This window comes from Idiotropiscis lumnitzeri, chromosome 2 (assembly GCF_059441095.1).
Source record: "Idiotropiscis lumnitzeri isolate Australia: NSW breed Sydney's pygmy pipehorse chromosome 2, RoL_Ilum_1.0, whole genome shotgun sequence".
Classification (NCBI taxonomy): domain Eukaryota; kingdom Metazoa; phylum Chordata; class Actinopteri; order Syngnathiformes; family Syngnathidae; genus Idiotropiscis; species Idiotropiscis lumnitzeri.
Window position 1 is genome coordinate 32,559,199 of NC_142392.1, and position 72,089 is coordinate 32,631,287.

Below are 72,089 nucleotides of genomic sequence, written 5' to 3' on the forward strand. Positions count from 1 at the left end.
ACATCAAACATGTAAAGGAAATTAATTGCCTTTGCCTGGAACAACATTTGTTAACGTTATGCTTTTCAGTTGTCTTTTTAATCGTACTTAATGGTACAGGTGTGAGAAGAAACGGTGCTTATGAAATCGGTGCCTTCCACAATCATCAATAAAATCACTTGTTCCACTTGCTCAACTGGCCTTCATTACGCTGTGTGAAAAGGTGAAAAACTGAACTACAAGTTGAACTATAAAAAGAACCAGAAAGAGAAACGCAAGTAGTCTCAGTTTCTCTCAAAGGTTTTGGAATGTCAGGAGTTGGCAACTTGATGGCGACTGGAGTCAGCGCTGGTTTTCTCGCTGTGTTTGGCTGGCTCGTATATGTATGGTCCATTGAACAAAACTCAAACTCTTCAAATATTCCCTCAGATACATTTAATATTCCGCTTTCTGAATAAATTTCTGACTGCCCAAATACACTTTCTAGGTTGAGCTCTATCAAGCGTTTGGGGTTTGTTGCTAAGCAGAATCTCACTTCGGGAAAACTATCATTTTGTCAAATATAACCAAATATTTTTTTTCATGCTGTATTATATTTTTTATACATTGGATTATTTTTATAGTGAAATGGGAAAATATTAAAATGTAAAATGGGGAATCACATACAGACTTAATTCAATTAATAACAAATATAGAAACATTTTATAAATATTGAACTATTTGAGAAGAGTCCTGATCTTGAAATAAATATTGAATTATAAAAAATACTTAAAAAATTAATTCAATAACCCGACCCCGGATGAGCGGCAGAAAATGGCTGGATGGATGGAATAATTTAAATTGAATAAATATTGTAGTATTACATCAGCAAGCTTAAATATACATTGAAATAAAAAAAAGTCTTGTATTTTTAAATGGCCTAATTTAGATCTGGGAAGTAATTCTCTTTATGAAACTATGAAGGGACTGGAGCTCACAGAAGTGACCAGTCTTGGTTCTGAAGTTCCGATGTAACCAGATACTGCCCTGAGAGAAAATAGGCCTGAGCATTGTTTATGGTGGGGGCAATTCTCTCGCCAGGTCAGTGACCTTCCAGGGTATGGAAGTAATTTAAGGTGCCTTCAGTGAAGTCCTACTTTGTCCTACTTGAATGAATCCACATCAAAATACCATCATTTATGACACCACGGCTGGACAAATAATATCCAGAAACACACTTACGCACCACTGAGTGAGTGTTGGACGATATAGCTTCTCTTGAAAGGTCCGACTTGAAAATGTCCTTGCAAGTGGATCTGAAATTAAATCCACACTTTTCCCTCCTTCGGCCATTGTGGTTTAAAAAAAGCAAGAATATGGCCGTGTCCAAATTAACAGGCTGCGACCTCCGAAGGCTGCTTTTTCGGCCGCATGACGTCACTTTCGGCGCGACACGACCGCGCGTGGTGTCCAAATTCACGCTGTCACGTGCGACCTTCGAATCCGGCCTTGGAATTGGTCTTCGTTTCCATGGAGCCAAGGCCGCTTGGCGCAACATTTACGTTACGCCCCCATATACTTTGCTCCTCTGTTCGACACAGGTGATACGTATTTGTGGTGGATTTATGAACGGCTTGGATAATCAATGGATAATCTGCGACGAGCGCCAGACCGAAGGCATCGGCTTAGCAAAACATTTGTATTATTTAATTTTAAACGACGGAACCCGAACTTTTCTTCATTTTATTTCACTTTTTAGTTTATTTCCATTTTGTTCTTGAGGAGAGGAGGATCACGCTTTCCCATCGCAGAGTTGTCCTTTATCGAAGGAATGAAGTAAATTCCAAAAACGTCTATCAGCATTTTCACACTATTACCAACATTGACAGGTCAATAGGGTTATAACGTGATGGTTACAGATGAGCTAAAAACATTAGTACAACCTCAGTAGTACATGTGTTAGCTTCATAATGGAACGAATATTGAATGGAAATGATATAATTATATACATTCTGAAACAGTTTTTATGAATTCAGATACTTGTGACGGCTTTATTGTCCCCGTGATTAGTTTGTAACCAAACACATACTTTTACATATGGCAAAACACCAGAATACCACTAGAGAGTTTAGGGCCAGAGTTATTAAAATTAAGTTGGTGATACTGTAGGAATGATGCAAGCAAACGAAACAAGTACAATAATTAATGCGTTCATGTTTTTTTTTTTTTTATTCAAAACATTAACAGCCAAGAAGTCCATACTGCAGGATAAACCTGGGTGTGCCAGTGTTGGATCGTTTTTTTCAATGGAGAGGATCTCCAAACAGACTTTCGCCTGAGCAGGGACTTACTGTAACACCTCAAATTTCCCCATTGTGGGACTAATAAAGGACATCTTATCTTATCTTATTCAGAGTGTTGCTGAACCTCCTGGACCAAGACCGACGACATGAATGGGGTGTCGAGATAGAGGTCCTTGTCTTTCTCTTCTGGCTGGCGAGTGGGGCATCATATCGGGTGGTGGCACGAGCATTTGGGATGCCGCGGTCCACTGCCCACTACATCATCCACCGGGTCACTGGGGAAGTGGTGGCTCTTCGCCACAGAGTCATCCACTTCCCCAACACTGCAGGAGACCTTCAGGCAGTGACCCAGGGATTTGCAGGGCTGGCGAAGCACCATGCATTTGCAAGAGCTGCTGGAGCAATAGATGGTTGTCATGTCCGAATCAAGCCTCCAAGTGGCCCTGATCGTCATGACTACAAGAACCGCAAGCTTTTCAGCAGCATAATCATGCAAGCTGTGTGTGACCATCAGAGTCGCTTTCTGGACATATACGTGGGTTGGCCTGGATCAGTCCACGACTCTAGGGTCCTCCGGCACAGCCCTCTTTGCCAAAGAGGGCTGTATCCTCCTCCAGGGCACTTCATATTGGCAGATGGAGGGTATCCGTGCCTCCAGCGACCACTCCCCCTCATCACTCCTTACAAGCGGCCGGTGCAGGGCGTGGGGGCCCGGGGCTTCAACATTCATCATTCCAAGGCACGCTCTATTATTGAGCGTGCCTTTGGAATGATGAAGGTGAGATTCCGGGCCATCTTTTTCCGCACCCTGGAGGTGCACCACAAATAATCTTTAACTGAATCATCAAAGAGCACAGACACACAAACATGGCAAAATATGAGAAGATGGAAAAATAGATTCATATACAATGTAATGAATGGTTAATAAATCTATCCCATCTTTTGGAGTGACATGGCAGCCATCAATTGCCCCAGCCACCCCTGCAAACCCCCACGTAATGGATGATGTAGTGGACACTGCAACCGGTATGATGCCCCACTTCAAGTCACGAGAGGAAGATCGGGACTCTTGCTCGTGCCCCATCCATGTCATGGGTCCTGGAACAAGGGTTCCATCCATGCTCCAAATGAGTCCCTGCTCAGGCGAAAATTGGCAAAACAGCACTGACACACTCAGGTTTATCCTGCAACAGTTATGAACTGGGGAATGCTTTTTATTTACTGTGAATAGTTACTGTGAGTTATGATGTACTTAATTTATGCCTTGTTTGTCCACCAGTTTTTCAATAAATTAAATTTGTAAGCAAAACAGACATGGTGGAGTCTTCATATTATTGTGAAAGTTTTGGTCTTTCACAAACCTGGGCTTTTTCACTTTTGTCTGAAGAAGCTGATCTCAAGATGTGACTGGGATACGAACTAGTTCATCTGTTTTGAAAGTACCCCGGTTTTTGTTTACTCTTAAATGAATGTTATCTAAATTTCAGTCTTGAACACCAAGCATATTTCACTCATTTTTTATTTTGATCTATCAACTTTTCCATCAAACTGAAAAACCTTTCAAATGTCTCCCTCCTCTCAGTTGCCCTTCCCTCCTCTGCCAACCTCTGTCTCTCCAATTCCTGTCAACGCATTGCTAAATCATGTCTGTATAGTTCAATCAATTCATCCTCTCTCCTTCGCTTTCTCCCTCTCAGTCGTTGCTCCGGCTGTTGGCCTCGCTCTTCTTCCTCTTCTACGACTTCTTCTTCTTCCTCCTCCTCCTCCTCTTGCGTCACCCTGGGCCGACTTGGCCCTGGTCTTTCCTCAGGGATGGAGGCAATTAGGACAGGGGGGGTGATGGACTCTGTCCGAGCACTCCATCCATAAGTTCGAACCAGGGCCAAGTATCGGCAGTAGCTCTCCCTGCCACCCTTCGCCAGTCCCTGGGTTTTTGCAATCCTTTATATGAAAAAAGATAAAACAATCATATCTTCATTTTCACACACAAGAAAAAAAAATGTGGACTTCCATACTTTATACTTCATTTTAAAAAAATTTTTTTTTTGCCTGCAGGGGCGTCACTTTGCCCTGCAGCTCAAGTTTTTCCACGATGGCCCTGTATTAAATAAATAAAAATGCATGCAAAAATAAAGGATGAAAAAAAGGGTAAAAAAGATGCAAACATTAGTCAGAAATCCTGGTGTTATGGGTAACATGCAGATTATATTATTCATTAATATCAGTAATTGGGGAGCACATTGTCGGGGGTACATGGAATTTATACAGGGCACATTCTGTGCTAGAATAAACAGCTGCGTGTTAGCGCAAATCTAATTCAAACACAAATGGCTGATGAATGGAATAAAATTGCTATAGTGGGTCTCACCATTTTTATGCGTTTTCTTCTTGATATTTAGAGTTTAAATGGATGGAAATAAATAAGACAATAACCCGTCAAATATTTTTCCCGATAGAAATTGTATTTTTGCCTCCATGCTGTGCCTGCGGAGAACTTGGCCCCCGTAAAGAGGCTGTCGTACTCCCCGCGCAGCTTGATAGAATAGAAATAGAATAGAAATCCCTTTATTGATCAGCGCGGTCATCTCCTTGCTCCCTAAAACATAAGGAAAAGATTAAATAAAATAATGCTAACATGCAGAAATAAGGCAATTCAAATGTTTCAGCCGTACCTCCTATGCAATAGTTCTTAGAGCTACATTAGTTATATTTGGCCGATATCGCAACTAATTAAATTATCTTAATCTGGAGCTAAATATCCAAACATTGCTGCCCAATATTTCTCATGAGTGCTGTCTTAATATTACATGTAAATAACTTGTACTTACATCTGAAAGTGCACTCGGATGAGGCGGAACACGTGGCTTTGGTAGTTTGCATCTTGCGAGTGTAGAACGGCGTAGAGGAAGAGCGAGGATTTTATAGGGGCAATTTAGAGTGTTCAATCGGCCTGCCATGCATGTTTTTGGAATGTGGGAGAAAACCGGAGTACCCGGAGGAAACCCACGCAGGCACGGGGAGGACATGCAAACTCCACACAGGCCACTGTGCCGCACTGTAGAAACAATATAAGACAAAGTCGCTGCATGAGCTTTGACTTGATCAAACCAAATGTGTGTTTGTCTTTTTGTGTCCTGCAGACGTCAGTGAAAAATATCTCCGTTCTGTGAAAGAGGTGCCAGACCTGACTCGCATCAAAAAGGAGGGGGAGCAGATCAACAAGTCACCAGTGAACGTTGTCCCTATAAAGACTGACGATGAAAACAAGGATGAGAGTGAGGACAAGAGAGGGGCGGAGCCTCCAAGCAACAGTTCAAGTCATCACGTGACAACAGAAGGTGATGAAGACCACTGGGGGCCATCACAAGCACATAGTGAGGACACATTATCAGACGCTCATGACAATGATGATGATCATGATGATGATGGGCAAGCTAAAGGTGAAAGGGCATGTCACACTGACTCATTCACTTCAAAGCTGTCTTTAAAAGGACACAGAAAAACACACAGTGGTGAAAAACCTTTTTCTTGTTCAGTTTGTGGAAAATGCTTCTCTCAAAAGGGAAATTTAACAGAACACACAAGAACACACAGTGGAGAAAAACCTTTTTCCTGCTCAGTTTGTGGCAAGAGTTTCTCTCAAAAGACAAATTTAACAACCCACACAAGAACACACAGTGGAGAAAAACCTTTTTCCTGCTCAGTTTGTGGCAAGAGTTTCTCTCAAAAGACAAATTTAACAATCCACACAAGAGCGCACAGTGGAGAAAAACCTTTTTCCTGCTCAGTTTGTGGCAAAAGTTTCTCTCAAAAGAAAAATTTAACAATCCACACAAGAGCGCACAGTGGAGAAAAACCTTTTTCCTGCTCAGTTTGTGGAAAATGCTTCTCTCAAAAGCCAAGTTTAAAAGCACACACAAGAACACACAGTGGTGAAAACCCTTTTTCTTGCTCAGTTTGTGGTAAAAGCTATTCTCAAAAGTCAAATTTAACAAGTCACACAAGAATGCACAGTGGAGAAAACCCTTTTTCCTGCTCAGTTTGTGGAAAATGCTTCTATGTAAAGTCAAATTTAACTTGTCACACAAGAACACACACTGGAGAAAATCCTTTTTCTTGCTCAGTTTGTGGTAAATGCTTCTCTCAAAAGTCAAATTTAACAAGTCACACAAGAATGCACAGTGGAGAAAACCCTTTTTCCTGCTCAGTTTGTGCCAAGAGGTTCTCTCAAAAGTCGCATTTACGAAACCACACAAGAACACACAGTGGAGAAAAGCCATTCAGTTGCAGCGTTTGTGCAAAAAAATTCTTTTCTAAAAAGGGTGCTGCGAGACACAATTGTGCTGGTGACAAAAGCAGCGATCCTTGAAGCTTAAAAAAAAGACAACAAAAAACTGAAGGAATTGACTCTTTGTGGTAAGATGTAAATGTGATTTTGAATGAAATATGATAAATTCAATTTTGCAAAGCTTTTTTATTGACACTAAGCCAATGTGATCAGTGTCAGAAGAAGCAACGTGTCTGAGTGATGATCTTTTTTTTGTTTTCATATCAAACATTATTAATGAAATTAATTGTCTTTGCCTGGAACCACATTTGTTAACGTTATGCTTTTCAGTTGTCTTTTTAATCATACCTAATGGAAAAAGTGTGAGAAGAAACTGTGCTTATGAAATCGTTGCCTTCCACAATCATCAATAAAATCACGTGTTCCACTTGCTCAACTGGCCTTCATTACGCTGTGTGAAAAGGTGAAAAACTGAACTAGAAGTTGAACTATAAAAAGAACAAGAAAGAGAAACGCAAGCAGTCTCAGTTTCTCTCAAAGGTTTTGGTATGTCAGGAGTTGGCAACTTGATGGCGACTGGAGTCAGCGCTGGTTTTCTCGCTGTGTTTGGCTGGCTCGTATATGTATGGTCCATTGAACATAACTCAAACTCTTCAAATATCCCCTCACATACATTTAATATTTCGCTTTCTGAATAAATTTCTGACGAGCTAAAACCACTTTCTAGGTTGAGCTCTATCAAGCGTTTGGGGTGTGCTTCTAAACAGAATCTCACTTTGGAAAAACGTATCATTTTGTCAAATATACCAAATATTTTTTTTCCATGCTATATTATATTTTTTATACATTGGATTATTCATATAATGAAATAGGGAAATATTAAAATTGGCACTCACTTACAGACCTAATTTAATTAATAAGAAATATAAAACATTTTATAAATATTGAACTCATTGAGAAGAGTCCTGATCTTGAAATAAATATTGAATTATAAAAAATACTAAAAAATTAATTCAATAACCCGACCCTGGATGAGCGGCAGAAAATGGCTGGATGGATGGAATAATTTAAATTGCATACATATTCAAATGAACAAATATGTTAAGAAATATTCAAGTGTGAAATAAAAAGGTTTAAATTAATATTGATATAATTTTGCATATTAAAATAATTGAATAAATAATGTAGTATTATATAAGCAATCTTAAATATACATTGAAATAAAAAAAAGTCATGTATTTTTAAATGGCCTAATATAGATCTGGGAAGTAATTCTCTTTTTGAAACTATGAAGGGACTGGAGGTCACAGAAGTGACCAGTCTTGGTGCTGAAGTTCCGATGTAACCAGATACTGCCCTGAGAGAAAATAGGCCTGAGCATTGTTTATGGTGGGGGCAATTCTCTCGCCAGGTCAGTGACCTTCCAGGGTATGAGAGTAATTTAAGGTGGTCACGAGTAGACTGGTCGTATCAAAGGGGAGACGCATCTGCTCCCCCTCTGGGGGACTTTTGGAGGGAAATCCCAAAGATTAGCGTGATGGGAATGCATATGTAACAAAGGAAAATTAGATATTCATGTCCTATTTGGGCATTCCCTGTAAGAAGGGAATGTCTGAGAGGGGGCTCGCACGTTTTTGGGGAGACTTCTTTTGACATCAGCATGTGACGAGAATAAAATCTTTCTTCTTTCTTTTGTTCTTTTCCATCATCAATCCAGCCTTGCTCGGCTGTCTGTCCGGAAGGCAGCAAGGACCCACACTTCAAAGACAAAATATACTACATATTGAAAGAAAAATAATACTCAAATATTGAAATAAGTATAGAATTGAATGAATTAACAAACAAAGAAATAAATACCTCCTGGAAAATGTCATTATTTTCAACATTTGTCAAAGCACAACATTTCGATCAGATTGAGTTCTTGCTTGCACATTCTTAATCGTAATTTTTTTACTTTTAATTTTGAAGTTACCGTATTTTCGCAGTCATAGGACGCGCTGCCTCAAAGGGCGCAACACCTGTTGAGGGTGCTATTTCTGTCTTTGAAGCACACACTGGACGCTAGTTCAGCTGCTTTTAGCATAGCAATAGCTCGGCTGCTCGCGCTGACTCACTCAGCCCATGGCAATTCACCTTGTCTCAATACCATAAGCAATCGCCACATTTCAAAGAGAGTTGCCATTATACCATAGACAATTGCTATTATTAACAATGACTCTAACCAATAATAGGTATCATGGCAATAGTCTACGAGACTACGTCAGGGGAGGGACTTCACTGGTCACGACACTCCTTAGAGTCACGGTTTAAAAAAAAAAAAAAAAAAAAACTCAGCATACAAGCAAACAATGAAACTAAGAAATAAGATTAACACAAAACATGTATCTCTCATGCCATCAATATACCCAAAAGAAATAAAAATAACACAAAATGATTATAGCAATGGCTTCTTGGGAGCCATTAGAGCAATGCCTTCTGGGAGCCACTCAGACTCAGCCAAATCACATGGCTGTTTAGAGAGATGTGCTGTTATGCTTTGGGCTTTTTGTCTGTTGTCTAAACCTGGGACGTTTCTTGCTTGCAATAACATAAATGATAAGACAGACTACAACATTGTGGACAGCCCTTTTGTCCAGCTTTCTCCCACACCATCACCCAAACACCATTGTCACATAATGTATAGTCATGGTCACTTTGAAGCATAGATGACTCACACTTTGTCCAGCAGGATGTGCTAACATGCACTCCGAACAGCCCAATGAGTAAAAGGGTTGATGGTCGTGAGTGATACTTTGTCCATATGATGAGCGCAGTCGCCTTACAAGGCGCTGTGTTAGTTTAGGGCAGCGGTCGGGAACCTATGGCTCTTCCGGAGACGTCATATGGCTCCCAGACAGTTTGGAGTTGAGGGGGCCAAAAAAAAATTAAATTAAATTAAATTAAAATATATATATATTTTGGAACTGGTTTTAAAATACTAGTGATAATCTTAATAATATTAAGTAATTTAAAATTAGTTTTAAAGATACATTTTAAAAGTCAGAGGTGGGTTGCGGCACTTGCAATCCGCCGGTGACCCGAGGATCAGGTCGGGAACCAATCGATCGCAAGTACGTCACGGGTCATTGTCAATGTACGGAAATTAATTTTATCAGAGATAAAATTTCAACCCGCTCAACCCTTGTAACAGAAAAGATGGCGAAAAGAAAAAAAGACGATGATTACCGTACATTCCAGGCTGCGTGGACAGAGGAATTTGCATTTGTGGAGAGAGCAGGATCCGCAGTATGTCGAATATGCAATGACAAAATTGCAGCAATGAAACGCTCAAATATAAAGCGGCACTTCGATACGCGTCATGCTTCTTTTGCATTGAAATATCCACCGGGGGACAGCACGAAAAAGGCATGCGAAGAGCTGCAACGGAAAGTGCAGACGAGCCAGCAGCAACTGCGTGTCTGGACCACGCAAGGTGACGGTAATTCCGCTAGCTTTGCGGGTGCTTTGGCAATAGTGAAGAGTGGAAAGCCGTTCACAGATGGCGAATATGCCAAAACATTTATGCTTGATGTGGCCAATGAACTTTTTGATGACTTTCCAAATAAAGCCAAGATAATCAAAAAAATAAGAGACATGCCACTGTCAGCAAGAACGGTTCACGATCGGAGCATCATGATGGCGAATCAAGTCGAGGAAACACAAATTAAGGACATAAAAAAAACCATGCAGCACCAGAAGTCGCATTAAAAGTAAACCTTTTATTATTTTTATTACTATTATATTTAAAATACTATATGGCTCTCAAAAAATATATATCTAGAAATAATTTGGTTTTATGGCTCTCCAGGTCAAAAAGGTTCCCGACCGCTGGTTTAGGGGAAGATTTGGGACTTTTAAGTGCGCCTTATGACTGCGAAAATACGGTACTTCAGTGCATTTCACACCTGTGCCTTCAAAGAAGTCCTACTTCGTCCTACTTGAATGAATCCACATCAAAATACCATCATTTATGACACCACGGCTGGACAAATAATATCCAGAAACACACTCCCGCACCACTGAGTGAGTGTTGGACGATATAGCTTCTCTTGAAAGGTCCGACTTGAAAATGTCCTTGCAAGTGTATCTGCAATTAAATCCACACTTTTCCCTCCTTCGACCATTGTGGTTTAAAAAAAAGCAAGAATATATTTTAGATTTTCGAACGGTCGCCAATTACGACTTTCAATGTGTTGATTCGGCATAGCGCCGCCCCCTCCCGAGTGAGTATCCAATCACAAAACGCGTTCCTCACCCTCAGCATAAGGCCAGCGAGAAGGCTCACTGTAACCAACTCGTGATCTGATTGGCTATTGCCACCGTCTGACAAATATGAACGCTCATTGACTTTGACAGAAGAGATGCTCGCACAATTGCATCTTAAGGCCTCGGAACGCATAATGCATGCTCCTGCTATTGTGAAACCTGCCCGGCAAGACGAGCGAGCGGAATTCCGATTGGATTAAAAACTCTCACCTAAAAATACAACGCTCAGCTATAATATGACATCAATGCGACAATTACGATTTTTTTTTTTTTATTGATTATGTTTGGCCAGCAGAGAAGACCTTGAAGGCCCACCACTTCGTTACTTAATAGCCTAAATTAAACTTTACTTTCATGAATAGAGTTAAAGTTATGCTTTATTGTAGGATTTATGTAATTAATAGCCTTTGATGGACTTTAGTGTACTTAATGTAAACGGGTAACGCTGAAAAAACAAAACAGACAGCAATTCAAGTTTAAACCCATATACGTGAAATGCCCTTTAGAAATAAAGTATATTTTTGCACACATTACACCGACATTGAGTTCCTCCAGATCGACGCTGACCTCAATGATGAAGAGAGCCAATCAAAAATCCCAAAACACAAGCAAACAGGAAAAAGTGACAAACAAGAAAGCTGGCAATGTGAAGAGTGTGAAACAGGTGAGAAACCCAACAACATTTTATATTTGTATTTCCATACGTTGTAACTTATGGACGGTAATAATTCTTCATTTCTACTTCTAACATAGCGCAACTGTGGGTCTGGTGAATGTATAATCTTGCGTTGAGCCGCCACTACATTGAGTTACGATTCTAATGCAGTGGGCCTCAACATAGTTTATGTCAGGTCAGGGATTTTTACAGGGGGGACTTATCAAGGGATGGATATACAGGAATGGGTCCCGGTTTAGACGAGATGGCGCCGAGGAGCAACATAAGGGGAGTCCACATCTGTTCTCGTCTTGAGGGTTTTGGATGGCCATGTAAGGGCAAGTAGGATGAGAAGGCACAGAACGCTTGAACTATTTACAAAGTCGTTACACTGCCCTCCCCTTTATCAAGAACCTCGTCCCGAGGGCGTCATTCAACAAAGTCACTGAGGTGACCCGGTGGTCTCCTCTGTCGCTGAGGTTGCCCCGAGGCATGTCCGCTCGGAACAGCTAATGTAGCATCAGGCGATGAGTCCTCAACTGTAGTAGCCGCCTATGGGGGTGGGAGTGGAGGTACAATCCGCCCTCTTGGAGGGGTGGGATTCGAAACCCACTGTGAATGTGTCCGCGACCCAGACTGCTGCTGTGGAACGGCATCACCTCTATATGGGGCCAGTCTGTCTCTGTGGAGGGCTACCCGTCTGCCACCAGGTGGCAGCTGCACCCTGTACACCACCTCTCCTTTCCTCTCCAGCACGCCACACGGCCCCACCCAGTGCCTGTCCAATTTAGGACACCTGCCCTTTTTCCTTTTTGGGCTGGACACCCAAACCAGGTCTCCAGCCTTAAAGTCCGTCCCTCTGGCCTTCATGTCATAATTCCTTTTCTGCCTTACACCTGCCTTCTGTAAATGGTCGCGAGCAAAGGCATGTGCTGACTCCAACCTGTCTTGGAGTCTCCTGGCATATTCCGGTGGCACGGCTGGTGTATAAGGGGTCTGCCAAAAGCCATTTCCACCGGTGTCCGTAGCTCACGCCCCAGCATGAGCAGGGCAAGTGTACATGAAGTGGAATCCTGTACAGCGGACCTGTAGGCCCACAAAACCAGAGGGAGATGCCTGTCCCAATCTCGTTGGTGCTCCGCTGTGAGAATTGCGAGTTGTTTTGCCAAGGTCCTGTTAAAGCGCTCAATGAGCCCATCACTTTGAGGATGCAGAGGTGTTGTGCGCGTTTTCCTCGTGCCCAGTCGCTCACACATTGCAGTGAACACAGCCGACTCAAAGTTTCTCCCTTGGTCGCTGTGAATGACCTCAGCTGCCCCAAACCTTGTAAACATGCCTTCAACCAGCGCGTCTGCAACAGTCTCTGCTTCTTGGGCGGGGATAGCATATGCTTCTGGCCATTTCGTAAAAATAGTCCATAGCAGCTTAGACATAACGGTTGCCTTTGTCAGTGCGTGGAAAGGGGCCCATTATGTCCACCGCAATCCTCTCCATAAGAGAGCCCACTGCTAGCTGTTGGAGGTGGGCACGAGACCGGCCTGGTAGGCCCTTGTGCGCTGTGCAGAGGTCACAACGGCGACAAAAGTCCTCAACATCTCGCCTTAGTTGGCCCCAATAGAAACTTTGCCGGAGTCTGCGAAGTGTTTTCGACACACCAAAGTGTCCTGCTCCTGCAGGCCCAAGAGAAGCTTTCAACACAGCCTCTCTCAGAGCCCTGGGGACGACCACCTGCCATCTATCCTCACCAGTAGCAGGCTCCTTCCAAGCTCTCTGGAGCACCCCATCCTTGACCTAAAGAGTCCCAATCTTTGAATACAGTCCTTTAGTGGCAGGCGAGTATCTAGCGACCTCCTCCCACTTTGGGTTTTGACCCTGCAATACAGGTTGGAGGTCAACATCCTGTTGCTGCTGCTTCCTCCATTCAGGTGCCTCCACAACCTGCACCTCCCTACATACGGGGTCGACATGATCATGCGAGGGGCTTTGCTCATCACCACAAAGTTCCTTCTCTCGGGTCTCTCTCTTCTCGCAGAAGCGGCAGCCAGCAAGAGCACAAGGGCGTCGAGACATAGCGTCAGCGTTGACATGGTGATTTCCAGCCCTGTGCTCAACTTGGAAGACATATGATGCCAGTTCTTCAAGCCAGCGTGTAATCTGTCCTTTAGGCTCCTGAAAAGACAATAGCCACTGGAGTGCCGCATGGTCAGTGCGTACAGTGAAGGGTAAACAGGACAGATAATATCGAAAATGGCTAATGGCTCTCACAATTGCCAGCATTTCCCTTCGTGTGACACAATACCGCCGTTCAGCCTTATTCAAGGTTTTGCTGAATTATGCCACTACTCTCTTCCCGTCTGCCCCCACTTGACTCAAAACCGCCCCAATTCTGACATTGCTGGTATCAGTGTCCAGGACAAACGGCAGGTTGGCATCTGGGGGAACTAGAATGGGTGCCTCCGTCAGCACCTTCTTTAGCGAGCTGAAGGCCCGTCTGCACTCAGGAGTCCAGTCGAAATCAGTGTCCTTCCGCTGCAGGTGGAAAACCGGTGCAGCTAGACATGAGAATCCCCGCACGAATCGCCTGTAATAGGATGCCAGCCCAAGGAAGCTCTTCAGTTCACGTGGGTTGCTGGGAGTAGGCCAGTCCCTCACGGCTCGCACTTTCTCCTCCAAAGTGCTAATGCCTTCCCCTCCAACTTTGTGTCCCAGGAACTCAAGCTCTCTTCTCATGAAGCAGCACTTGTCAGGGTGAAGTTTCAGACCCGCAGTGGAAATTCTTTGTAAGACCTGTCGCAGGGCCTCCAAGGCTGCATGGAAAGAGTTCCCATGGACCAGGATGTCATCCAAATAGACCAAACATTCCTGTCGGGGGATGCCAGCCAGCACCTTGTCCATAAGCCGCTCAAAGGTAGCAGGTGCATTACGCAGGCCGAAACAGAGAACTCGAAACTGCCACAACCCCCTGCCAGTACAGAAAGCAGTCTTTGGCCTGCCTTCCGGGCTGAGGGGCACCTGCCAATATCCACTGCGCAGGTCTAATGAGGAGAACCAGGACGATCCATACACCAGATCCAGAGTCTCATCAATGCGGGGCAGTAGATAGGAGTCTTTCTTGGTCACGCGGTTTAAGGGTCTATAGTCCACACAGAACCTTTTCTTCACCGTCTTTTTTTTTACCATGACAACCCCTGAGGCCCAAGGGCTGTCAGATGGCTCAATGATGCTAGCTTTCAGCATCTCGTCAATTGCGCTGTCCGCATCTGCCTGATGTGCAAGGGGAAGGCGGCGGGGGCGTGCTTTGATAGGTCGTGCATCCCCCGTGTCAATTTCGTGCTGCACCAAGTCTGTTCGGCCCACCTCCTCTTCTGTCAGCGCAAAAATGTCCTTAAAGTCCCCCAACAGTTGCCCCAGCTCCTCCTGTTGCTTGGGTTCTAAACCATCACTGTTGCGCTTCCACACTTCGCGCACCCTGTCATGGACCACGGGGCCGGGGAGGAGGAATGCTCATCAATGTGGGCATCTGATGTGGGTGGAGAAGTCATAGGAGCCAGCGGTTCATGGGTGGGATCAGACTCCTGCTGTGCAATGGCTGCGCTCAACGTCGGAAGGAATGACTTTTCAGGCTGTGTAGGGCGCACCATTTCAAATGTGGGGCCTCTTGGAAAAGCCAACGTGTTCCTCCCCAGGTCAAGCACGCACTGGGCTGTTCGTAGAAAGTCCAGTCCTATGATGCAGGGGTCGCGTACCGCGGCAACCCACACCCGAAAGTTCATGCATAGTCCCCCCACTTGGATAGTCACCACCCCCCTTCCAAGCATAGAGGTGAGCTCGCCAGTCACTGTTCGAAGCTTGACTTCCAATCGTGCCACGGCTGGGAATACATCAGGCCTCAACAGTGTTGCAGTGGAGCCGGTGTCGACGAGGGCTACGCAAGGAGACCCCCCAAGCGAAATGGGGACATGGCAGAAATCCCCAGCATGGGTCCAGCCAACCACCCTCACAGACTCTGCAGTATCATCTGCTTCTGGGGAAAATGGAGCCCCTGTCCCCCATCTATGTGGTTGGGTTCCATCTCCAGGAAACAACGCGTGTTGGGACACAGGTGCAGGGGTCTGCGGTGTCCACTCTACCCAGACGCCGGCCCGTTTCCCTGACCATCTGCCTTCTTGGGGAACTGCACGCTAATGTGCCCAGGCTGGCCACACACCCAACAAACTGGAGGGTCCCGTCGGGAATGAGCACCACTGCGTGGTGACTGCAGTCTGCTAGTGAAAATAAGCTCAGTCAGCTCATCCACCCGTAATGGTTGCTCTTGGATTTGGTTCACCGGTGTGGCAGAGTGCATAACATGGCCGTCAACATGGTCAATCCGTGTGGTGTCCCCTATGACCTCTTTCTCCACGGCCAGCTCCAGTGCCTCCTGAAAAGTACGGGGATGCGCCAATTGAGTCTGTATGCGCAGTTCTCTTGGGGTAATGGCCCGGATAAACTGGTCCCTGGCCAGCTTACTCTGCACATCAGTCGGCATATGGGCATATGCACGCCTTGACAGGGTTTCAATGTCATTCGCGAACACACGCAGTGGTTCACCAGCCTGTCTTTGCCTGTTAGAGAGCTCCGAGCGTAGAACATTAGGTTGACTGTGTAGCACCTGGAATAGTGCATTTTCTTTGAATGATGTTGCCATCAGTTGATGACCTTTCTTTTCAGGTCTATGTTGGGATGTGATATAGTGCTGTACAGTGGGGGGCAGTGTTGAATGTTTTGTTTTGAAAGGACTGTTGGCGAAGTGCGAGAGAAGAAGAAAAAAAAAGGGGAGAAGAAGAATCGCCGTGCTGTAGCGATGGTGAACTAATGAACATATGACCTCTGTTAAGAGTAATAAAAGTTAAAATACCATACACCTAACCCTGTCCGGTCAATGGTGTAACAAATTGGAGGTTCCACCGAGATTCAAATGAATATTGCAAACTGACAGAGGACGTCTTCGACGACGGGAAAAGAAAACGGACGTCGGACGTGTGCTAGTGCAGAGTTGGCTAAAGGGAGCTATCAAGGGGTAGCTGCAAAGAGAGCTGACGGTTGGCTAGTGCTACACGGCCTTGTTTGATTTTTCATTTTTTTCAAGTGTCGTCGATTATACTGCGACCAGCAAGATGTCTGAGCACAGAGAAGAATTTTTGATGGACATAGAAACGCAACTGCTTGGATTATCAGTGAAAGAACTACACAGAGTCTGTGAGTACTGTGAAATAGCTGGGAGAGACTCGGAGGACATTAAGAACAAGACTCGTCGCGCATTAGTGAAGCACATCGTGACGTTTTGTGAACGCGATGACTTTCTCAAGAGGGAGGACGAGGGCATGTCTGTGCTGTCGGAGCTGAACGACACGTTGCTTTTGCTGCGGGAGAATCGCGCGGAGGATGACGGCGCGGGAGCAGCGCGGGAGCAGTGGGCGGCGTTCACTCCTTCACCGGCCGCAGAGGAGAGAGAGGTGGATCGTCCGACTCGGCCAGCGCCCGACCGACGACTGGAGGTGGACCGCGCGCCACAGGTGCAGTCGAGGGAGACAACGCGGGACGAGAGTGCGCAAAGCAGAGGAAGGGACTCCACGAGCAACAGCTGCTGTATTTCCACCGGATTCAGAAAGGACTTCAGGATAAATGGTCACGTTGGTGAGACAACATCTAAAGACACTCTGAGTTTTAGCAGTTTGGAACACCAAATTGAAGGAGGTTTAAGGAAGGGTTATTCAGAAATTGAAGTCATCGAGGCTGTGGTGCGGGCGGTAAATCCCAGTTTAAAGCTTAGGAGCTATTTAGAGGGAAAGCATGATCTTACTTTAGCCACTCTCAGGCAAATATTAAGAGCGCAATATGCAGAAAAAGATGCCACTGTTCTGTACCAACAACTAGCAAAAGCTGTACAGGACCCGGCTGAAACTGCTCTGGATTTTTTAGTTCGAGTACTTGATTTGCGTCAAAAGGTGTTGTTTGCATCTGAGCGTGCCCAATCTGGCCTCAAGTATAACAATGAGTTAGTTCAAAGCCAGTGTTTCCAATCCATCATGACAGGCTTGTCAAATGACAACATAAGAGCAGAAATGAGGATGTATTTACAGGGACGATATAGTAGCGATGAGGTGCTTTTAGAAAAAATGCAGATTGCGCAGCACAATGAAAATGAGCGGGCCCAAAAAGTAAAAGAAAAAAAGAACACTCAGAGGGCAAGTCTGAGCACAATCGTGAGGGGTGGTGACGAAAGTAATCCGTTAGCAGATAAACCATCAGATAAACAAAAGAAAGATAACTCACTTTTTGCAAAAATGGAGGAGAGTAACACTGCAATTAGGGAGCTCACAGGCCAAGTCGCATCTCTTGTGCAAACTGTACAGCGTGGTGGGCAGGCAGTTGATAAAGACCGAAACAAAGTGTCGGCTAACACTTTTAGGCGACTATCTAGGCAGTGCGTAGCATGTCAGCAAGAAAAAAATACTGCACTCACTGTTTCAAGTGTGGTAGTGACACACATTGGGCAAGAGGGTGTAAGGTAGGGGGCATGAAAAAAACATCGGGAAACGAATAGCGGTTGTGACAGGGGGACGTGCCATAACCTCAGAGTATAAGTCCCAAGAAAATTCAAACCATAAACCCCTAACAGAACCCGTAAGAACATGTGTTGTGGAGAGAAAAACAAACAAACAGCCTACTCATAACACCGTAACTCCAAAGCCAAATACAAAATCCAAAGCTGAAAAATTTGTTGGCTCCTCCGACAAATGGACAAGACGCAAACGAGTTGCTCAGTTAATCGGAAGAAAATGTCTTGTCTGGTGCAAAATAAACAGTGTGAAGACACAAGCGCTGTGGGACACTGGCGCCCAAGTGTCCATAATAAGTGATGCATGGAGATCCCAGAACATACCTACTGCCGAAATTCGTCCTATCAGTGAACTGCTAAGCAGTAAGGAGTTGCTGGATGTAAGGGCTGCGAATGGCTCTGAAATCCCATTTCAGGGCTGGGTACCAATTAGTTTCAGTCTGTGTGATCCGAAAGTTAAAGAAACTATGTCAGACGAGCTACTTGTCCCAGTACTAGTGAGTAAAGACATCCTGCAGCGGCCAATAATAGGGTTTAATGCTATTGTGGAAGTGTTGGGAAACAAAGAGGATCAGGGTCAGTCGAGCAAAAACATTGGAATGCTCAGAAATTCACTAAGACTCGGGTCAGGAAAGGCAGAAGCTTTGCTAAACCTCATCCAGGGGGCTGCAAATGAGACTGTAACGTACTCTGTAAAGACTGGACGGACACCTGTTGTAGTCTCTAGGGGGCAAATCAAGTGCATCACATGTTCTGTCCACACAGATTTGAAAGTGAAGACCGAAATGCTCTTTGAACCCGAGGATGACCTATCATTGGATGAGGGACTCAAACTTGAATATCAGCTGATAACTGTTTCTTGTTCCTCACGTAAAATCAACATTTATGTGGAAAATGCCACGCAGCATGACATTGTAATGCCTTGTAAAACTGTGATAGGAAGCATACAGAGGGTGACAAACTGTTACCCAGTGCAGTCAGAGGGGCAGCAGATAAATTCTGTTGTTGCTGAAACTCCGCAGACGTCTCCAGACTCTCCCACCAACCTGTCTCGAGATGGTCAGTATTACCAACCATTTGATCCGCCTGTCAATGTGGGCCACTTGACCTGTGGAGAGCAAGCAGTGGTCAAACAAATGCTCAAAGAGGAATCGGAAGCATTTGGGAGAGACAAAGGTGATATAGGTTACATTCAAAATTTAAAAATGGACATTAAGCTGACTGATGACATCCCGGTAGCAAAAACATACAATGCTATACCTCGCCCGCTGTATGACGAAGTAAAAAACCACATCCAGGACTTGTTAAACAAAGGCTTTATACGGAAATCCTTCTCGCCGTATGCTGCTGCAGTCGTCTGTGTGAGAAAGAGAGACGGAAGCCTAAGACTTTGTATTGACTACAGAGGGCTCAACAAAAAGACAATTCCGGACAGACACCCCATACCACGCATACAGGAGATTCTGGATGGTCTTGGAGGGAATGTTTGGTTCAGCGTGCTGGACCAAGGAAAAGCTTATCACCAAGGGAGTGTCAGTGAGGACTCAAAGAAATTCACAGCTTTCAACACGCCGTGGGGACTATATGAATGGAATAGGATCCCTTTTGGTCTCACAAATGCACCTTCGGCTTTTCAGCGCAGTATGGAGGAAAGTTTAAAAGGTCTCAGAGACAAAATATGTATTCCATACCTAGATGATGTCCTGGTCTATAGTAAAACATTTGCGCAACATGTTGAGGATGTAAGATCTGTCTTAAAACAACAGAAAGCGTGGGGAATTAAACTCAGGCCAGACAAATGTGAACTTTTCAAAAATGAAGTCCGCTACGTGGGCAAAGTTATTTCAGCTGAAGGGTACAAGATGGACAATAAGGAAGTTGCAACTGTACAAGCACTCAAGTCAAAACCACCTTCCAATATCAAGGAGTTGCGCAAACTCCTGGGATTTTTGGGGTACTATCGGGGCTATGTGCAGGATTTTTCACGTCACGCAAAATGCTTGTATGACTTACTGTCCACAGATGTAACCCTGGTTCCGGAGTCAAGACCGAGGTCTCACCCAAAAAGGACAGGACAGCTTCCGTCACATCAGAAAATAGAGTGGAATACCACTCACCAGAAAGCCCTGAACTATTTGGTTGATGTGCTGACCAACCCACCTGTAATGGCTTACCCCAGGTTTGAGGACCCATTCGTTCTGCATATTGATGCTTCAGAACAAGGGTTGGGAGCAGTCTTGTATCAGAGACAGGATGGCGTACTCAGAGTTATTGGGTACGGCTCACGAACGTTAACACCAGCGGAAAAAAATTATCGTTTACATTCAGGGAAGCTTGAGTTTTTAGCGCTCAAATGGGCTGTCACAGACAGGTTTAGAGACTACTTGTTCTATGCTCCCTCTGTAACAGTATACAGTGATAATAATCCTGTCACATATGTTTTGAGTACAGCTAAACTGAATGCAACAGGACATCGCTGGGTGTCGGAACTGGCCGATTACAACATATCACTGAAGTATCGACCAGGTAAGGCAAACATTGATGCTGATTTCCTGTCCCGTATGCCGATAGACATGGACTCCTATATGAGTGAGTGTACCGAGCAGTACTCCCCTGACACTTTGAGTGCACTATTCGGTGCAATTGTAATGCAGAAGCAACATGAAATAGACTGGATATCAGCTGTCACATGCAATCCACTGGTTCAGGAATTGGCGACAGATCAACGGCCAGATGTAAATATAACTCCAAAAGACCTATTGCAGGCACAGGCAAAAGACCCTGCCATATCCCGTGTCCTCCAGTTGAAGGCACTTGGTGAAAAGCCAAATAAGAGGGTCACAGATGTGGAAGCAGCAAAAACTAAACAATTGCTCCATGAATGGAATAGGCTCTACGTTACTCAAGAGGGCTTGTTGAAGCGCAAAACGGCAACCTGTACTCAAGTTGTCCTCCCAGAGGTGTACAGAGATCTGGTGTACAAATACCTTCATTGTGAAATGGGACACCTAGGGGTGGAGCGTGTACTTAATCTGGCAAGGCGTAGATTTTATTGGCCGGGGATGCAAAAAGATATTGAGTTTTTCATAACTCAAGTTTGCAAATGTAACATCCAGAAGAAACCGCATGTGCAAAGCAGAGCCCCAATGGATCACATACCTGCAACCGCTCCTTTTGAAATGATTTCAATAGACTATCTTCACCTTGAGAGAAGCAGGGGAGGGTATGAATACATTTTGGTGATAATTGACAACTTCACTAAATTCGCCCAGGCATACCCAACCCGTAACAAATCAGGCAAAATGGCTGCAGAAAAAATCTTTAATGATTTCTCTCTCAAATTTGGTTTTCCTTCTAAAATACATCACGATCAAGGCAGAGAGTTTGAGAACAAGTTATTTAGACAATTACAAAAATACACTGGTACAGCAAACTCAAAGACAACACCCTATCATCCACAAGGGAATCTTGCTGAAAGGTTTAATCGCACCCTGTTGGCAATGCTGCGAACCTTGGATGAAGAGAAGAAGGCAAATTGGAGTGACTATCTAAACAAAGTGGTACATGCATATAATTGCACAACTAGTGAAGCCACCGGATATTCTCCATTCTTTTTGCTGTTTGGTCGAAACCCTCGTTTGCCAATTGACCTGATTTTTGGAATAAATGAGGAGGAAGGATGTAACTCACACCAAGAATATGTACAAAAATGGCAACAACAAATGAAAGAAGCATATGACATTGCATCAAAATCCATTAAAAAAACTACAGAAAGAGGGAAAACCTACTATGACAGGAAAAGACCAAGTGCAGTGCTGTTTCCAGGTGACAGGGTTCTCGTGAGAAATATGTCAGAACGTGGAGGACCAGGGAAGTTGCGCTCATATTGGGAGAATCGAATACACATTGTCGTCTCTCGGAAGGGGAAAGACAGTCCTGTCTATGAGGTGAAGCCTGAATGTGGCACAGGGAGAGCCAGAATCCTTCATCGTAACATGTTAATGCCATGCAATTCCTTACCACTCCAGGAATCAAACCAAGATACAGGAGGAAAACGAAACCTTGGTCAGCAAGGGAATGGCATCACCAAAACATCTGATGAAGCTTCACTGAACGCAGAAAGCTCGGATGAGGAGGAAGGTTTCTGGCCTCAAAGTGCGACGAACTATCATCAACATCACCAATCTGTGGAGCATAACATTGCCCCTCCCATGACACTTGAGGCACAATCAGATTCAAAACTGAATGCCGAAGCAGAGGAGTTCAGAATGGATATTCCAGGTCAAATTGTTGGGGACAATGACTCTCAGGAAATCTTCACCACTGGAAACAACGGTCAAGACGACATACACGCCATCCTGCCTGAAGACCCACCGCAAATACATGTACCCGAGCCTACTGACACACAGCCACGGAGGTCACAGAGAGAAAGACGACTTAAAGAGACCTTTACATATGATTTGTTAGGCAAACCTACTTATCGTCCAGTGAGGCAACACACCAGCCCTACGTATGTTAATACACTGGCACCGATCTATGGACAATGTAGTGTACCTTGGCTATCCCCACAGCTGTCTGGTTTGCACAGGGATTATACTAATCCTAATTTTGTTCCTGTAGAATATTATTGAAAAACTGCCCCATCAATATAGATGTGAAAACAGAATGGTTAGTATTCAGCAGGTATGACATGGAACAACAGTTAGAACTGGAATTATTATTTGTGTCACAGCGTTAATTGAGGACTGTTCTGCGATTTCAAACTGTTCATAAATTGACTATTAATGTCTAGACACTATAGTGTTTGCAGAGGGTAGCGTGTGATTATAACACATAGTATACAGTCATAATTTACTCTTGCGGTAGAAACCCAAGGAAATGCTTTTGAAGCCATCTATGCCAATTTACTTTTCTTTAAAAGGGAGGTTGAAGCTATTGTTTAAAGGGAATGTATCCTATTTTTGTTATTCGCAACTTTGGAAGTTTGAGCGATTGTATGCCATAACCACTGCAAATTTATGACAATGTTGAGGACAACTTTTATTTTGCAGGGGAGGGTTGTAGCACCTGGAATAGTGCATTTTCTTTGAATGATGTTGCCATCAGTTGATGACCTTTCTTTTCAGGTCTATGTTGGGATGTGATATAGTGCTGTACAGTGGGGGGCAGTGTTGAATGTTTTGTTTTGAAAGGACTGTTGGCGAAGTGCGAGAGAAGAAGAAAAAAAAGGGGAGAAGAAGAATCGCCGTGCTGTAGCGATGGTGAACTAATGAACATATGACCTCTGTTAAGAGTAATAAAAGTTAAAATACCATACACCTAACCCTGTCCGGTCAATGGTGTAACAACTGCATTGTCCAAAACGCCATCTTAGGGAACCAACAAAGCGCCATAGTCATCTCTCTCGGCTGGGCTGAGCAATAACAATCAGGACAAAGCTTCCTCCGGAAGACACATGGCCAGCTGCAGTGCTTTATCCTTCTCAGACCAGCCAGCAGCCCGTGCCAAAAGTTCAAATTGGGCATGGAAAGCCTCCCAGTTTGCCCTACTGGAGTATTTTGGAGTCTTGACAGGCTGATGATGACAATGGCGGCCGTCAACCTCGTTCGCGCTTGCTCCTCCTCCAGCGTTCAATGAGCCAAAACCAGCATCGAACGCCAGCTTCCTTGCAGTCCGCCTCAGGTGGTTAACATGCTCCGAAACACTTTCGGGGTTCATATCACGGCCACATGCGCCATCGTAAGAATTGTCCACCACCTCCTCCTTGACTCGCGGGCGGCCGCCGTAACTTTCTTTACTCGTTGCCATACTGTCGTTATCACTTCTGACACCAGTGTAACGTTGTATAATAAATCATGCCGATTTGTCCATCAGCGATCACTTTTATTATTAAGCCAGAAACGGCTGCTGTTGGCCGCAACCACGCCGATCAGAAAACTAAAACAACAACGACAACAACATAACCTTCACTCCTGTCGCTTCCCCGCTGCATTCACAGCCTCCCCAGAAAAGAGGAAGACACAGAACCCTTGAACTATTTACAAAGTGGCTACAATATCAAAAAGTGCAAAAGAACAGAACAAAGAACAAAATACGACTTGACAAAACTAAGCTTGACTACAAGACAGGTCAGAAAACAGGGACGAGAACGTCGGAGAGCGACAGCGACAACGACAAGCGACAAGGGACCAACAAGAAATGAAAGCAACCAGGGAACGAAATACAAACACAGTGTAGCTGCCGTCAAAGGCCAATCTAATTTATTTCATTCCTTTATTTCATAGTTTAATGTGGTTCAAAAGTACACTGAATAAAGACATTATTTTGTGTTTAAAATGTTAAGTAAGGTATAATTTTTAGGTGTTTTGGTTTAACATCGTAGTAAAGGGGGGAACTTGTTTTTTCTTCCACATGTATAAACTGTTGTTTAGGGACATGGGCATAGATGCACACAATGGCCAGAAGAGGCAATGTACCCTGAAGCGAAGGCAAGACGACAAGTCACGTTTGTGTGAAGATTTGTAAACCTTTATTCCTTTTGAGTGAATGTAGCCAATGAGGTGCTATTTACTTTAAGTTTCTTTATTGTTTTGTGAGCCATCCTTATTTGTGTGCTTTATCCGTTTATATCCAGGGGTGCGCATAACTGGTACGCAGGTACGCATGCGCAACAGAAATCAGGGATGCGGAACGTCAAGTGCGTCACGACGCGCCTTTGCGTACCTGTACACACTGCCATCAATCCACTATTTAATCAGAAGCACAACGAACGAGGTGAAAAATGCTAAAAAAAACAACAGACTTGAAGCAAATTTTTGGGTCTTTCACCACCAAAAATGAAACAGCCAAGCGAGCCTGAGCCAAACTAGAGAGCATTTTCAAAAAAGTGGCTCCAAGATGTGCCGTGGCTTGAAGCTAATGATGAGCGTACTGAAATGTGGTGCAAGATTTGCCACTCACATCCACATATAGCTGATAAAAGAGGTGCGTTTTGCTCAAAGACCTGGGTCTGCTTTTTGATGGATCGGAGGACATCACAAAAACTGAGCAGGAGATCGTTTACGTCGTGTCGGTGTCCAGTGACGGCGAACTTACCTCAGACTTCGTTGGACTAATTGAACTGGGTGCTGATCGAACCGCACAAGCCATAACTGACGGACTAGTGAGACTTTTCGAGGACGCAGGCTTGAATAACTGGGCCGCTAAACTGGTCGCTGTGTGCACAGACGGTGCTGCCGTCAACGTTGGAGCGTACAACGGCATTGTGCCGAAACATAAGCAACTCTCTGCAGTTGGAGGCTCCCTGGTGCACATTTTGTGCACCGCAGACACTGGAGAACTGAGCCAAGTCAGGTGATCACGGTGTGCCCTACTGTGTCACATTTAAAGCTGATGCAGTTTTATTTACAGAAAGGTGGTGCAAAAAAAACACTGAAACACTGAAGAAATTGTGCAAAGAAAATGGGATCTCTTTTGTGTAGTAAGTTTTATAACGTCAGGAGGACATCGAGGAAGAAAAAAAAAGACCTGAGTACCCCACACTATCTCCTGGTACCCATGAAAAATATTATGTTGCACCCCTGAAGATAACAATGATTTGCATCGTAAATAGCGACATCTGTCGGTGAGTTGGTGACAGTGCTCCACACAGCCAGCAGCCAATCATATCACAGCGGGGTGTGTCCTGTTCTTCCGCTTTCGTGCGGAACAGACTGCAGTTTTCACTCAAGAAATCCATTCAGCGCTACTTTAAAAAAAAACGGCGCCATCTTTCATTTGTTTCGTCTCACAAATAGAAGCACACGAGTTATCGCTCCGCGGAGATCAAGTGCGGATTTGTTGGGATTGGCGTTTGAAAATGTGTGCAAGAACGACACCCAAGTACAAAGAGGAACTTTCTGGAATAAAAGAAGAGAACGAGCAACATCTTCCACTGCTGGGCGAAGGTTGCAAGCAGCCTCGTGTTGTGCTACACAAAGCAGGTTTGTACACGTCTTACTCTCATTTGCTTAGCAAAGAACGACTTTCTATCGTTAAAAATATGCATCACAACATTAAGTTGTTTGGGGAAATCGTTCAAGGTTATTGCCGTTTTATTTTTAAATATTGCCTTTTACTTGCAGGTCTGCTGTACATTTCTTTTTGCCAAATGAAATCAGTGCAGAAAATATATGACAAATAATAACCATTAGTGGGGGGTAAAATCCGTGTTTTTCCCAGTATAAAATTTGAACTGATTATTTAACATTTTACATTTTCAGTTTTTTTATATCTTGTTCAAGCAACTCCTAATGGAAGGAATTCTATCTGACTCTAAAAACTGTGCACACTGCGGCTAAAACATCAATGGCTGTTCATCAATTTTAGTGGATAAAACACAAAATATTAAGTTTTTTTAAAAAAATCAAGTACGTATTGGTCTTATTTATTCATGAACTTTGTACTGGCGTAGTCGGGTGAGAGTTAATGAACCTCGGGTGGCCCTGCACAGTTTTGTGCACATGTGCGTAGTTCACCTCATCCAAACATTTAAAATACATTTAATGCATCTAGCATGCTAGCTCGCGCATGCTAGCTCGCGCATGCTAGCTCGCGCATGCTAGCTCGCGCATGCTAGCTCGCGCATGCTAGCTCGCGCATGCTAGCTCGCGCATGCTAGCTCGCGCATGCTAGCTCGCGCATGCTAGCTCGCGCATGCTAGCTCGCGCATGCTAGCTCGCGCATGCTAGCTCGCGCATGCTAGCTCGCGCATGCTAGCTCGCGCATGCCAGCACTGATCCTCTTCTGCCCTGACCATGTTGGAACTGAAAATATTGTGTAGACAGCGAGCTAAACATTTTTCCAATAAAAACACAAAGAGGAGAGTCTTATTTCACGTTTTTATGGAAGTCCTTTTTGTGAAACTGCAAACAAATACAGAGAATGACAAAGAAAACATGTGGATAAGTAAACAGATCGAAATATATATACATGTATATATGTGTATGTATGTATATATGTATGTATGTGTGGATGCATGTATATGCAAACACACAAAACATGTGCTAACCTTGACTGTTATTGGATGAAATGATATTTCAGGAGACATTCAACCACAACAAAAGGAAACACAAAATACTGGCAGTTTAAATGTAGCAAAAAAGCTTGTAAAATAAACTGAAACTGAACTAATAAACATACTGCATAAAAATGTGCTTAATTATATATATTACTCGCAGATTGTGCCAAAATTAGCTAAATCAAGGAGGATGCAGTATGAAAGAAAATAAAGCCTTCTTCATTGACGTGTGTCTGTTCAAAATGGCGCCCCGTGTTCAAAATAAATGCTTCACCCTTGTCGCTGACGTCACATCTCTTCTAATTTCTGGGTCCAGAATAGATACGAATAAGGGATTGCTGCCAGTAGCGGCTCCTCAAACCAATGAGAGATGTCATGGCAACACATCTAATCGACAACGTTTGGGGAGGGATTTCACTGGTCACCACACCTTAGAGTCACTGTTTCAAATCAAAACCAAAAATATCTCTAAACAGCTTACAAGCAAACAATGAAGCAAAGAAATAAAAATAACACAAAAAGAGTTTCTCTCATGCCATTCATATCCCAAATAAACAACACAAAAACAGTGCTGATGCATTCTGGGAGCCTCAGCCTATCAGATGGCTGGTAAGAAAGATGAGTGGTGTGCTTTGGGCAGTGTGTTTATATTTATTTTTTTATATTTTTGCAGGCTGTTGTCTTAACCTGTGATGTTTCTTGCTTGCAAGAACATGAATCATAAGACAGACTACAACATCGTGGACAGCTGCCCTTTTGTCCAACTTTCTCCTGCACCATATATGTCACAGTCAATTCGAAGCAAAGATGTCTCAGACGTTGGCCGGCAGGGTGTGCTAACATGCACGCTGAAATACCTCAAGGGGAACATGCCCAATGGTCGGGCGAGTTGCTCAGTCTATATAATAGGCGTGTTGCATTACAAGGCGCCTCGTTTGTTTTTGGGAAGATTTAGGATTTATGGTTGTGAAAATACGGTACCCATGATGAATCTCTAAATCTCTATCTCTAAATGCAAAATGAAATACTTGGAAACATATTTCACTTGAACGATTCCTATTCTATCAATGACATTATGTTGCAATGGCCCCCATCAATGTTAGGGTCCCACAACAGGTGTTCCATCAGACACACACAATAACCTGTGTGTGCTAACTTCAGCTCGCTTCCAGAAACGTCTGTGACTATGTCCGGAATGAAATCGGGCATCAGCCGCAACGTGCTTCCTTTTTAAATGCTCGTTTATCACTGTTGTGCGGCTAATGGGAGGCTTACATCGTAGGACGTAATTTTGTGAAATGTCCCCTATGGTCCGGTCCAAGTTGGGGTCGCACGATTGCTTCGTGTGCGGCAGGCACAAGTCAAGGTAGCACGGTAGAAAATAAGACAGTCGCCACATGAGCTTTGACTTGACCAAACCAAATTTGTCTTTTTGTGTTCTGCAGACGTCAGACAAAATGATCTCTGCTCTGTGAAAGAGGAGCCAGACTGGACTCACATCAAAAAGGAGGAGGAGGAGGAGGAGATCAACAAGTCACCAGTGAACGGTGTCCCGATAAAGACTGAAGATGAAAACAAGGATGCGAGTGAGGACAACAGAGGGGCGGAGCCTACAGGCAGCAGCTCAAGCCATCACGTGACAACAGAAGTTGATGAAGACCACTGGGGGCCATCACAAGCACACAATGAGGACACATTATCAGACGCTCATGTCGATGATGATGATGAGGTTGACAATGGGCAAGCCGAAGGTGAAAGGGCATGTCACACTGACTCCTTAACTTCAAAGTTGTCTTTAAAACCGCACACAAGAACCCACGGTAAAGAAAAACCTCTTTCTTGCTCAGTTTGTGGCAAGAGTTTCTCTTTTAAGTCAGATTTCAAACGGCACACAAGAACACATAGTGGAGAAAAACCCTTTTCCTGCTCAGTTTGTGGCAAAAGTTTCTCTCAAAAGTCAAGTTTAAAAAGGCACACAAGAACACACACTGGAGAAAAACCTTTTTCCTGCTCAGTTTGTGGCAAAAGCTTTTCTGTAAAATCAATTTTAACATGTCACACAAAAACACACAGTGGTGAAAACCCCTTTTCCTGCTCAGTTTGTGGTAAAATGTTCTCTCTAAAGGCACATTTAACAGAACATACAAGAATACACAGTGGTGAAAAACCCTTTTCCTGCTCAGTTTGTGGCAAGAGTTTCTCTCAAAAGTCAAGTTTAAAAAGTCACACAAGAACTCACAGTGGAGAAAAGCCTTTTTCCTGCTCAGTTTGTGGGGAAAGATTTTCTTTCAAGTCAAATGTAGTTAAACACACAACAACACATAGTGGAGAAAAACCCTTTTCCTGCTCAGTTTGTGGCAAGAGTTTCTCTTTTAAGTCAGATTTCAAACGGCACACAAGAACACATAGTGGAGAAAAACCCTTTTCCTGCTCAGTTTGTGGCAAAAGTTTCTCTCAAAAGTCAAGTTTAAAAAGGCACACAAGAACACACACTGGAGAAAAACCTTTTTCCTGCTCAGTTTGTGGCAAAAGCTTTTCTGTAAAATCAATTTTAACATGTCACACAAAAACACACAGTGGTGAAAACCCCTTTTCCTGCTCAGTTTGTGGTAAAATGTTCTCTCTAAAGGCACATTTAACAGAACATACAAGAATACACAGTGGTGAAAAACCCTTTTCCTGCTCAGTTTGTGGCAAGAGTTTCTCTCAAAAGTCAAGTTTAAAAAGTCACACAAGAACTCACAGTGGAGAAAAGCCTTTTTCCTGCTCAGTTTGTGGGGAAAGATTTTCTTTCAAGTCAAATGTAGTTAAACACACAACAACACATAGTGGAGAAAAACCCTTTTCCTGCTCAGTTTGTGGCAAAAGTTTCTCTCAAAAGTCTAGTTTAAAAAGACACACAAGAACACACACAGGAGAAAAACATTTTTCCTGCTCAGTTTGTGGTAAAAGCTTCTCTGATAAGTCAACTTTAACATATCACACAAGAACGCCCAGTGGAGACAAGCCATTCAGATGCAGCGTTTGTGCTAAAAAATTCTCCACTAAACAGCATGCGGAGAGTCACAATTGTGCTGGTGAGAATAGCAGCGATCCTTGAAGCTTAAAAAAAGAAAACAAAAAACAGAAGGAACTGACTCTTTGTGGTAAGATGTAAATTTTGATTTTGAATAAAATATGATAAATTGAATTTTGCAAAGCTTTTTTATTGACATTAAGCCAATGCGATCAGTGCCAGAAGAACCATTGTGTCTGAGTGATTTGTTTTGGTGTTTACATCAAACATGTAAATAAAATAAATTGCCTTTGCCTGGAATAACATTTTTTAACATTATGCTTTTCAGTTGTCTTTTTAATCGTACCTAATGGAAAAGTTGTGAGAAGAAACGGTGCTTATGAAATTGCTGCCTTCCACAATCATCAATAAAATGACTTGTTCTACTTGCTCAACTGGCCTTCATTGCTCTAAGAAAAGGTGAAAAACATAAGAAGTTGTACTATAAAAAGAACCAGAAAGAGATGGCGACTGGAGTCAGCGTTTATTTGTCACCCCGAAGGAGATGATCCGCATCACGCAGTTTGTTGCTGCTGTTGTTGTTGAGCAACGAGATAATTCGGGCCAATTGTATCTCGTTGCCAGGAACTCTTCGTTGGGCCCAACACCTCGTGAAGGTGGTTCCTGTAGTTGGGCTGCTGCTGCTGTTGCTGCGCGTCTGAAGACTGAAATGAAATGAAATATTTAAGTACAGACGCTCCCCTACATACGAACATCCGTGTTACGAACAACGGTACATACAAACATATCTGCGCGTATGTCAAAAAATGTTCGGAAAAAGGTGCTGTAAGTTAGCTTTTGTATTGCGCGCCTTTTTCCGAGTAGTGCTTCTTTCCGCCGCTAAGACCGACGCTTGACGCTGTGAGAGCATCCACCTTCCTGATGAAAAAAACGAAGAAGAATACTCTGCAATCGTCGTCAGAGCGCTTCTTTCGGCCTGTTTCGAGTAAATCCTCCAAGGAAGATACTTATCAACCCTCATGTTCTTCCTACATTGAAGTTACGGAGGAGGAAGTAACTTTTGAAGCCCATTCCAGCAATGACGAAGACCCTTTCATGATATAAAATCCTCCACTTCCTCCTTCATCTCCTTAAGCATCGGGTAAATCTTCCAAAAGTAAGTTAAACTTCATTTTATTTATCTTATTACGTACATGTACTTCCTGTGTGTGTCTCTCTCTCTAACATTCGTAGTACAGTACTGTAGGTATTCTCTCCATTTTATTAAATGTTTTTTTTCAGTACAAACCAATACAGGTTACTTATACAAGCCTTAAACATACTTATATAAACCTTCAATATACTTATATAGGCCTTAAACATAAATTATAAGACAAAATATAGCGCTAAAGCAACTTGCAAACAAATTCAGCTCACGAACGACCGTTCGGAACGTATCTCGTTCGTAAGTTGGGGATGGTCTGTACTTAAAAAAACGCTAAAATATTTTTGAACACATTGAACATTTCAAGAATAAAATAGTGAAACATTGCAATTTAAAATTCGCAACCACATTCAGAGTAAATTAAATTAATAATAAAATAGAAACATTTACTCAATATTGAACAAATTCAAGAGTCCTAATTTCGAAAGATAAAATTTTTTTAAATCTAATTTTAAATATTATATTAATTCAATAAATATTTGGGCACATATTTAAATGAACAAATATTTTGACAAATACTCAAGATTGAAATAAAAAGTATTTAAAAATATTTGAATATTTTTTACGTGTTAAAATAATTGAATAAACATTGTTGTAATCTCAATCTAAAGCAGCGGGGTCAAACTCATTTTTGGGGATGGGCCAAATCATAGTATTGGTTTCCCTCAGCGGGCCGTTACGACGTTACCGCGTACCGAAACAAACTGATGGTTAGCGAGTTTTGAAATCAGAAGCCAGGAAGTAATTGTTTGTTCAACAATTCATTTTAAAGGAGGAGGATTGCTAACAAATGAACGACAATATCTCAGATCTCAATGTTGTTAGAAGTGAAATAAATGTGTTAGAAACAGGAACTTGACACACATGATTTCCCCTTTGCGGGCCACATAAAATCAGGTCGCGGGCCAGATCTGGCCCTCGGGCCTTGAGTTTTACACCTGTGATCTAAAGGATCTAAATCAAGAAGAGCAAAACGTTCCGTTAAAAATAGTGTCTGGGCATTTTTGTTCGTCATGACATGCAATGCACAACTCCGAGTGGTGTTAAAATGAATAAATAAAACAAACAAACAAAAAAGGTTTATAGAAGCATATAGATCTCAAGGGACAATATTATTGAACCAAACAATGATATTTGTAAACAAAAAATTGTTTGGAATGATTACAAAAGCAATAAGAGCAGCATGTTAGAATGCAGAAGACCCTTCTATCGACTGTGTTTTTGAGTCTTCCCGGACGTCGTACTGTTGTAAAATGCAATTGGACAGTAAACAGCCAATCAGAATCAGCCCTAGTGTCCGACTCCTGATTGGTTAATAATTGAGGCACAGTTTGCATCGTAAGCATAAAACCGTGGCCGTGTCCAAATTAACAGGCTGCGACCTCCGAAAGCTGCTTTTTCGGCCCGACACCACCGCACGTGGTGTCCAAATTTACGCTGGCCGTGTCCAAATTAACAGGCTGCGACCGCGGAAAGCTACTTTTTCGGCCGCGTGACGTCTTTTTCGGCGCGGCACAACCGCACGTGGTGTCCAAATTCACGCTGTCACGTACGGCCTTCGAATCCAGCCTTGAAATCGGTATTCGCCAAGGCCGCTTAGCGCAACACTTACATTACGCCCACACACATTGCTCCGCTGTTCGACGCCGATGTGACGCATTTACGGTGGATTTATATGAATGGATAATCTGCGACGAGCTCCAGATTGAATGAATCGGCGCAAAAAGAATATTTGTATTAAGATTTCATTTTGAACAATGGAACCTGAACTTTTCTTCATTTTATTTCACTTTTTAGTTAACTTACATTTTGTTCTTGAGAGGAGAATCATGCTTTGCCATCGGAAAGTTGTCTTTTATCGAACAAATGAAGTAAGTTACAAATACGTCTACCAGCATTTTCACACTGGAACCAACATTGACAGGAAAATAAGTATATAACGTGATTGTTACAGAGAAACTAAAAATATAGTGAGTAAGATAACTTCAGTAGTACATGTGTTTGCTTCATAATAGAACGAACATCCATCGATCCATCCATCCATTATCCGCCGCTTATCCGGGATCGGGTTGCGGGGGCAGCAGCTTCAGCAGGGAAGCCCAGACTTCCCGCTCCCCAGCCACATCTTCCAGCTCTGCCGGAGGGATGCCCAGGCGCTCCCAGGCCAGCTGGGAGACGTAGTCTCTCCAGCCTGTCCTGGGTCGTCCCCTGGGCCTCCTGCCGGTGGGACATGCCCGGAACACCTCACCAAGGAAGCGTCCAGGAGGCATCCTAAACAGATGCCCGAGCCACCTCATCTGGCTCCTCTCTACGTGGAGGAACAGCGGCTCGACACTGAGTCCGAGCTCCTCACCCTATCTCTAAGGGAGAGCCCAGACACCCTGCGGAGGAAACCCATTTCGGTCGCTTGTATCCAAGATGTTGTTCTTTCGGTCGCGACCCACAGCTCGTGACCATAGGTGAGGGTAGGAACGAAGATCGACCGGTAAATCGAGAGCTTCGCCTTTTGGCACAGCTCCTTCTTCACCACGACAGACCGATACAGCGTCCGCATCACAGCGGAGGCTGCACCGATCCGCATGTCGATCTCTCGCTCCATCCTCCCCTCACTCGTAAACAAGACCCCAAGATACTTAAACTCCTCCACTTGGGGCAGGATCTCCTCCCCAACCTGGAGAGGGCATTCCACCCTTTTCCGACTGAGAACCATGGTCTCAGATTTGGAGGCGCTGATCTTCATCTCAACCGCTTCACACTCAGCTGCGAACCGTTCCAATGAGAGTCGGACATCACGGCTTGACGAAGCCAACAGTACCACATCATCTGCAAAAAGATGAAATACTGAGGTCACCAAACCAGATCCCCTCATCGCCTCGACTGCGCCTAGAAATTCTGTCCATAAAAGTTATGAACAGAATCGGTGACAAAGGGCAGCCTTGGCGGAGTCCAACCCTCACTGGAAACGAATCCGACTTACTGCCGGCAATGCGGACCAAACTCTGACATTGGTAGTACAGGGACCCAACTGCCCGTATCAAGGGGCTTGGTACCCCGTACTCCCGAAGCACGATCCACAGAACTCCCCGTGGGACACGGTCGAACGCCTTCTCCAAGTCCACAAAACACATGTAGACTGGCTGGGCGAACTCCCATGAACCCTCAAGGACCCTGTAGAGAGTGTATAGCTGGTCCACTGTTCGACGGCCAGGACGAAAACCGCACTGCTTCTCTCGGATCTGAGATTCAACCTCCCGACGGACCCTCTTCTCCAGTACCCCTGAGTAGACCTTACCAGGGAGGCTGAGAAGTGTGATTCCTCTATAATTGGAACACACCCTCCAGTCCCCCTTCTTAAAAAGGGGGACCACCACCCCGGTCTGCCAATCCAGAGGCACTGTCCCCGATGTCCACGCAATGTCGTAAAGGCGTGTCAACCATGACAGCCCCACAACATCCAGAGCCCTAAGGAACTCCGGGCGGATCTCATTCACCCCCGGGGCCTCGCCACAGAGGAGCTTGTTAACCACCTCGGTTACTTCAGCCCCCGAGATAGGTGAGTCCACCATGGAGTCTTCAGGCTCTGCTTCCTCAAAGGAAGGTGTGTCGGTAGAGTTGAGGAGGTCTTCGAACTATTCTCCCTCACAACGTCCTGAGTCGAGGTCAGCAGCACCCCATCTCCCCTATAAATAGTGTTGATGGTGCACTGCTTCCCTCTCCTGAGATGACGGATGGTGGACCAGAATTTCTTTGAAGCCGTCTGGAAGTCGTTTTCCATGTCCTCACCGAACTCCTCCCACACCCAAGTTTTTGCTTCGGCAACCACAGAAGCTGTATTCTGCTTGGCCAGTCGGCACCTGTCAGCTGCCTCCGGAGTCCACAGGCCAGAAATGTATTCTTTATTCATCTTTTTTTTTTTTCCATTATTTTTTCGTTTTATTTTTATTTTATCTTGTAAGTCGACTATTTTTGTGTATTAAGCTGACCAGCAAATTCATATTTTGTTATCCATGAGTTTAAGTGTTTTACTTTTTCTGGCTTTCTATAAATTTCCAGTCCTTCCATGTCAATTATTGCTTCGGATCCTTTTTGTAAACTTTTTTACTGTTTGATTTCCCCATGTTGGAAGTCAGTGGTTCACCTAGGGTGACTCAACTGTCCTCCAGTCCCAGAACAGGCCGACGATTACTCTGTCTTAGGTAATTCCCTAGCTTCTACCACAAGTGGCGGGAATTCTTGCCTTTGCTTCCCAGACAGTTGTCAGTTAATTTTCCTGTTCCAAAATGAGGTTGCAAGCCTCCATGCACACTTTTTCATTCACACAACGGTACTTTTCTACTTTTTTTTTTTTTACACGCGCGTAGGATACGCCCTGTTATCCTCTATCAGTTTTATAGACTATCTCTGTCTCTTCACGTAACATTGACTAGTATTCTTACGGTTTTACACAGTTTCAAAGACCCGTCCCGGGCTAGCTGGCATTTGCGGGCATTCAGGCGCAGCCCCGCCGCGCCAATCCGGGAGAAGACCTCCTCCAGTGCAACGAGGTGTTCCTCGAACAACTTACTGTAAAGGAGAACATCGTCCAAATAGACCATGCAGACATGTCACGGGAGCCCTTTCAGCACCATCTTCATGATTCTCTGGAAAGTCACCGGCACATTGGTAAGGCCCATGGGCATGGATTTGAACTGGTAGAGGCCCTGGCCCGTGGAGAATGCTGTTTTCTCACGGTCCTCTGGTGAGACCTCCACCGGCCAGTAGCCGTCCGAAAAATCAAGAGTGCTAAACCAGGTGGCCCCTGTGAGGGCGTCCGGCGTGTCGTCCACCCGTGGCAGCGAGTGAGAGTCTTTTATGGTCTCAGAGTTGAGAGCCCTGTAGTCCACGCAGAACCTCCAGGTGTTATCTTTTTTCCTGACGTGCACCACAGGACCATGGGCTACAGCTCTCCTAAATGATGCCGTCGTCCAACAGGCACTGTACCTGTCTCTCCATCTCCTTCCGTTTCCCTGGAGATGTACGGTAGGCCCGCTTCTTTATCGGAGTATGCTCGCCCGTGTGAATGCGATGTTCGATTAGGTTGCCGGACCAAGTTCCCCTCTCGGCCGGACCGGAACAGCCCCTTGTGTTTCTCAAGTAAATCGCCGCTTTTGCTCAGCAGACAACATACTGTTCGAAACATCCGGTAGTGTAGAAGCTACCTGTGTGGCCACCGAGCCTTCGGTTGGGGCGGATATATCACCTTCGTCCACATGATGGACTTCTCCCAGATGGTTTCCAGAGTGCAATTTCAGCTCCTTCCCGGTCAGGTTGAGCACCCTAGCCAACGTGCACCCATTCTCCACTGGCGCCACCGTTCGTGCAATGGCCAGTCCAAGGGTGTCCCGGAATTCCGACTCAACGCAACCTAGATAGGGTCCCATTGGAGGCATAGCCTTGGGAGGTAGGCCCACCTTAACAGGGACCAACATTTCACTGCAGGGTGGAACAGTTGTATCAAAAGACACAGAAATATTACAACATTCAGGTATGAAATCAGTGGCGCGCATAAGAGGAATATCCAAATCACTGATATGGAGCAGGCCACGACCAACGTCCATCACAGCACGAGTTTGTAACATGAAATCAAAACCCAACCAAACCTTCTGTGTGGACCCCCGTACTACATCAACAATTGGCTGCCAGGCCCTGCCCCCATCTGCAAAGGAAGAGTCATTGTATCTAATGTGTCCAACAATTTACCCCCCACTGAACGTGCAACAGTGTATTGTTGACTCAAAACCTCATCACAAAGCACTGGTAGAGACATTCTGAACTCCTCTGAGATCAGCGAAATGTTAGAACCAGAGTCAATCAGAACCGTTATATCAATTTCCCCCACCAGTCCTTTCACATAGGCGGTTGGTTTAGACTCACCTCCGTCGCATGAACCTTCCAGGGAGGCAGGAGCCCCTGCCCCCTCACAGTCCTTTTGACCCTGCGTCGGCGTAAATGACATCTGGGTCTCAATGACAGTTACTTGATGTTTCCCGACTCCTGGCTACGTGGGGATGGATACGGTGATCGGCGATGAGGTGATAGAAACCTCACACCGCGACTTGACTGTCAATCCTCTTCAGTGTAATGGCCCCGTGAGCCGCCGTCGTCCCGCTGGCGCGATGAGAAGTCTGTGTTGGCATCCCAGTCCCCTCGCTCTCTCGGCACCATCCTCTGGTGACGCCTCCTACCTGCAGCCCACGATGGGGAGAATGGCCCCTCACACACTCGTCTCTCCTGACGTTGCCGCTGGTCGACCTACAGCCGTACTCCCCGCATTCACAGCGGCATGTGCGTCGCTGACCTCCACGCAGCCCCGGGTCCTGTAGACGCTCTTGCTGTAAAGGGGTGCCACTTCTGCCATTCTCACTTCCCTGCTGGCGTGTTCTTAGCTCCCTCAGCTCCGTCTGTAGGTTGTCCATCTTCCTTGTGAGATTCTCCACCACATGGAGGAGACCCTCCGAGGCGCCAGCCATATCATCACCAGCTGGGACCTGTGACGTTCCGAGCTTAGCCACCAAGGTAGGATGCGGGAGGGAGTAAGCGGGTCCACCCAACGGGTTGGTCTTCAGTGCATACCCAGCACGCTCCCAGCGGCTAGCCACAGTCATCGCCTCCTCGATGTCCATTGCCCCCTGCTCGTGACACTTGGCTTGGAGGGCAGGATCGAGGCCCGCCAGGAAACGCCAAAACTTCTCCCCCTCTATTGCAGGCTTGTCATAACTTGGAAACACCTCAGCCACAAGTCTGGATACGTCAGCAGAATACACCTCCAAACTTCCGTCCACCTTGCACGGGCGTGCTGAGATGCACGTCTGAAAGTACAACAGGAATTGCTTCTGTCCAAATGCTTCGTGCAGCTTCTCTTTCTTCTGCTCATAATCACATTGTACATCCGCAGGGAAACTGTCCCACAGGGGGAAGGCTGCGCCATCCAGCTTGGTGGGGAGAATATTGAGAAGAGTCCGCTGTCTGCGCGCGCACCGCAGCTTCAAACTGCTTAATCCATGTAGCGAACGGCATCTGACCATCACCACTAAACGGTGGCGGCAGCTCCACTTTAATTTTCAAGTCACTCACAGAACGGTTACATACAGAAGGGTAATGGATAGCCTCGTCTTCCACTTTCGACGTATCCTCCATTTTCCCGCGGGAGAACATCTCCGTCGTAGCGCCCGAACAAGTTCAAATTGTTCCAAGAGATCCAGAATACAAAGCAAAAACACTCCAGTTACCGATGCCACCAATGTAAGATCCGAGTTTAGGACCTTTCTGAGATCTTGTCAACAATAATAGGAACTTAGGATCAACTTGGGAGCGTCACCCGTTTATTCAGTCGGCAACAGTTCAACACTCTAACACACTTCTTTTTGTCGCACCGCTCTGATGTCATCACAAACCAGTCATAACAAACAGAGATTAGAGCACATGAACCACTCCTACGCCTATACTAGATTAAGCTTCCCACGGTACTCCCGCCACTAAACTAGCTATACTTTGCAGCTAACTCGCTACCGTTGCTTCACCGTGCTAACATGCACTTCGTTACTGTATTCAGAATCTATTCTCGTGACTCTGGGCCCTTAACCTGATACATTCCACGGTTATGTGACATCGTAGGATTATACCTGTTCTGCCTTTCATTTTGCGAAGTATATTCTGTCTCTTATTTTGGTGTCAGAAAAGTTCTTAATGCTTTTATTTTGACATCCGGTTTGACAAGAAACAGTTTGGCTGCCATTTTAGATTCCAGCTTGCAAGTTCCTTTCCGATCAAAAGTAGCGTAACTACTATCAGTTTGCCACCTGCTATAAGCTTCGTGTTGTTTGTGCCTTCGAAAGCATCGTCTGTAAATTACGCATTTGCGATAGAAAGTTATTTAGCAGTGTTAGTTTTATACTGTGATACGTTTGGACTAATCGCAATGTTTATAGACTGTGATAAAACCACGTTTGGTGAGCTTTATGTTTCATGTTTGTATAGTATCTTCAAAAGGCTTGTGTCCTAACTAATTACCATATACAGTGTTTATAGAAAACGTGCTATAATTCATTTGCATTTTCATATGCACATACTTTAATTAAGCAGTCATTTATCGATGCATATTTGTCTGTTTTAGTTTCATTATCGTTCTTATTGGATATGACAGTGCTGCCCAATAAAGCACTTGGAGCTTGGACGCTATTTCCTGACTCCCGTCTTCGTTTTGAATGGAGTTTGGCTCGCTCTTGACTTGTGTACACTTATACATGCAAGAGTAACAGTACAAAACCTTAATGCCAAGTCACAGCAGAAGATTAATTCTGATATGCAGACAACTTTTCTCTTTAGGCTGGCGTAGTTTATTTCAGCAACACACACGAATTGCTCTTCACAAGAGCCAAAAGCAAAGAGAGAGAAATAAGGCGTGAACTCCGGCCAAACATCGCATGTTAACATCATCTGTCAGCGACAGCACCCCTTGTGGCAAATAAGCACATTACAGTAACAAGCAGTCATACAATAACACTCAACAGCTTTGCTGTGCTTCACGAAAAGCCACGCAGGAGAAGAAAACTTTGGCTTTCTTTCTGGGCTTTCTCACTGAAAGGTTCGAGGGACTGCTCCACGTGAGTGACAAAGACAATCTTGGCTGGTTGATTCATTTGTACAGTCATAAGGCTTGTCTGGTTGTTTTGCAGAAACTTCTATGACAGTTCCTAAATATGAACTTGACAAACGTATTCAACTTTACTCTAGTTGCCGATTTTGTTAAAACATCTGCCACCATGTTGTCGGTTGGACAGTATTTCATACCAATTATCCTGGACAGGAGGGGTGGGCAAACTACGGCCCGGGGGCCACATGTGGCCCGTTAAATGTTTTAATCCGGTCCGCCGAACTATAAATGAATAAACCTTGTTCATGTTTTATTTTCTTAATATTGTGGTTTTTCAAAGACATATATATTGTTTTAATGGTTTTTTTTCATTTTCATTTAAAATTAAATGTATTTTTTTTTCTCAGATGAGGTGAGGTTACCAAAACACTTCATACATCTGCTCCTGGTCCGGCCCGCCTGTCAAATTTTAGAACCCATTGTGGCCCGCCAATCAAAAAGTTTTCCCACCCCTGATGTAAAGGATCACGGGAGCCTATCCCAGCTGCCTATGGGCGAAGGGCACACTTCACTCTGAACTGGTCGCCAGCCAGGCACAAGGTAGATAGAGACACTGTCATTGTGTGAGAACCGAAACCATGCTGTCCGCACGCAAAGTCAGGCGAATGTACCACTACACCAGGCATCACCAAATGGCGGACTGCGGTCCGGATCCGGTCCGGATCCGGACCGCGCGATGGTTCGGACCGGACCCATGACTGATCTACGATGAATTTTTTTCAGGGCGCATTCGCAAAGGTTGGCGCTGCAACTCCAGTTAATACGGAAAAGGCGTCACTGATTTGAGCCAATCAAATCTTTTGTTTACGATCCACTGCCAATTGCACAGCAGACCGGAAGAAAGTGCTGCTGACAGTATGCCTTGCTAAACAGTTAGCAAGGACGATGCGTGTTGTTTTCAACGAATGGACGGAGAAATTTAGTTTCGTTCTGGCTGCAGCCGATTCAAAACCAGTGTGCACCATATGCTCCGAAACCGTCGCTATATTGCGAAGCGCCACTACGAAACAAAGCCCTTTTATGCAAAGTTATCCGCTGAAGTTTGAGGTGAGCACACGCAGGAACATCGAACTTCGAGTGCAATATAACAGATTTTTACATTTTCGTTTACAGCCCAGCGGCATGCAAACGAATGTTCACTAAAAGTATCATGGATTTTGGGGAAACCTAAAAAAAAACATTAATTGATAGGGAAGTTGTGAAGGAGTGCTTAAATGCGGTTGCACAAACATTATTTAAAGGAAAAGACAAAGCCCAGATGTGTGAAATAATCTACCAAATCCCAATGGCCCTGACTCCGTTCCAACTCAGATTTTAAATGACAGGCAGGGCAGTCACAAACTAATTTTTCTCATTAAGAGATGTTAAAAAAATATTCAAAAGAAAAGGTGGTGTCAAAGCTCATTTTGAATTAGTTTTTCATGAGGACAGCCATTTTTATTGATTGTGTACTGAACATGTTGACCTGTTTTACTTGGATAATTAGGCTTTCCGTTTTTTTCTAGGCTGATCACTCTTTGATTTGAGAGGAAAAAAAGGTAAAAGATGTTAACTCAATGCTAAGCACTTTATATATTTCTGCAGGAGATATTTGATATTTTTTTTCTGGAAGTGGCAAACTTAACTTCCTGGAGCCACATTTTCTTGAACGTGAAATGCACGCCTTATATTTGTTTGACTGGAAAAGGTGTTTAATGTGAACATTGCTAAATATTTAGTATATAAGTGCGCTCTGTTGAAAATGACTGAATATTGAAACTAAAAATGTAAACATAGGCTAGACATTAAGGGAAGTTGGACTTTGGTTCGGACCTTTTAATTGGAAGAAATTTTAGTCGTGGACCTCTGTAACTTTTAATTGAATACTTCTGCACTACACCATCAGTGACTATCCCAAATCTATTTTCCCATTATTAACAGTTGACGTGATAAAGTGATAATTTATGTCAACAAGTTTGCACCTTTGCCTTTATACAGGCTTTTTCGCCAGCGCTATGGTGCCTTGCTTTATTTTTTGCATGAGATATTTTTTTTCGCCCACGGGGATATTTCACATAGATTGAAGTCAAGTCAAGTCAATTTTATTTGTATAGCCCTTAATCACAGACAGTCTCAAAGGGCTTTACATAAACATAATTAAGATTGTTTAAGAATATGCAAAAAAGAAATATCCCAGATCAAAATTTCACGTTGTGGTTTGACAAGTGTTGATAAATTATCTTTTCCATGAGGTATTTGTTTGTTGTTTATTCATTTAATTGTATACCCACTTCAATATTTAAGTATTTTTTCTTTCAGTTTTTTTTACCTCTTTCAGTATTTAATTCGATTTTCATGTAATTATTTAAGCTTGCTTATGTATTACTATAATATGTATTCAAAGATTTTAATATATTTAATATTTTTAAATACTTTTTATTTCAATCTTGAATATTTGTCTTCATATTTGTTCATTTAAATGTGTGGAATTATTTTATTTATTTTTTGAATTAATTAATACATAAAATTTGATTCATTATTTTTTATCTTTCAAAATTTGAAGCCTTTAATTTGTCCATGATTTAGTAAATAATTCTATATTTTTAATTTAATTAACTCTGTATGGTTGCGAATTTTAAATTGAAAATGTTCACTATTTTATTGTTTAAATGTTAGAGTGTTAAAAAATTATTTCAGTGTTTATTTAATGACTTAAATATTTCATTATTCATTTCAGTATTCATTAAACTATGGTAATTCACTTTTCCAATTCAGACAGCAGCAGCAACGAACTGCGTGATGGGGATCATCTCCTCCGTGGTGACAAATAAACGCTGACTCCAGTCACCATCAAGTTGCCAACTCCTGACATACCAAAACCTTTGAGAGAAACTGAGACTATTTGCGTTTCTCTCTCTTGTTCTTTTTAGAGTTCAACTTCTAGTTCAGTTTTTCACCTTTTCACACAGCGTAATGAAGGCCAGTTGAGCAAGTGGAACAAGTGATTTTATTGATGATTGTGGAAGGCACCGATTTCATAAGCACAGTTTCTTCTCACACCTTTTCCATTAGGTACGATTAAAAAGACAACTGAAAAGCATAACGTTAACAAATGTTGTTCCAGGCAAAGGCAATTAATTTTATTTACATCTTGATGTAAAATCACAAAAAAAAATGATCATCACTCAGACACGTTGCTTCTTCTGACACTGATTACATTGGCTTAATGTATATAAAAGAGTTTTGCTAAATTCAATTTATCATATTTCATTCAAAATCACATTTACACATTTCTCTAATCTCGTTGCACACTTGAGTACAATGACAATAAAGGGATTTCTAAATCTAATTCTACATCTGACCACAAAGAGTCAGTTCCTTCAGTTTTTTTAAGATTCAAGGATCACTGCTATTGTCACCAGCACAATTGTGTATTTCAGCACTCTGTATAGTGGAGAATTTCTTAGCACAAACACTGCAACTGAATGGCTTGTCTCCACTGTGTGTTCTTGTGTGGCTTCGGAAATGTGACTTTTCAGAGAAGCATTTTCCACAAACTGAGCAGGAAAAAGTTTTTTCTCCACTGTGTGTTCTTGTGTGTTTTGTGAAATAAGACTTTTGAGAGAAACTCTTGCCACAAACTGGGCATGAAAAAGGTTTTTCTCCACTGTGTGTTCTTCTATGTTTTGTTAAAGTTGACTTATGAGAGAAGCTTTTGCCACAAACGGAGCAGGAAAAAGGTTTTTCTCCAGTGTGTGTTCTTGTGTGTTTCATGAAACTTGACTTTAGAGAGAAACTCTTGCCACAAACTGAGCAGGCAAAAGGTTTTTCTCTACTGTGTGTTCTTGTGTGATTTGTTAAAGTTGACTTATGAGAGAAGCTTTTGCCACAAACGGAGCAGGAAAAAGGTTTTTCTCCACTGTGTGTTCTTATATGTTCTGTTAACGGTGCATTTAGCGAGAAGCATTTTCCACAAACGGAGCAGGAAAAAGGTTTTTCTCCACTGTGTATTCTTGTGTGGATTGTTAAATTTGGCTTTCGAGAGAAACATTTACCGCAAACCGAGCAGGAAAAAGGTTTTTCTCCACTGTGTGTTCTTGTGTGAGTTGTTAAATGTGACTTTTGAGAGTAGCTTTTGCTACAAAGTGAGCAGGAAAAAGGTTTTTCTCCACTGTGCTTTCTTGTGTGGCTTGCTAAATTAGTCTTTTGAGAAAAACTTTTGCCACAAACCGAGCAGGAAAATGGTTTTTCTCCACTGTGTGTTCTTGTGTGCCCTGTTAAATGTGACTTTTGAGAGAAACTCTTGCCACAAACTGAGCAGGAAAAGCGGTTTTCTCCACTATGTGTTCTTCTATGTTTTGTTAAAGTTGACTTATCAGAGAAGCTTTTGCCAGAAATTGAGCAAGCAAAAGTTTTTTCTCCACTGTGTGTTCTTGTGTGTCGTTTTAAAGACAACTTTGAAGTTAATGATTTCCCACACTGAGAACATACCCAACTGTCAGTGTGACATGCCCTTTCACCTTTGGCTTGCCCATCATCATCGTCAGGAGGAGAGCGTGATAATGTGTCCTCATTATGTGCTTGTGATGGCCCCCAGTGGTCTTCATCACCTTCTGTTGTCACGTGATGACTTGAACTGCTGCTTGCAGGCTCCGCCCCTCTGTTGTCCTCACTCTCATCCTTGTTTTCATCTTCAGTCTTTATAGGGACAACATTCACTGGTGACTTGTTGATCTCCTCCTCCTCCTCCTCCTTTTTGATGTGAGTCAAGTCTGGCTCCTCTTTCACAGAACGGAGATCGTTTTCACTGACGTCTGGAGGACACAAAAAGACAAGCACACATTTGGTTTGGTCAAGTCAAAGCTCATGTCGCGACTTTGTCTTATATTGTTTCTACCGTGCTACCTTGACTTGTGCCTGCCGCACACTGAGCAATGCGTGCGACCCCGATTTGGACCGGACCATGGGGGATATTTCACAAAATTACATCCTACGATGTAAACCTCCCTTTCCTAGCAGCACAACAGTGATAAACGAGCATTTAAATAGGAAGCACGTTGCGGCCGATGCCCGATTTCATTCCTGACATAGTCACAGACGTTTCTGGAAGCGAGCTGAAGTTAGCACACACAGGCTCTTGTGTGCGTCTGATGGAACACCTGTTGTGGTACCCTAACATATTGATGCAGACCACTGGGGGCCATCGCAACATAGAATAGGAATCCTTCAAGTAAAATATGTTTACAAGTATTTCATTTTTCATTAAGAGATAGAACTAAATGTTCCTGGACTTGTTGGTGGAAAAGGGGGTTGTGACGTTCTCCCTTTTTAAGCCCATAGTAAGCCAAAGATGCAGATGTATTCCTTGCAGTATGCGCTTGTTCACTGATGAGATCCGTGCACCCTTGGATGGATGCATTTAATGTATTTTAAATGTTTGGATGAGGTGAAACTATGCACATGTGCACAAAACAGTGCAGGGCCAACCCAAGGTTCTTTGACTCTCACCCGACCAAGACAGTACAAAGTTCATCAATAAATAAGACCGATACGTACTTGATTTTTGGAAAAACTTAATAATTTGTGTTTTATCCACTAAAATTGATCAACCGCCATTGATGTTAATGCCGCAGTGTGCACGGTTTTTAGCGTCAGGTTAAATCATTCCATCAGAAATTGCTTAAACAATATATGTCAGATATGTTTTTGTAAAAAACTAGACAAGCCTGCACAAATGAATCACCCAGCCAAGATTGTCTTGGTCACTTGTGAGGAGCGGTCCGCCAAACCTCTCAGTGAGAAGGCCCAGAGAAAAGCTTTCCCGCTCCTGTGCGGTGCTTATTTGAAGCACAGCAAAGTGTGACTCACTAAATATGTGGACACAGTTTGGTTCATTGGGGGCCTGTAACAGATTTTTGGGGGCTCGTCCGGGATCTGCATCGCTTGATGAACAACTGTATGCTGATCCAGTGATTATTGGACCCGAGGACTTAGACCGTGACAGCTTGTTGTGGGAGTGGAGAGGTTTCCAGTGAACGACTCAAGAGAGAGCAGGACTGTTTGCCCAGGCCGACCACAACACACACACAATGTCTGACGACGCCAGGAAGGGACTAAGCTGGTCAGTAAGGAGGAAACTGCACTTGTTAACAGCTGAAGAAGCCTATGGGACCGCCCTCAAGCTCGAGCTGATGGAAGGACTTGACTCAACCAAGCTGAGCAGTGGCGACGAGGAGGCTTGTGTTGAGTATATTTCTGATTATATGTACAATTTAAAACACGCAGGACTTGTTGTGCCTACAAGCTATTGTTGATATGACCTTTGAAAACCGGGGTAGGGGTGTATTGTGGACACAAAATGATCCAGAAACTGGAACTGATATTTCAGTTAAGTCACCACACGTCAGGTGATGCTGCAAAAATTTGTCGAAGACATGAATCATTAGATGCTGCTATTGAGACGGCGATTCATGATACTGATACCGAAATGCGTCAACTCCTCAGGAGCTTAGAAGAGGTGCAGAACAAATTTAGACAGAGCGCTTCTACATCTAGTCTAGGTTACGGCCTATCCAGAGCCAGCCTGATAGGCCCAACCCAACTCTTACCATCACAACTCTACAACCAATTTCCAACTCACCTTTCACGTCTACAGGAGCTCTCTTACCAGAAGGTATGATTTCCCTCAGAGATCTTTCTTTGCTACAGAGAAAAGATATTAAGATACATGGAGGGCAAATAACTGCTACAACATCAGACATTAGCTATCACAGTTTATGTAAACAGATTGATGGGGGAACCCAAAGAACAGCACACTGACGAAGAGATCATTCGGGGAATACTTCGAGTAACAAAAAGTGGAAACTATAAAGACATGTTAACCAATAAGGAAAATCTTACTCTTATAGAGCTAAAAAGGTTCCTACAATCCCACCTTGGTGAGAAGGGCAGCACTGAGCTCTTCCAAGAATTGATGTGTGCTAGACAGTTGGAAAGTGAAGTTCCACAACAATTCCTCTACCGTTTGATGGGTTGGAACAAACAAAAATGTTTGCGTCAAAACAGCCAAATACACTTTTCAAATATGATGCGGCTACACTCCAGGGCGTGTTCTTGAGCGCAATCTACCAGGTAATGGGGGAGAAACACGAAGATGTCAGGCGAGAGCTAAAACCATTGCTCGCTTACACCACTGTCTCTGATGATGCGCTCTGAAGACAAGGGCTGAAGACCACGATGGAGGAAAGTGAAAGGAAACAGAGACTTGGACCCAATTTCAATTGCAAGGTCACCAAGCCCACAGCACGACTGCTGTCCCAGCTGAGGCACTCCACACTGTGGAAGAGACTAAAGTTAAAAGTAAGGATAATGTTATACAAGAATTAAGTTTTCAAGTTGAGGCTTTGACGCAAGCCATGGAGACGCATAAACGAATGGTTACACCAGCTGAAGCACCAAAAGGGCCCTGTGAAACAACCTACCTATGGATGCCCATAATGCATTGCCAAGGCCCTTCCAGATTGTCATCACTGCTTCCCTTGCGGGCAGGAGGGTCATCGTGCCATAAGTTGTTTGAAAAGACAGAGCCAACACATGAAGAACAAGAGGCCATCGTAAGGGTTGGTAAGAGGGGAATCACCATTCATCCCGGCCAGGTATCTTATATTAGATGCCGGGTCCCAGAGTATATCAGTGATTCAAATTCTCCTTGTACTGTTTGACCCTGGTCTAGAAATGATACCGTTAACACAACTGAGCGTAGGAGCAGGGTTGATGAAAATTCAACAGACAGACAGACCCTTTGTGAAGGTGCCATTATCCAACCATACTAAAAGTGCTGTGACTCTACCCGGCTCTACAGTTCTGGGCACTATTGAAATCATTGACAAATTGAGAGAAACAGACAGCCTAAGCAGTAAAGAGAAGCAAGTTCATGCTGTGTCTGTGAACACTTTGTCATCCTCACCCTCCAACAGTAGCCAACCATCTGCCACTCTGTGGCACCCTCCTGTGGATGTCAGTCATCTGAGTGATGAGCAACAGAGGAAAGTGAGACAGATGTTGTATGAGGAGTCGGGCGTCTTTGCTCGGAATGAAGATGACATAGGATGCATTCCGAATTTACAAATGACCATTAACCTAAAAGACAACATCCCAGTTCAGCGCGCCTACGCTAAACCCCTTTACAAAGTGGTGAAAGAATATATTCAAGACCTAATTGCAAAAGGGTGGATAGTCAAATCAAAGTCCCCATATGCAGCACCTGTATTCTGTGTCCGTAAAAAGGATGGATCCCTGAGATTATGCATAGATAGACTTTTGATCCAAAAGACAGTGCCAGATCGCCACCCATTACCTCGCATCCAAGACCTCTTAGACACCCTGAAAGGCCATAGTTGGTTCAGCATTCTGGATCAAGGCAAGGCATATCACCAGGGTTACATTGCTGAAGGTTCCAGGCATATGACAGCATTTATTACTCCTTGGGGCCTGTATGAGTGGGAAAGGATTCCTTTTGGACTCTCCAATGCCCCGGCTGCTTTCCGGGGCATCATGGAGGAGATGCTTGTCTCCCTGCGGGACAGCTGTTGCATACTTACCTGGATGATATTCTCTGTTATTCTGAATCCTTCACTGCTCATGTGGATGGAGTACGTCGCGTTCTAAGAGCCTTACAGTCCCACGGTGTCAAACTTCGACCAGCAAAACGCGAGCTGTTCCGGAAGGAAGTAAGGTATGTAGGGAGGTCTCGGCAGCTGGTGTAAGAATTGACCCAAGAAATATCGACGCAATTGTGTCACAAAAAAACAAAAAAACAAAGCCCAGCACAGTAGGAGGAGTACGTAGATTACTAGGGTTCCTAAGTTACTACAGAGCCTATATTCAGAACTTCTCCAGCGTTGCAAAACCCCTTTATGAACTGTTGAAAGTAAAGGGAATCAACAGTTGGACGGATGAAACCCAAAAGTGTAAAAAAAAAAAAAAAAAAAGCCCAGTTGCCATGAAATACTCCAGTCCATTGGACGGATGAGCATCAAAGGACACTTGAGCATCTTCTTAATGCACTTTTTCACCCACCTGTATTGGTTTATCCAGACTTTGAACTACCCTTTGTGCTTCACACTGATGCCTCTGAGAATGGACTTGGTGCCGTGTTCTATCAGCGACAGCATGGAAACCGAAGGGTGATAGCTTATGCATCAAGAACTCTGTCTCCCGCTGAGAAAAATTACAATTTACACTCTGGGAACCTAGAGTGCCTTGCTCTAAAGTGGGCAACGTGAGACATGTTTCGGGATTATTTGTTTTATGCACCACATTTCACGGTATATACTAACAATAATCCCCTCACATATATAAATGGAACAGCTAAATTGAATGGAGTGGGCCATAGGTGGGTGGGCAAGCTGGCAGACTTCCGATTTGAAGTAAAGTACAGGCCGGGAAAAGTGAATATCGATGCAGACGCCCTCTCTCGCATCCCGCTTAACATCGACTCCTATGTCAGGGAATGCACTGAGGAGCTCACGAGAGAAACCATCCAAGCTACATGGGAAGGCTCTGAGAGTGCAAGAAAGCAAGATGTTGCCTTTGTTGCCGCACTAAATCTGACTTCAGGCTTAGAAGTCTATATGAAGGTGTCACCACTCACCATTAGTCACAGTGAACTAGTTGCATCGCAAAGAGCCGATACTGCTATAGGTGAGTTGGTCCGATTGAAGGGAACAAAGACAGAATTATCCGATCGGGACAGAAAGGGAGCTAGTGGCGTAGTGAGCAGGCAGATGCATGAGTGGGGAAAGCTCCACATGAAAGATCAATTTTTGTATCGGATCACTGGTCAGCGACAACAGCTCCTCTTACCATCACAATATCACTCTATAGTACTAAAACATCTCCATGATGACATGGGCCACGTTGGAGCAGAGAGGGTCATCCACCTTGCGCGAGACCACTTCGATTGGCCATTCATGAAGAAGGAAATAGAGCTGTATGTGACCAGGAAGTGCCATTGAAGTGCCAACAGAAGAAACCTGTAACACACGTCAGAACACCAATGGGGAGCATTACCACCTAAGCACCACTAGAACTTGTTTCAATAGACTACATGCATTTGGAACCCAGCAAGGGTGGCTATGAATAAAAATTAGTTGTGGTAGACCACTTTACCAGCTTTGCCCAAGTTTGTGCAACAAAAAATAAGTCTGGCAAAACAGCGGCTGAGAAAATATTTTATGACTTTATACCACTATTTGGTTACCCAGCCCGGTTGCATCACGGCCAAGGCCGTGAATTTGAAAAGGACCTGTTCAGGACCCTGGGACGTCTGGCTGGAGTTACTCACTCAAGGACAACCCCATATCACCCTCAGGACAACCCAGCTGAGAGGTTCAACAGAGCTTTCCTGCAGATGTTGAGAACATTGGAGGAAAAAGACACGAGTAACTGGAAACAGCACTTAGCTCTGGTTGTGCATACAGACAACTGCACCAGACATGAGGCAACAGGCTTCTCTCCCCATTACCTTTTGTTTGGCCGGCACCCGCGTCTCCCAGTAGATGTGATTTTTGGCTTATCAACCAAAGACCAGATTGACACACCGCAGACATATGCGAATAAGTGGGCTCTGAGAATGAAGCAGGCCTATCAAATTGTATCAGAGAACAGTCAAAAGTTCAACGGAATCATCACCGCCACGTCAAAGGAGTTGTGCGCCAACCGGGCGATAGAGTCCTTGTTCGCAATATAAATGCGAGAGGTGGACCAGGTAAGTTGAGGTCCGATTGGGAACAACTTATCTATGTCGTGAAAGAACGAGTGGGTGACAGCCCGGTCTACAAAGTGTGTCCCGAGGCAGGGGGTGATAAGATACGGATACTTCATCGAAACCTCCTTCACATCGTTCATGACTTACCTGCAGATTTACCTGATCAGCTGAAGAGTCCATCACAACGAAGAAAAAAACAGCAGAACAATAACAAGAAACATGGAGAGATAGGTCACACATCACAGACGGTGACTCAGAGAACTCTGATGATATGACGCCTAGGTTACAATACTGGTTGAGAACTCCAAAACACACTGGACTGCAGTCACAGGCTATGAAATCTAACCATGAGCATCAGCAAAACCAGGACAATTTCCAAATGTTGCCAGAACCCCGAAGAAGTGAATTGCTATTAGGGCATCCTGAGTAGGATCACATCGTCACAACCGAGGGAGTGATTATGGGAGAACAATCAGACATCCAGGCCAAAGATTTTCAACAACATGGTGAATATGAGGCTGAACAACTCATCTCCGACTCTGTGGCATCGCAGGAGGAGCCCGTTAGGAGATCCACTCAGGAAAGGAGACGCCCCCCCCCCACACACACACATTTTAACCTATGATTCACTTGGGCAGCCATCCTATCGACCACAGGAACTGATGGGTCCACTTGCACTTTATTCAGTTCAAGCTATGCCAGTGTGGGAACACAGCCCCTTCCCATGCCCTATTTCCCCCCTTACCAGACACTGCCTTTTACTACACTAGCGCCTTATGGGAACTGCTGCGAATAAATATTTACACCTACGTCGAGGATACGGTATTTGGGAACATGCTTTTGTGGGAATTAAATGTTTTCCTGGTTAAGTACAAATATAAGTTTTAAATCTCGGGAGCCATTTGCTCTTTGTCGGGGAGTGTGTGACCCACTAAATATGTGGTCACCGTTTAGTTCATTTTGGGATGTTTGATGTGGTGAAGGGAAATTCATTTTCCAGGTTGATTTGAAACGTGTGCGTGTTTCGACAGCAGAGGGCAGTAAAAGAACAGCACAGTAACAGCGATGTGATTGCATCTTCACAACAGGCTGCCGTAAAGTGGATTTGTGTCGCAGTTTCTGTGAGTTCGCGATTCTGACAAGATCCGTTGAAAAAGCAACAACTGATCTCCGTTCTCATTATTTTTCCTGCATTTGCAGGATTATTATCTGTCAACACGCCTGCCAACCTGGGGCCTGTAACAAAAGCAATTTGAATATGCAAACTCATAAAGAATGGAAAAACATGAACACTTTGACTTTATCACACCCGTCCATACGCTTCCTGTTGTTCAAACGGTTTCAGCTTACAAGACATGTTTGGGTCACACTTCTGTTAAATGCGAGCTAAACGGTTTCCTGTCGAACACGGTTCAAGACGTGCATCTGTTTTTGTGGCTTCCTGCTTAACTGGCAGCACAGACACTTCTGTTTCCACTGAACGAACGTTTTCCGGTTTAAGAGGTCCATGTTTTTGTGACCTTCTATTAAATGTATGTAAAATGTTAAATAATCAGTTCAAATTTTAAACTGTGAAAAAAAACATGGCGTTTACCCCCCACTATTGGTTATTATTTGGCATAAATTTTCTGCACTGATTTCATTTGGCAGAAAAATGTTCAGCAGACCTGCAAGTAAAACGCAATAATTAAAAATAAAGAAGAAAACTCCATAGACAAGGCGTACTTTTCTTGCTTTTATCAAGTTCTCTTGTCTTTACAAACAACAATTGTGAGGTATTTTATTTAGAAATATAGTAACTGCAACAAAGAAGAAATAAACATAGAGTGCATTAATATACTGCACATGAGCAGTACATGAGCAGTTAGCCTAATGAAACAACACACTTCTATGCACCTGCGTTCAAAATAAAGTACACATTTGACCTAAAATACATTTTTATGAAATTGGAAACACTCACAATAACGAAAGCCTTGCAAGACTCAAATGTTTTGGAGTACGTTTACCACGCCATGAGCTACTCTTTTGCAAATACGACGAAATCGTCTCTCTTTTTCTTCAGAGGTGAAATTCGTCACAGATCCACGATTGCAACAGATGCGCTAACATCAATGAATTCGAAAACGATCCACAAAAAAAGAGGACTTCTTACTCTCACACTTTTATCAGTTGTTTTAACAGCTTGCACCAAGAGAATGAGAATAATATACTTGTTGATGAGGAAAGGTGAATAAATTCAAAATCTTTGACTTAGACAAACTTGTGAAATATTCAAGACATGAGAGAGGCAATTAACCTTGGGCGGATTTCCCCAAACAAATTAATATTGTGATGCATATTTCTAACGATAGAAAGTCGTTCTTTACAAAGCTGTTATAACTTGGGTAGGAGGGTTAATATCCAAAGTAAAGACTCGGGAGACAGGAAGCCATTTCAACTACGTCTGTATATTTTTGTTCCGCACTCAACAACAACTTACGTCATCAACAAGTTACCCAGGGGGCACCGCTGCATTCTCGACGAGCAACGACTACAATCAATACATAACAAAAGCAAATGAGAGAAAGAAGTGTACAAACCTGCTTTGTGTAGCACAACACGAGGCTGCTTGCAAACTTCACCCACCAGTTGAAGATGTTGCTCGTTCTCTTCTTTTATTCCATAAAGTTCCTCTTTGTACTTGGGTGTCATTTTTGCACACATTTTCAAACGCCAATCTCAACAAATCCCCACTTGATCTCTGCTTGGCGATAATTCGTGTGCTTCTCTTTGTTCGACGAGACGAATGAAAGATGGCGTCGTTTTTCACAGTCTCACTGAAAGGATTTCCTTCGAGAAAACCGCTCTCTGTTCGGCACTAAAGCGGAAGAACAGGACACACCCCGCTGTGATATGATTGGCTGCTGGCTGTGTGGAGCACTGTCACCAACTCACCGACAGATGTCACCATTTGCGATGCAAATCATTGTTATCTTCTAAACAGAGAAAAAACGTAAGATTTAAACGTTATGCACATGAACAAAAATTTTAGTTCCCAAATATGAACTTGAAAGATGTATTGAATTTTACTTTTGTTGCTGGTTTTGTTAAAACATCTGCCACCATGTCGTCGGTTGGACAGTATTCCAAATGTATTTCCCTATTATTAACAGTTGACATGATTAAGTGATACTTTATGTCAACATGTTTGCACCTTTGCCTTTTTACAGGGTTTTTCGCCAGCGACGTTGTTGCGAATTTTAAATTAAAATACGTCACAGTTTTATTATCTAAATGTTAGAGTGTTAAAAATGATTTCAGTGCTGTTATTAGTCCTTAAATATTTCATTATTCGTTTCAGTATTCAATAAACTACGGTGATTCATTAATTATTTCAAGATTCATTGAACTGTTTTAGTAATAATTTAGTATTCAATGTTTAATTGTTACTGTAGTTATTTTTTAAAATATTTGTGTCACTATTTTGTTCAATCTTAATGTGATGGAAAATTATTTAGCAAGTAAGGTTTTTGTTATTTATTGTGGCCACCTGCTTTTGAAGAAAGTGCCTTTCGCTTCTTGTACTAGAGAATTCTTTGTGAAGCCAAAACAACACGGCCTTGACTGATAAGTAGGCTCAACGCAGAAAAAGTATCTTTTTGTTTTAAGATTACACAGTTCCTGCCAAATAAATCTTCATCTTCCTGTGTGCATCAGTATATTCCCACGCACCCATTGAGATCACTCAGCAGACTGACCCAAAAGACAATTTATTTTCCAGACTATCTCATTGATCTTCCCTTACTGCTAAAAATTCCACAACAATCTGGGGCCAGACGTGGGATAGCTGAAGATCCGCCGGTGAAATTCAGGGACACTGGCGTGTGGCCACCCGGGTCCAATTCAGACAGCAGCAGCAATGAACTGCGTGATGCGGATCATCTCCTCCGTGGTGACAAATGCTGACTCCAGTCGCCATCAGATTGCCAAGTCCTGACTTACCAAAACCTTTGAGAGAAATGGAGACTACTTGCGTTTCTCTTTCTGGTTCTTTTTATCGTTCTACTTCTAGTTCAGTTTTTCACCTTTTCACGCAGCGTAATGAAGGCCAGTTGAGCAAGTGGAACAAGTGATTTTATTGATGATTGTGGAATGCACCGATTTCATAAGCACCGTTTCTTCTCACACCTTTTCCATTAAGTACGATTAAAAAGACAACTGAAAAGCATAATGTTAAAAAATGTTGTTCTAGGCAAAGGGAATTCATTTTATTGACATGTTTGATGTAAACAAAAAAAATCATCATCACTCAGACACATTGGTTCTTCTGGCAATGATCACATTGGATTAGTGTCAATAAAAGAGCTTTGCAAAATTCAATTAATCATATTTCATTCAAAATCACATTTACATCTTACCACAAAGAGTCGGTTCCTTCAGTTTTTTTAAGCTTCAAGCATCGCTGCTTTTATCACCAACACAATTATGTCTCTCAGCAATATGTTTAGTGGAGAATTTTTTAGCACAAACGCTGCAACTGAATGGCTTGTCTCGACTGTGTGTTCTTGTATGGCGTCGTAAATACGACTTTTGAGAGAACCTCTTGCCACAAACTGAGCATGAAAAAGGTTTTTCTCCACTGTGTGTTCTTGTGTGTTCTGTTAAATGTGCCTTTTGAGAAAAGCATTTTCCACAAACTGAGCAAGAAAAAGGTTTTTCTCCTCTGTGTGTTCTTGTGTGTTCTCTTAAATTTCCCTTTTCAGAGAATCCTTTGCCACAAACTGAGCATGAAAAAGGCTTCTCTCCACTATGTGTTCTTCTATGTTTTGTTAAAGTTGATTTTAGAGAGAAGCATTTTCCACAAACTGAGCAGGAAAAAGGTTTTTCTCCACTGTGCATTCTTGTGTGGATTGTTAAATCAAACTTTTGATAGAAGCTTTTGCCACAAACTGAGCAAGAAAAAGATTTTTCTCCACTGTGCGTTCCTGTGTGCCTGACTAAATGAGACTTTTGCGAGAAGCTTTTGCCACAAACTGAGCATGAAAAAGGCTTCTCTCCACTGTGTGTTCTTGCGTGCCTTGTTAATTGTGTCTTTTGAGAGAAATTCTTGCCACAAACTGAGCAAGAAAAAGGTTTTTCTCCACTGTGCATTCTTGTGTGGATTGTTAAATGAAACTTTTGACAGAAGCTTTTGCCACAAACTGAGCAAGAAAAAGGTTTTTCTCCACTGTGCGTTCTTGTGTGCCTTACTAAATGAGACTTTCGAGAGAAGCTTTTGCTACAAACCGAGCAGGAAAAAGGTTTTTCACCACTGTGTGTTTTTCTGTGCCCTTTTAAAGACAGCTTTGAAGTGAATGAGTCAGTGTGACATGCCCTTTCACCTTTGGCTTGCCCATCATCATCATCATCATCGTCATGAGCGTCTGATAATGTGTCCTCATTATGTACTTGTGATGGCCCCCAGTGGTCTTCATCACCTTCTGTTGTCACGTGATGACTTGATCTGCTGCTTGTAGGCTCCGCCCATCTGTTGTCCACACTCTCATCCTTGTTTTCATCTTCAGTCTTTATTGGGAGAACGTTCACTGGTGACTTGTTGATCTCCTCCTCCTCCTCCTCCTTTTTGATGTGAGTCAAGTCTGGCTCCTCTTTCACAGAACGGAGATCGTTTTCACTGACGTCTGGTGGACACAAAAAGACAAGCACACATTTGGTTTGGTCAAGTCAAAGCTCATGTCGCGACTTTGTCTTATATTGTTTCTACCGTGCTACCTTGACTTGTGCCTGCCGCACACTGAGCAATGCGTGCGACCCCGATTTGGACCGGACCATGGGGGCATTTCACAGAATTACGTCCTACGATGTAAACCTCCCTATCGCAGCACAACTGTGATAAACGAGCATTTAAAAAGGAAGCACGTTGCGGCTGATGCCCGATTTCCTTCTTGACAGAGTCACAGACGTTTCTGGAATATGAATTCAAATTCAACTAAGATACACCATAATATTTTTTTAGAGTTCACTGAATTATTTTGGAACTGCAATTATGCTTAACAGCCATAGGGTGTCAGTAATGAGTAACAAAGTAACACAAGACCTCCCACTGATACATCGTCATTGTCATTTGGATAAATTACCAGGAACTACGAGTTGTGGGGGTGATGCAAACCACCTGAGCCACAAGAACTTTATTACCAGGAACTAAATGTTCCTGGACTTGTAGGTAGAAAAGGGGGTTGTGAGTTTCAGCCTTTTTGAGACCATAGTAAGACAAAGATGCAGATGCATTCCTTGCAGCATGCGCTTGTTCACTGATGAGATCCGTGCAAACCATTCAATGTATTTTAAATGTTTGGATGGGGTGAAACGATGCACACGTGCACAAAACAGTGCAGGGCCACCCGATGTTCATTGACTCTCACCCGACGAAGCCAGTACAAAGTTAATAAATAAATAAGACCATTACGTGCTTGATTTTTTTTAAAAACTTAATATTTTGTGTTTTATCCACTAAAATTGATCAACCACCATTGATGTTTTCGCCCCAGTGTGCACATTTTTTAGAGTCAGGCAGAATTCCTTCCGGAAGGAATTGCTTGAACAAGATATAAATACCAGAAAATGTAAAATGTTAAATAATCAGTTCAAATTTTATAAAAAAAAAAAAAACATGGCGTTCACCCCCCCCTATTGGTTATTCTTTGGCATATATTTTCTGCACTGATTTCATTTGGCAAAAACAAATGTTCAGCTGACCTGCAAGTAAAAGGCAATATTTAAAAATAAAGCGGCAATAACCTTGGACGCATTTCCCCAAACAACTTAATGTTGTGATGCATATTTTTAACGATAGAAAGTCGTTCTTTACAAAGCAAATGAGAGTAAGACGTGTACAAACCTGCTTTGAGTGGCACAACACGAGGCTGGTTGCAAACTTCGTCCAGCAGTTGAAGATGTTGCTCGTTCTCTTCTTTTATTCCACAAAGTTCCTCTTTGTACTTGGGTGTCGTTCTTGCACACATTTTCAAATGATAATTCCAAAAAATGCGCACTTGATCTCTGCTTGGCGATGAGTCATGTGCCTCTTTTCGTTAGCGGCTAGCTAGCTAACAAGCTAAGCTAACTACGCCGAAAAGCATCAACACGCGAAGATGAGGTTATCCGGACACAAAGACTGAATGAATTATGTCGTAGTCCTTTAGAGTAGCACTGGACATCCTATGAGAAAATTACAGTCAATACCACACTAAATCAGAAGAATTTAGCGGTGGGTGTTTTTGTTCCGGTGTGGACAGGTGGGTGGATGTGGTCGAGGTCCTTCGGAAGCTGCGCGCTTGCTTATGACGTCATGCTTTAAGCGCGTATTTTCCAAATATATTTCTTTGCCTCAGTGGTTTTTTTTACACCTGGCTGTTCTCTTTTAATATATATTCTATGTAATATTTTAATTCGGTTGATAAAAAAAATTTAACAAAATAATTAAAATAACGCCACATAAGCGAGTCAGCTCCGACGTCACTTCCCCCTATGCCCGGAGAAGCCGCTGCTGCAAGAGCAGTGGGACGTTTACGTTTCTCCTACCGAACTTGCAACAATGCTGTGGTTCACACGGGCTGCAAGATTGTATGAATATAATGTCTGCATTTACTAGCAGTGCTTCTCAATTATTTCACGCCCGCCCCTACCAAGAAGAAAAAGATTCGCGCCCCCCCACCACCAATTTTTTTTCTGTCTTTGTAGATTGATATTAGATTGTCAATAAAATATCCCTTAACTAACCTAAATTGATAAGAAATATAATTTCGAGAACTATTATAGTGAGGATCTCGAAACTCAGTACTCTGTTGTGTAAATATTGATGAGATGACAAATATTTGTCACGTCATGTCATTTTCCACATCCTGAACAGGGTCGCGGGAGGGTCCTGGAGCCTATCCCAGCTGACTTCGGGCGAAAGGCGCACGACACCCTGAACTGGTAGCCAGCCAGTCACAGGGCAGACATAGACACCGTCACTGAGTAGGAACTGAATCCACGTTGCCTGCACACAACTCAGGCGAGTGTACCACTACACGATCAGTGACATGATAAAAATTTACTAATACGTTTGAAAAAAAAAAAAAGAAAAAAAAAACTCTATTAACATTAACAAACCAAACACAGTTATTAATACGTACATATAGAAAGGACAATAAAAAGAGCCAGGGGGATTTTAAACAAAAATTCTATATGAATAACAAAGCAACAGCTTTAGTATTGTTGTTGTGTCACCGTGGAAATGAGAAGTAGTTAGTAAATCCACCTTTAAAAGCCAAACTTACGCCAGTGCGTGTTCGTTTTTTGTACTCAAGAAGAAAAGGGTCAAATAAAGACTCAACAACTGATTAGAGTTCCGATATTTAGTTTCTTCCATTTCTGGAGTTCAGGAAATAGTACAAAGACAGATATCTGGGTGGCTTTTTCTTAATCTCACACGAAACTGCACTCGGGCGAGCACAGTCGAAAAATGCGGGCCATCTTTCAGCCCAGCTTCAGTTTTTATAGGAATTTTTTATGTCAAGGGTAATGTAGGTTGAATCGGTCGTCCTCGCTCCCTCCCACGGCACGGGTCCACGTCCAAGGGAAGGTCCTCCCCAGGTTAGTCTGGATAGTTGATTCCCGTCTGGTCCCCAAGACTGGCACGCCAAGGCTGGCCTTCTCCGGCGGGCAGTCTCTCCGTCTCTCCAGCTGGCATTGCTCTGGAATCTTGTCGGTGTGCATGTGTGCGTGTGTATGTGCACGTGCATGTGCAAGTGTAAGGGTGTGTCTGTGTGTATGCATGCGTATGTGCATGTGGTCCGATCTCCAATTGTTATGTCTTTCAGAATGTGTTTTTTTTCTATAGCGTCTATGTGACACCTCCAGTGCCCAATTTGGTATGTTTGCATCCCTACAGCCAATGTGGAGAATGTGCTTTGTCGTATTTGTCCATGAAGTGCTGTGAATGTGAGGGCAGCTCATGGAAATGCTATGTAGGCAAATTTGTTCTCACGACTGAGAATTTCAATAAAGTTCACACATTTAAACTAAGTACTATAAATTTAGCATATAAGAATAATATAATAAATCAGTAAACATCATGACTACAATCCCAGTCAATCCTATCTATGCACAGTACTTCTACTTTCATCTGATAAATGCTTTTTGTTTCATCAATGTTTAACATATTCAGTAAATATGAACCTGCTAAATTAAATAATTGACCTTCTGTCCTGTAAGTGTTTAAAATAATGCCAGCAATCATAATACAATCCTTCATTTACCATTGCAGTCGTCTTATCATTGCAGCATTTTATTAATTTCCCCTCTGGAACATGGACAGACATTCGGAGTGTTTCCTTACACTTGTATATGTTGTGGGATGTAAGTGTGTATATACATGGGGATTGTGTATATACGTATATACAGTGTATATTTGCATGCTTTTTCTGAATGTCTGCTGCTAATGTCATACATTAACGGCTACATTGCACCACCGCCTCTGTGTGATCCATATCTTTGCCGTCGTAACACTGCAAATTTACCCATTGTGGGACTATTAAAGGACATCTTTATCTTTAAAAACCTTGTGTTGGTGCTTGCTAAATAATTTTCCATAAGATTAAGATTGAACAAAATGGTGAAACAAAAGTTTAAAAATTAAATACTGTAACGATTAAACATTGAATACTAAATTATTCCTAAAAGAGTTCAATGAATCTTGAAATTAATAGTGAATTATTGTAGTTTAATGAATACTGAAACGAATAATGAAATATTAAAGTACTTTAAATAAATACCGAAATCATTTTCGAACACAATAACAGTTAGGTAATAAAAGAGTGACATATTTTAATTTAAAATTCGCAACCACATCACAACCTGGTGAAAACCCTGTAAAAAGGCAAATATGTTGACATAAAGTATCACTTTATCATGTCAACTGTTAATAATAGGGAAATACATTTGAAATACTCTCCAACCGACGACATGGTGTCAGATGTATAAACAAAACCAGCAACAAAAGTAAAATTCAATACATCTCTCAAGTTCATATTTGGGAACAAAAATGTTTGTTCATGTGCACACGGTTCAAATCGTACGTTTTTCCAATGTTGAGAAGAAGATAACAATGATTTGCATCGTAAATGGTGACATCTGTCGGTGAGTTGGTGACAGTGCGCCACACAGCCAGCAGCCAATCATATCACAGCGGGGTGTGTCCTGCTCTTCCGCTTTCATGACGAACAGACTGCGGTTTTCTCGAAGGAAAAAAACGACGCCATGGCTGCCAGGATGGCCGAGTGGTCTAAGGCGCCGCGTTCCGGACTAAAGGATAATGTAAATGGCAGTCAATTTAAAACTGAACAAAGGTTAGACGGCTCGGAGCCACTTTTGTGATCCTGGCATGGAAGTCCATTGTTTCAGAGGGGTCTCGTTCACACCTCCTGTGGTGCAGCTGTGATCTAATCTTCCTGCATTCCTCTCCTGAATGTCTGGTCATTAGCATGGTCTAAACTTCAGTTACACTTAAAGGATTTCATACTTTTGACTATTAAAGGAATATAAGAGTTTGAGCTTAACATAGTTCATTAGATGTTGGTGCATCCAATGTATGAAAATGTGATATTGTAAAATGCTGAGAGTGTGACTGGTGGCGAGAAACTGGTTGCGGGGGTTGTGCAAGAATGGAATGTTTTAGAAACCGAAGGTGCTGAGCGAGACGAGATGACTCCGGGAAGGAGCGGCCATCGGGGGAATCGCACGCAGGAGGAGCCACGGGATTCGGCGGGAGGAGAAAGACCAATGAGAGCGAGCTAAAGTTAACTGCAATACACATAGCCAATAGAATCATGCCAGGATGCCTTTGTCTGTGCCATTTTGCATGTTGTATAGTATGAATCAGGACTGGGCAACTCGGGGGTAGAACACATTCGCTGGTGGTATGAGAGGTGTAGAGCTGTATTGAGAGGGACCCAAACTCAAGTTGTAGATTTGTGTGTTAGGAATAAATCCACTCGTGTGTGAAAATGCCGGCTTCCTGATACCTTTCTATTGCAGAACGAGCGCGCATATTGTTGGATGTGTGAGAGTTGGGTAAGGTCGCAAATTGGAGTCAGATTACTTATTTGAGTTTACATTGGGTTAAAGTTAAATTCTAACATTGATATAAAGATAAATTCCAACAATTTATGGTGACGCCGACGGGATGCATGAGAGGTAATAGAAGTCTGGGACTTCAAAGAGAGTCTGGGACTCTAAGAAAAGAAAAGAAGCCTGGGGCTTCAAGAGCCTGGGGCTCAAAGGAAGCCTGGGGCTTCAGGAAAAACCACAAGAGTCTGAGACTCGGGCCTGGGGCCCACGTCCACACCAGGTGACGACCTGATAAAGATTAAAGGATAAAGGAGCCACACTTCTGACCGGCCTTCCTCTTGGGCCCACAGTGACATAAGGTAAGCAGATCCTTTTCAAATTCTGCATATTGGCAACGCTAAATTATAAGAGGAAGGCGGAGTGGAACGGCGTTAAAATGTATAAATAAATAAGTGTAAAAGTGTGGACGATAGTAGTGTAAAATCTGGGATTTACCTACTAGAATAGTTTGGAACTATTCGTGGTTAAGATACGGTATAAAATCTGGGATTTACGTATCGGGACACGGTTTAAAATCTGGGATTTACGTGTCTGTGTGGAAGCTGTGTGAATGTGAAGGCTAAAATTGTTCTGCGTAAGAAGTGGTTGGGACACACACACGAGTGGATTTCAAGATGGCGAAGGAGAGTAAGTGTGATAGTGGTCTCGGGTCCTGGGTGTGGCAAGGAGATTAAGGATAAATTCATAAAAATGAAACATAAAAAAGAGAAGAAAAACATGAAGTAGGGATGAAATAAGAAAAGAGAAAGAAAGAAAGCTAGAGAAAAGAGAAGAAATTGTGTCAGTGTAGCGATTGGAAGTTCAATAAGGATGGCCGAGTGGTCTAAGGCGCCGCGTTCAGGACCCAGTCTCCCCAGGAGGCCTGGGTTCGAATCTCGAATTTCCCCATTGTGGGACTAATAAAGGGAATATTATTATTATTATTATTATTATTAATAAGAAAAGAAAAGGAATGTGAAAAAGATGCAGAATGTGTAGAAAAGAGAAAGGAACAATTAATGTTCCATGGAAAGGAGGATGGTGAAACAGGCAGTATTGAGAATGACAGAGTTTGGTGATTGAAGAAGGTGTGACTTGAACAAATGAAAAGGATAAGAATTAGGGTCTGCTGTAAGGAGGAATTGAAGAAATAAATATTTTATGTTTCATACTTTAGTTGATGGTCTTTCTATTAAGGTAACTGTAATTAGTAACTGGAATGAAATGCACAGATGGAAATGACACAAAGAAAAAAGATTGGTGTTATGAAATCATAATTGAATGAAGCTTTTGAGAGCATGCGAAAACTTTGCAAGAGCATAGGTGGTTCCTGACTTTGTAGTTTGTGATTTGATACCTTGATTGGTTGAGTGGCTTTGGTAAGGCTACAGTGAATTTGGAAAATTAAAGGAAAAAAATAAGAGTGAGAAAGATTTTACAGAAGGCAATGAGTATAGGTGTAATCGTAAAATCATGAGTGTGCTCTAACAAAGAGTTAACAGCTCTTTGAAGTTAGATGCTCGTTCCCAAGTAGGAGGGGGAAGTCAGAGAAAGAGGATGAAGTGATTGAAAAAGTGGAAGAAAAGACGGAATGTCTGAGAGGCATTTATCCACAGTTACCAGACTCGCAACAGTATGTGTTTGAGCCGCCGCCCGATCCGACGGCGCCATTAATGGGGGGGGGAGCAGAATGGTTTGAGATGCAAAAGATAACGATTCACAGATGACACCAGCGACCATACAATTGATCGAACAGGCTGTGAATAATGAGAGAGAGGGTGCGCGGAGAACAGCAGGGGAGTGTGGAGACGCCCGTGCTGGCCCCGGGGGGGGGAAGCACCAGCAGGAACATGTAAACATTTCAGACACAAGAGGAAAAACAGGCATCAATGGCAGTCGTTAACTGATTGAAAAGGAAGATATGCCTTTTGGTGCTCTCGAAAGAAGGTCACAGTCCTTTTGTTTCAGAGGTGTGTCTCAGCACCCCCCCTCGATGTTGCAGACGTTGATCTAATCTTCAGGCATCTGCCTCTCATTGAGGTGTGGAGCAGTTTTTTTTTACAGTGCTAGTGTAGTAAGGTACGGGATAAAATATATGTATTCAACCTAACAATAAATACAAATTAGCAGGGAATTAGAACACAAGTTAAACACTGAAACATGCAGGGGATGCCTGAGGAACAGCAGGGCGGCGAAAATCTTATTAAAATTTAACTTTTTAAGCAAAGGGATTATGGTTTTGGGATAAGTTTTAAGTGAAGTATTCTATGAACATGTTGAAAGAAAATCTTTGGAAAGGGGAATATCTAGCCATTGGAGATTGGTTTACCAAATATAAAGTTGGACTAAATAGTTTTGTAGATGATTTATTAACTGATGTGTATTAAATGTGACAAAGGTGGAAGACAGATGTTTTTTTTTTACTGTACGACGCGAACGCTGACATGACAATTTTAGAGGATATGACATCATTCCATAAATACCAGACTGCTAACATTCGCATCTATGAGCTGTTTGATGTCACAGGTGCAGTTTCGTCAGCTACGTCCTTGAGAGGAGAAACAACTTCACGGGGAGTGAATGGGAAAATCCAGAGACCCACAGTTGTAAATTTTGGCATACGCTGGCTAAATTAAGGCAAAATTATGGATCTGCCAGCACAAATCTCAGTGAAATCAAGGCGGACGCGCCAAGGGAGGGGTCTCTGTGTGGAATTGGAAAGTATCGTTTGGTGAATGAAAGTGTGAAAGAAAAAGTGTTTGGATGCATATGTGGTTTGAGTGAATGTTTAAGGGACGGGCCTCAGGACAGAAAATTGTTTGAGGTCACCGGCAAGCCCTTACAGTACTTAGGATGCGATGGGTGGACAGGCCTGATCAACCTGAATCCCTATTGCACTCCCGAGTATTGATTTTCAAATTGTTTTTGGAGAAAGATTGGAGTAATTAAATTCAAGCATCAAGTGAATGGTTGATTGACGTTATTACACAAAATTTATGCAAAACTGAAAGTTTTGGAAGGAAGATAATTTGTCTCTTCTCACTGGCAATTGCCACACCTCCAGTTATCTCCACAGGTTTGAGGTGACATGTGACCAGTGTGACCAGAAGGCCAGAGAATGCTTCAAATAGCGCCTCACCACTACCATCCCAGAGGTTCTCCTCAACAAGGAGGGAGATATAAGATGTATTCACATTGGATGCGCGACTAGATAACACACACCCAGTCCAGGATAGGGCAAAATTTTCTTGGATTGTTCAGACTTTTCCATATAATACAGCACCACAGCAGTGATACTTGAAGTTAATGTCGAATTAGTGGCACTGTTTTTATGGAAAATTACTCACTTAACGCAAGGGTAAGTTGTTGTAGAGGAGATATTTCAGACAAAACTGACCCTGAAGTGGTCACAAGCACGTGTCTTATGTTGGATGTATGAAATTTTATTCTGATATTTTCCATTGTAACGTATTTAATTGTATTTAGGACAAAGACATTGTAAAACACTGTTTGGAAGAACTTATAGAATACCTCAAATTTAAGAACAAATGGGAAATAGATGTTGAAGCAACTTTAGTTGACCATATGTGAAAAGTGTTAGGAAAACAAAAGACAGGCGCAAATTTAGAGTGACAAAGCTCTTTCCGTCTCCCAGCAGGGCAGTAATCTAGTAAAGCCAGGATACTGGGTGCTTGTAAGAAGTTTGAAGATAAGACATTCGTAATTACCCAAGGGGGAAGGAGGCGTTAGTAACAGCTCTCACAGCTGTAAAGATAGCAGAAAGGTCAACATTGGTTTATTCGACACGTTGTAAAGAGGTCACACGTTGTAAAGAGGTCACGTTGGTTGAAATCTCCTACAAAGGAGACACCAGACTAAGAGGTTTATACAGAGTTACAAGCGGGACAAAATTTATTTCAGAGGAACTATCCTCACTTGAGGCCGAGGCCAGATCTGCTGACCAGCATGATGGTCACCAGCTAAATGAGGACACCTCAGGTGAGATTGGCTGTGCCGTGCATCAGATATTTCTGGCCCGTTGGGGTCGATGTTGCTGTGTCTTTCAGGTGGGGAAGGGGGAGACAGGCCTGGTCTATGTGGCCAGGGCGAGACGTGAATAGAGTGAGACTTCCGGCAGTGACCCATCCAATAATGTCGACATTACACAGCTGTTCCAGTTGGCCGTCCACAAGGGCGTGCCCCTCCCAGTGGCAGAAATCAGGCGAAATAGTCCATCAATGAGAAATGCTACTCGGGCTAAGTAGAACACATTTTGTACATAATTTTGCACGACATCAGAAAAGGAAAATATGCGATTGGATTAAGGAGCGTGACTAAAATTGTTGTACTTGCAGGTTTAGAAGGCCAAGAGAGATAAGAAAAAAGGAGGCAGCTGCTCCTTCCACTTCTGCTGCTTCTGGGCAAGGTTCGGGTGACGCAGCGCCACAGAAGACTGGCTGCTGTCCATAGCAGGCCAGTCAACGAGGTTGGGATTGCAGTAACAGAGGTATGGGTGATTACAGACGGGGGTTGTGAGTGGGGTGTGCTCTTGCTGCGGGGTGTGGGGTCACTGGGTGATGAGCTGTCCATGCCGAGCCACTTTCTGGAATGTGCCATCCTCCGGTGCCATATCTGTCACAAAGAGCTCCACCAGCGCAGGGGGCGCCACCGTTACCCACTCCCAACGCACTTGACACAAACCCGCTCGTACCCCATTCCATGACAGGGGGCCGCGGAGCTTCAGCGTTCGAGGACGAGCAGGTCCTAGCATTCCGGGGACGGTGGATGGACAAGTTTTCGATGGTGCTGGATATTGGGGCGAGCTATGAGCTCCTTCCGCAACCCCCACTGAGCCATGTGGACTCTCAAGATTGCCTGAGTCACTGCCATTGACTGAACGAACACTGGAATTCGAGTGGCATTCCCGGATGGGACTGAACTTGACTCTGCACATCCGTCGGAGGGAGCATATGTCGTGCTCTCTTCCTTCCCAGTGGCTAAACTGAACTGAAACATTTGAGGGCAGCTCTGAAACCTGGTTCCCATCCTCCCGCGGTGGGTATGCCCTGTTCTTGCTCTGGTCTGAGTGGTTTAGCAACCGCCACCCTTTCAATTCACCAATTGACATATCACATTGTACATGTGATCACAAACATGATTTGGTTTATCAAAAATGCACTCATCCAAATTTAGTCATGAGTGCATCTTGCGTTAGAATTATATATTTGTTATGTCTACTGGCGTTGCCTCGCACGCGTGCCTTGTCCCTGAGCAGCGGAAATGGTATGAATTGTTTACTTTCGCCGAGCCACAAATCGCATTGAATATTGATGCGCGTCATCATACTAAAGATCTAGACCCCATCGTTGTTGAATACTCCGCGTCACAATCGGGAGATCATATTTCAGCACCGACTACAAATTCTTTGGTTTTGGGAACATTACTAAATGTCGAAATTTCCAGCGAAGGGTCGCTCGGAAGTGGTAGTTCTGTGTGTGTCTCTGCTTGAGGTGTTGTGGACCCAGGGCCCGACTGAGTTGGGGCTCGGCTCGACAGCTCCGCGATTGTTTTCACTGTTTCTACCCCCTCCCCCAGTTGACAGAATCAGTGTGGGCACAGCCTGTAGGTGGATTGAGCCAATCATGAGACAATAGGAGGTGATGACTGCAGCGGTCTTGGAGCTGTCTATGTCTTGTAGAGCACCTTTTCTTCCCATAAAAAAGAAAAAAATAGAGGTTTAATTCGGTATCTGCGTTATTATAGTTTTGGGATTTTTTATTTTAAGCATAAATGGTTACTATTTCATTTGTGTTGCTTTAAAATTTGTCAATTAACAGTCAAAATTGGAGCGTTAGCTCGAGGCTTAATTTGTAATCTCGGAACACAGTTAGATATTTGAACTCAGTGAACTCAGCATCACTGGAGTCGGACATCACTCCGTACATCAACCTCCGGGTGCTTTCCCGGAGGTGGACTCAATCTCGCGGGTAAGGACAGTTTAGAGTTCGGGCTAGACCCTCACACGCCATCCAATTGGGAACTACAGGACAAAAGTGGTACCATAACTCACAGTTGCGCCCGGCCCCAGTATTTGTGCCCGCCAAGGTTGAGCTTAGAGGTTGACCGCCCGGACGGGCAGGTCAAGAGAGGGAATGTGTAGATGGCATGAATTGGATCAAAGTCAGACACTTTCGAGTCTGAACAAAGACGATGACGATGCAAATGTTTAACTTATTGACTATTTTGCCTGCTGGCGTGTGCTTTGTGTGGACGATGTTGGCGTTTGAACATAGGATGCGGGATGACAGAAGTGATGGAGCGAAAGGAGCATGTAATGGAATGGTATGGTATGGAGCAGAGCGAGATGATGGTAAGACGCTGACACAGACACAACAACTACTGCTAAATCTGAAATGTAAACAACCGACACAGGTGAACACTTGGGTGACAATTTTTAATTGGACACACCCATGGAATGATGTGGGAATAAAAAAGAAAGAGCCTATTTTTGACACCCAAGTTGCAAAACAAAAGTTCACCTGCCTAAAAGTTAAATGGGACTGGTCCTGGGATTGGAAATCTCCAGGAGTCACGGTGTAATGAAAATGTGTCTTTGCCAGTAGGAATCCCTCTCGCTCGTGATGATGTTTGGCTGTGGTGTGGAGAGAAAGTGCTGTACGATAGGCTTCCCACCAATGCCTCAGGTAAGTGCGCCCTGGTAACGCTGATCATGCCAGTTAGTGTGACAGCCTTAGATCTGGCCAAAATGGAGTGGGAAGGTGTTGGACAATGGGGAAGAATCCCCTTCCTTAACAGGAAGAGAAGGGACATGCACGAATGGTTGAATGCAGGAGATCCCACATATATAGATGCAATTGGAGTTCCAAGAGGGATCCCTGACGAGTATAAATTGGTGGATCAAATTGCGGCAGGATGGGAGAGTCTTTTCCTGTTCGTTACAGTAAACAAAAATGTGGACCGGATTAATTATGTCCACTATAATGTCCGACGATTGGCAAATTTTACCACCTCAGCACTCCAGGCAGTGCATGAGCAATTGGCTGCCACGTCTCTTATGGCATTCCAGAACAGAATAAGCTTAGATATGGTGTTATCCGAAAGAGGAGGGGTGTGTGGTATTTTTGGGGATCAGTGTTGTACTCAGATTCCCAACAATACATCTCCTGACGGTCGCCTTACCAAGGCATTGGAGGGTCTGCGCACGCTAAGTAACAAAATGAAGGAGCACTCAGGTGTGGACACCAGTTGGTATTCTGACTGGTTCAACATCTTTGGTAAATATAAAAGCCTGATTGCATCAGTACTGATTTCTATCGCTGTGTTTGCCGCTATTATGGTGTTATGCGGATGTTGCTGTATTCCATGTATCAGATCATTAACTGTTAAGACAATAGAACGCACGTTGGGGCCACTCCCTCCGGGTGGTCAGTACATGATGATCCCTCAAAAGGACCCCCAGGAGGCGGAGGTAGCCGTGGCCCTCCGGGAGTCCAGGATGTGAGTATGGAAAGATGGCCTCGGGGACCTGAGGCCATAAGGAGGGAAGGAAATTTTCTACTGATTCTTATTCTTTTACTAATTGTTTGATGTGTTTTAGTTTTATGGCAAGTGATGTCGAGCTCGTGTGCAGCAATGAAATAAGGTGTTCAAGTGATGACCTCAGATGTCTGAGGTCATGAGAGGGATTAAAGGATAATGTAAATGGCAGTCAATTTAAAACTGAACAAAGGTTAGACTGCTCGGAGCCACTTTTGTGATCCTGGCATGGAAGTCCATTGTTTCAGAGGGGTCTCGTTCACACCTCCTGTGGTGCAGCTGTGATCCAATCTTCCTGCATTCCTCTCCTGAGTGTCTGGTCATTAGCATGGTCTAAACTTCGGTTACACTTAAAGGATTTCATACTTTTGACTATTAAAGGAATATAAGAGTTTGAGCTTAACATAGTTCATTAGATGTTGGTGCATCCAATGTATGAAAATGTGATATTGTAAAATGCTGAGAGTGTGACTGGTGGCGCGAAACTGGTTGCGGGGGTTGTGCATGAATGGAATGTTTTAGAAGCAGATGGTGCTGAGCGAGACGAGATGACTCCGGGACCAGTGGACGAAGGAGAGGCCATCGGGGGATAGCACAAGCAGGAGGAGTCGCCACGGGATTCAGCGGGAGGAGAAAGACCAATGAGAGCGAGCTAAAGTTAACTGCAATACACATAGCCAGGATGCCTTTGTCTGTGCCATTTGCATGTTGTATAGTATGAATCAGTACTGGGCAACTCGGAGGTAGAACACATTCGCTGGTGGCAAGAGAGGTGTAGAGTTGTATTGAGAGGAACCCGAGACCCAGGTGCCATGTAGAAAATCTGTATTGGGAATAAATCCACTTTGTGCGTGAAAATGCCGGCTTCCTGATACCTTTCTATTGCAGAACGAGCGCGCATATTGTTGGATGAGTGAGAGTTGGGTAAGGTCGCAAATTGGAGTCAGATTACTTATTTGAGTTTACATTGGGTTAAAGTTAAATTCTAACATTGATATAAAGATAAATTCCAACACTTGGGACTTTCATGACCTCCATTAAGTCCCTGACCTTTCATAGATAAAGTTGGAGCCCAAAGTCTCTCAGGGCTGTAATTTATGCGGCAGAGAAAGAGCCCAACAGGCTTGGGGTGAGTTTAAAACTACAGTATCATGGCCATAAAATGGGTTGTGTATGTTGGAACTTGTGGAGATACACTGCAAGATTGTATTTACAAAGCATCTTAATGCACTACCAAATTATTATTATAAGCCATTTGGGCAAACAGTGACTGCAAAAAATGGCTTCATGGACTTGTGTTGCTGCAGAAACACAGGAAAGTGAATCCATTTGCATATTAGTCACAACAATTTGGATTTCGTGGCAGAGAACCACTTAAGAGTGTGATCAAGAGCTTTCACTGCTGCTTTAAGGAATGAAAAAAATTACATTCCATCACACGACATTCACATTGCACGGCGATTTAATTGTAACATTACATTAATAAGGTGCGATGCATTTAAGCCCAGCGTCATTCTTTTTCCACGCACCATTTAGAAGGCGCCACACGACTGTGGAGCCGTCCAAATTTTCACCAAACCCATGACTTGACTTTTTGACATTTTTTCCTCCCGACTGGAGGAGTTAAGACGTGTAAGACTTGAAGACCAGGTGCACCTTCCAGACTGATAAGAAAGTGTCTGAGAACCAAGGTTGTAGGAAGAAATCACGCTGACTTTTATGCGATGGGAGTATTAGTAGTGTGATACCAACAGATAACTTGTAAAAGAGAGAAATTGTTAGGATAAGCAGGAAGAGCGTAGGCGGTTGTGAGCTAATTAAAATTTGGAGTTTCCCATCTTGTATGAGCTGTATGGTTACAATGTGAACTCACAGTCAAGATAAAATGTTCTTGTGTTCTGTTGATTTTGGGCGAACGGGTGCTTTAAAAATCACAAAAGATAAAAGAAAAGTTGCGCATAAAGCACGTCTAAGTAAGTATTTGTAAATAAAAAAATTTTCTGAACAGAAAATGACACGATTACGATTGAATAAAGGCTGGAGCCAAGCCATAACCTCAGAGTCAACATAGCACAAGAGGTTTCATGAAAGCGCACACACACACACACACACACACACCCACCCACACCCCCACACACACACACACACACACAGTAAATCAACTTGACAAGTTGATCTCAGGCCAGGGAAAAAGGCACCACTAATTGAACATGCATATTGGGTGGACAATGATGCAAACATTGAGTGACACACGAGCAGATAGTCGTGTGTCAACAGGGGGAAGTATGATATGAAATTGTTCCCACATACAGACTTTTCAACAAAAAAAATTTTTTTTTGGACACTGTTATTTGTTTGGGTTGCAATATTGTTTGACTATGATTGATATGTTTTCAAAATGGATCAAGCTGTTTCCAACAACACATGCTGATGCTAAAAACGATTGGGAAAAGTGTTGTGTAATCAAATTATCCTGACATTTGGAATTTCAAGAAGTGATTTGAAGTGAAAATGATGCATTTTGTGAATGATGTTGTAACAAGTGGGACAGTTGTTAAAAATGGACTCAAAGCGT

The 72,089-nt window shown here is 43.4% G+C and overlaps 1 protein-coding gene across 1 annotated transcript; it reads right to left on the minus strand.

Moving 5' to 3' along the window:
- Nucleotides 1-28,764: 28,764 nt before the first annotated feature.
- Nucleotides 28,765-53,665, minus strand: LOC148342337 (uncharacterized). Its single transcript, XM_088288833.1, has 3 exons — nucleotides 53,407-53,665; nucleotides 44,580-44,873; nucleotides 28,765-30,888 (listed from the first exon to the last, which is right to left on the minus strand). The coding sequence occupies exons 1-3, from the start codon at nucleotides 53,528-53,530 to the stop codon at nucleotides 30,701-30,703; spliced, it is 606 nt and encodes a 201-aa protein (XP_088144959.1). The 5' UTR covers nucleotides 53,531-53,665; the 3' UTR covers nucleotides 28,765-30,700.
- Between the last annotated feature and the right edge of the window lie 18,424 nt (nucleotides 53,666-72,089).

Excerpts from the sequence above, each read along its gene's own strand:
- LOC148342337 (XM_088288833.1), bottom strand. The coding sequence starts at position 53,530 with ATGTGTGCAAAAATGACACCCAAGTACAAAGAGGAACTTTATGGAATA. Across the intron at positions 44,874-53,406 it reads TGTTGTGCTACACAAAGCAG|ACGTCAGTGAAAACGATCTC; the intron begins GTTTGTACACTT and ends TGTGTCCTCCAG. Across the intron at positions 30,889-44,579 it reads TGATGATGGGCAAGCCAAAG|TCTTCAGACGCGCAGCAACA; the intron begins GTGAAAGGGCAT and ends ATTTCATTTCAG.